Below are 63576 nucleotides of genomic sequence, written 5' to 3' on the forward strand. Positions count from 1 at the left end.
AACTCAAAGAATTTTGACCAGATTTTGGGACTGTGGAAAATTTTCATAACAACCCGCCAACTGCAGTTGCCTAGGAAATATTAACACCGTCAGTAGTGACGTAAATAGGCTTTGTTTATGTTTTCATGGTGATCTGCGCCACCTTTCTAGAAATTTATACAGGTTGCTATCATAGTGCTCAAGGCTGATATTTGACCTTCTGCGACTGTCAACAGCAGGTGGAAGTTTCTAAAGATCAATCTCAATTGACAACGCACCTGTCTTCTGAGATGCTAACTTTTCAAGGGAAAATATACACCGTTGGAATATAATTCTTGTTCGACTTGTCGCCAGATGTGGTATGTCAAGATTTGAAGTGCAATCAGATACACGGTTTGTCATATCATCGGTATAATCTTCAATCCTTCTCCAGCCTTTTAACAGCCAAATAATTTATATCACATGTACCTAACTGCAAAAATCGCCATGCCACGCCAGGCAAAATGGGTATTTTCAGTTTTGGCAAAACTATGTGTTTTTTAAATATTTTTCTTAAGAACACCTTCTTTTAGAACACGTTTCTCATTTATTTTCGCATAACATTCTTGGGTTTTCATATGATTAATGTGTGATTTTTCAAAAAATAAATTTAATTTTGCATTGTCTGAAAAAAAAATTAAAGCAACAACTCTCTCAACTTTCTGCAATCATTTCTTTTTTTAACCGCTAGAACTCATATCTAATACTAACGGATTTGAAAGCTGAAATGGCCAGTTTGGCAAAAAAAACCATCAACCAAACGAAGAACATCAACTTGGGCCTATATTTACCTCGAACATCAAAAAGCCATTGGATTTGTAAATGCTTACTAAATTAAAATTTCCTTTAGGTTGATCAATTAAAGAATCAAGTTTTTACTTCATTAATATGCCTAAACCAAGTGTAACCTGAAGGTGACCGCCATGCCCTTATTTTTCTTATCAAACGGTAACTTTTAAATTAGATTTCCATTCAATCCATCCAGTACTATGGAAAGGAATACTAATTTTGGATTCTCTGCTGAATTTTTATTTGTGATTTTTACTTTTCGTCTGCAAATGCAGATAGTTTTAAAATAAAAAAAATGTATAAGTCGTAACTGTGACGGCTATAAAGTGCTCCTTCATATGATATGCCCACACGCTAACTTTTGGCTACCCCTTAACGAATACTTTTGACCCGTTATTTAATAAGACTGGGAGAACTCCTTTTTCCGGATATAGTCCCTTTACCCTTTAAGGGGTACTCAGCCTGATAACGCTTGTAGCGGGTCAAAATTACCCCTTATTTCAAAACGCTTGTGGCGGATGAAAATTACCCCTTATTCCAAAAGCTTGCATATGCAATTTCAGTAGCTGTTTATGGGAAATAAATTACACAAAAGATTATGTTTCATTTCATTTATTCAGATCACAGTAAATTGAAACATAAAATTCATGTTGTATGTTTATTCACCACCAATCCATTGTGATTCGGGTTTTAACAATCGTTTTTTTTATCGTCGCACACATCCGGAACTATGCAGTGCTGAAATATGTTAAAAAAAAATTTATTTCTGAATGAAACAATTATAATTTAAACGAAAATACTTACAATCTTTCTCATCATAATCTGTTTTCCGGACAAAAAGTAACGCTTTGGATTTGTTAACATCTGAAACTACCCCTTTTGAGGGGAATCGAGCCTTTCGGAATAAGGGGTAATATTAATCCGATAAATTGACCCGTTATTTGACAGATCGTGAGGGTTCTCAATAACGGGTCAATTTTACGCCTTTAAGGGGTAGCCAAAAGTTAGCGTGCATGCTGCGACAATGGTCATGCGATTCGTTCTACAGGGCTACCAACCATAAGATACGTCACACCCCTGCCGAGACGTCATCAACCAAGTAGGCGACCAGACAGTCATCTTGATGGCATCGGCCTCTTTCATCCACCAGCCGTTGGCGAGACCAGACGCATCTCGGGGCGCGTACGCAGTGCGACATTGTTGGACTCCACAGTGGCGACCGAAACAGGACGTTCTTTTTAGAACGCAGGTATAGGATTTTTTTTCTCCGAATCGTGCATAGGATCGATGGAGCAAATAGTGCGAGAGCGATGCTGTAAGCCAAGCGGCTTTTGTTTTTAAGTGAAGTAATGGCTGCGAGCAGAGGGAGAGCGAATCGACCGTTTAATTCAAAATGGAGGACTCGGGTAAGTCATTCATTTTTCCATTTCACAGTGACAATTTGTGGTATTTTGAGCCAGTGTATTTTATCAGTTCAGCGGAATTCGTGTGTGAAAAATGTTTGTTTACACTCACACGCGGCTTGCTGCGTATTTTTTGAATCAGGTCAACCCAGACAATGACGGTTGCTGATTTATAAGGCAAGCCCAATCATTCTAAACGGTGTAACCCAAATTTGGTTTTGAAGATTTGTAAGATGATATCGTGCAGATTTCTATGTGAATTAAAGTTGAAGTTAAAAATATACGAAGGGGATATGCCCGTAATTTCTGTTTGGTCCGTGAGCTTTGGACTATATTTCTGACTATTAGTAACCGGGATTCCGGTAGGCTGCACTTGCTCGGGTTGCTTTTAAAAATGGCAAATTTTTGTTGGCTTGGGCCTTTCAGGGTACAAAATGGCGGCACAGGATTTTACAAATTGGGATTTTGCAAGAGTTTGTTGATTTGTACCATGTACAGTTAATCAAGCGGAGGTTACATTTGTGTCCTTATTTGTTGGTTTCAAATTTATTGAATTTTTCAGATGAATTTTCACATTGATTGTTAACGTTGAATGATGTCTAACAAACATTCATGATGAAGGTGTGTTATAAGGGCGTTTCTGTGTAGTTTGAGTGCTTTGAGGCTCTCTCTTCTAACATCTTGGTTAAAGAATCAAAGTTGACGGAAACAGTTAATTATGACTTATAATAACATACGAAATTAGAAAATACAAAACCTATAACAAAGTATAAAATATTAACGGCTGTGATGAGAGGAGATTGAAACTCATTGATTAGCCATTTCCTCACTTATCAAACGAACAGTTGTTTTTTTTCACTTTTACAAATTTTTAGCATATACTGATCTGTTAAAATAACAAACAATATTTAGCATTTTTAATGATCGAATAGTTTCTAATTCTTTGATCGGCATCAAAATCAAATTGATAGTATGAACGGTATGTTTTCACGATAATGTTTTTCTTCAAGGTGTGTTCAAGTTTTCAAGATTCATCGTATTTGAAACTGATAAATAATGTAAAAAAAATTCTCATGAAAATGAATATGTTAATTGAAGGAAAAAGACTTCTCTTTCGAAGGAATAATTGAACCAAACTAATACCGTATTTGTTTATGCCGAGTGTTGCACTGGTGCAGCACTAGGTGCTGTCAAACTGTTTGTTTATTCGAACGGTGTTGCACTGGTTTTGACCTGGTGGAGTTCTGCTTACGGACGGTGGCCCACCGATAATTTTGCCAGTGTTGCGAGAGAGCGTGTGAGTGAGTGAGGTAGCAATACACTGGCATCGATTTGTGTTTGTTTTTGTCGGGTACGGTGGAACACTGATCGAGGGGAGAAAACAAACACGGTATAACTAAAAACGAGATTTAAATCAAAGGGTAACACACCGTTAGCGACGGGACATGCAACAGAGGTACGAAGAAAGGAGATCTTCAATCAAGTACAAAGATTTCAGTAACGTCGAAAGATGCTGGGTTGAGATGAGACGTGCAATCAGAGATTGAGTTTCGTGTTGTGACGGGACATCCAACAGAACTCAGTTGTGATGGGACGTCCAACCAAAGATTGAGTTTCGTGTTGTGACGGGACATCCAACAGAAACTGGGTTGAGACGGGACATCCAACCAGAGATTGATCGTGTTGCGACGGGACATCCAACAGAACTCAGTTGTGATGGGACGTGCAACTAAAGATTGAGTTTCGTGTTGTGACGGGACATCCAACAGAAACTGGGTTGAGACGGGACATCAAACCAGAGATTGATCGTGTTGCGACGGGACATCCAACAGAACTCAGTTGTGATGGGACGGGCAACCAAAGATTGAGTTTCGTGTTGTGACGGGACATCCGACAGAAACTGGGTTGAGACGGGACATCCAACCAGAGATTGATCGTGTTGCGACGGGACATCCAACAGAACTCAGTTGTGATGGGACGTGCAACCAAAGATTGAGTTTCGTGTTGTGACGGGACATCCAACAGAAACTGGGTTGAGACGGGACATCCAACCAGAGATTGATCGTGTTGCGACGGGACATCCAACAGAAACTGGGTTGAGACGGGACATCCAACCAGAGGTTGAGTTTCGTGTTGCGACGGGACTTCCAACAGAAACTGAGTTGAGATGGACGTCCAACCAAAGATAGAGTTTTGTGTTGAGGCGGGACATCCAACAGAAACGGTATTGACACGAGAAGTTCAACCAAAAAGTATGAATTGAAAGAGTGGTGACAAAGCATCCAGCCAAAGAATGGTTTGCACCCCAACAAAAAACGGGATGTTAAAACTGAAGGCCTGAACCAAATGAATGGTGTTTGGACATCCAAAAGAAGAAGTATATTCGTGTTGCAATTAAGCATTGAAAAGGCAAAGAGTTTTGTGTTACGTCGAAATTTGTAATCAAAGGACTGAATTGAAAGAGTAGTGATGGGATGTTAAACAAATAAATGGAATTGAATGAGGTTTTCTAGAGTTTCCAGTTAAAGAAATGAGTTTCAAATGTGGCGGATGGTATATAAAATAGATACCATAAACACAGTCTACATTTCAAATATCCATGTTCAACAAGGTATGTTGATATGCAATGTCATATAAAGCTAAGATTTCACATTTTATTGTTGGTACAAAAAATTGTATCGCCATAGAGGCGTGGAACTTCCAAATACAGCAGAATTACCAGGAGACAACCAATCACAGTTTAAAGTTTCAGTTGTAACGGGACATCTTACTGAGGTAGAGTTACGATGAGACATTAAATCAAACGATCCCAAATGTGATAAGACATCAAGAATGAGAAAAAAATTGTGATGAGACATCCAATCAAAGCTCGAAATCCCAGTTGGGAAATCCAACCAAAGAGTTTTGATTTCAACATAACTGTAAATCAAATAAGATCTGAGAAGAGAAGAGAATATCTGATGGCATAAAAATAAATCGACTAATCAAATTATAATTTAATTGTGAGTTATTCAACGGAGGTAAATCATTGAACAACTTGGAGAATATAGTTTAAAGAAACGGACAACAAGTTTATTGATAAAAAGAATAAGCTATTGCAAAAAAAAAATGTGTTTTGAGCACAATTTTGATTTACCGGAATATTATGAACATAAGATATTTTCGTTAAACTATCATAACTAATTTCGCAAAAACATCAAATCATTTACCAAGTTTGGAAAGGTTTTTTTTTATAGCAGATTCAATGTTTTTAATATTTTGTCAGTTGTATATGTCATTTTGAGTTATGTAAATATAGTTAAATGAGACGGCCCAGATTGGTTTAAGAATATATTTTACAGATTACTTAAGACTAGTTGACAAAACTTTCAAAGAAAAAGAGTAAAACAAACAGGGGTGTGATAGAAATTATGAACGAAAACTAAGTGTTATTCTCAACATTATGTGTTGCATCAATATGCATAAAACAACTACAATTATCCCAAATAAATCTTAATAAGCATTTTCTGGAAGATTTTAATACATCGTTGTAATTTTAACGTTTATATTTCTTTTCTGTAGTGATAGAATTTTTTTTCCGTTATAGGTTTTGCGTAGAGATGGTCTCAGGATATTGGAGTAGATGAATTTCTTTTTTACAATTTTTTTTTCTTTTTTAAGTAGAAGAAAGATGTGACGGCTATAAAGTGCTCCTTCCAGGGGGATGGCAATCTGGTTCTTCTTGCGAACAAGAATCTTTTTCTTTTTTTCTATCCATCGGGAGAAACGATTATAGTGTTTTCCTCTCAAAGCAGTAGAGTATTGAAAAAGTCAAAATTTCAACCAATGAGGAACCAGAATGATTGTTGTGTTAGTGTGCAATAATTCATAATTCTCTAGGATTTGACATTTAGCCAGTTCGTTGACAGCAAATGTCAGGTTTGTTATGGGCCCACAAAATCGTGGGCCCGTAATTTTGATGGTTGTCAAAATCAATGACAAAGGATAGGGATGTCACCCCCCTGGCTCCTTCATATGATATGCCCATGCTGCGACAATGGTCATGCGATTCGTTCTACAGGGCTACCAACCATAAGATACGTCACACCCCTGCCGAGACGTCATCAACCAAGTAGGCGACCAGACAGCAGCTGTGTCATATATACAGATTTTTCTGTATTATACAGATTTTTCAACGTCAATACAGATAAGATACAGATACAGATTTTTATACAGATTTCTAAACATTGATACAGATTTATACAGATTTTTTAGAAAAAAAAATCAAAATCAATTGTTGATGAACTGGTTTCCATGGACTAATTGAGTAAAATCTTTTTGAACGTTTATCTTTCCATCTGCAGTATACCGCAAATGCTTGCAACAGCACAAATAATTCATCCAGACCTTTAACTTCTACAAGTTAGCTTTTGTGACGACTATAACCATGTACTTCTCATTTATTCTAGGTTCGAAGGCGCTTCAATAGTCTATTTTTCTCAACAGCATAACTTAATTGTTTTAACGGCGAATGAAAGCCCCTCAAACAGAGTATACATATTTTGATAATAAAATCAGTATAAAATCTCTTCTCCTTGGGGTTTGATATCTATAAAGTAGGGAGCGGTATTTAAGATTATCACTTTAAGAGAGTTTTGAAAAAAATTGAGAATCATTTAGAATATTCTTATTTCAGATTCAATAACGTTTGCATTGTCAGTTTTTTTTATTCAAAACTCTTTAACTAACCATGCATTGCTGGCAAAACTATAAGACAAAGATATTAAAAAAATGGTTTCAATTCAGTCATCGACTTTCCCGAGGACCGCGAGAAATTTTGACTTCAGAGGAAATAGTGGAAATTTTGACCTCAATTTAAAGAACAAAATACAATCTTTCATATTTCTTGAGGCATGAGTCAAAACGTTTTGTAGACTTCGGCAAGGTTGGGGAATAAGTCAAAATCTTCAATATCAAATTCTCACAGACTTTTTTGAATGATGTCATAAATAGATATTATTAAATTTTTCAAAGCGTTGTGTTTCTGAAACTAAAATATCTAAGCAAGATATATGAATGATTGATTGAATTAAAGATAACAGAAAGGTTTAAAATCTGTTGTACGTATTCATGCAGGTTTGTTATGGAGTATAAGAAGAACATATTAAAATGTCTAATCTAAATCTGATTGATTTGCATTTAGGAACCCAAAATCTTCCAAAATCAAAAAAGTATTAAAACACAGGAACCATAAATCACTTTCCCTTGTGTAATGTGAATTCGAAATTCCAGTTTTGTATTTATTACCGATAAAATATTTATATCCAGGTCAGGGTTTTACTTTTATAATAAAATAAAAATACTAGGTAATTGAATCAAATTCAAATTTCTCAAAAATAATTGCGTAACTAACTTTCATTCATCACTTAAATTCAAAATCCTAAAATTAAATATACATTTTTTAATTTTAGGATTTTAGAAATAAGGTTGAGAAAATTCAGTAAACAGAAATAAGATTCAGAATTCAGATTAATTCAAAGGATTCATTTGGTATTTAATTAATTATTTAGAATAATAACTTGCAATGCTTGAGCTAAATCTCACGCATTTCGATTTTCAATTTAGATAAATACAAAAAAAGTTCAAAAGTTTTATGAACTTAAATGAAAGGGTGCTCAACAAAATGCTGCTCAAACGTGACAAACTTTTAAAATTTGGTCCTACGGTTGTTAGGTTGCGGCCAACAAAATCGAATTTTTTCATCTGGTGTGAGTAAATTAGCCTTTAGTAATAATTTTCATATCCAACTAAAAAAACTTACAACTACGTTTTATCACTCTAGATTAAGTTCGATTAATGAAATAAATTGTCAACTTTTGAATAATGAATACGTTAAAATCATTAAAACTGATTACCAAATTACATATTCAGCAATGAGCTAAGACCAAGCCCACCAATGGTTGCTAAACCGCGAATCGAGTACATTCAGCAACATATTTATCAACCCATCATCGCACCAACAGTCGCTAACTTGATTCGAGAAATACATTCGAGCAGTAGGTTGTTACAGGATGCGTTTATGTAGCAACCCGGTAGCAACGCAGCCGGTCGTCGCCTTCAGAAAATAAACAAACACAAATACCAACCTGGATGGCAACAATGGGTGCGAAAATCAGTAAATATATAAAAACGCAACCAATCAAACCATCTAAAATACCGACCGAAATGGCAACTTCCGGTGGGCTTGGTCTAACATAGAAAAAAATAATAGAAGTTTTTAGTGGTTGAAGTTCAAATACAGATAAATACAGATTTTTTTATGAGGGCGATACAGATTTTTTAAAAATCCATCTGACAACCCTGCCAGACAGTCATCTTGATGGCATCGGCCTCTTTCATCCACCAGCCGTTGGCGAGACCAGACGCATCTCGGGGCGCGTACGCAGTGCGACATTGTTGGACTCCACAGTAACAAACATAAAGTTCTGTTAAAATTTCAAAACCGTCTTTTTATGTAAACTTGCGTTACCTAGAACCAAGATAAAAAAGGAATATATGCTAAAACACACTTAGTCAGCTAGTTTAATACTAAATTTAACATTCATAAGAGTTGTTAGACTTGCTTTTTATTACAAGCTTCCATTTATATTAAAAATACGTTAGGAAGTTGAAAATGTACCCGCATAGTAAAAAACTGTATCACAAATAGTCCATAAGATACATCTACGGAACCAGAAAAAGTGATTATCTCAGTAAACGTAGCTATAATATAAAACTTTACTTCGACAACGATAAGAACGAAACACGAACGTTCATGTGAAAAAGTGACGGTATCTGAAAAGGTGAATAAATGGTACGAACGATTTATTCCAAATTTATCTAAATCGTAAAATTGATCTCATACCGTTGTCCTTAGCGTTCATGCCTTGTGTCAAACTCACGTCGGAAATGACCGAAATGCTAGTTAGAGATGCCAGATGGTTTAATAAAAAAAATAAGCACACATTTTCGAAAATATTTTTTTAGAATTTTCTGTTCACTCAAAGAATCGATTATTCCATGCAATCAAGTGAAACATATGAACAAAAAATTAACATTAACAAAGAACAAAAATGAAATCAAATTAGAAAATCCCATTTGGAAACATCCAGTATTGATTGTCAGTATATTGATGTCGATGAAATTAATCCAAATTCAGTTCAAAGCCTGCAGAGTCTAAAGCGGGCCATAGACTACACAAATTGGCCTGTACAAATTCATGATTCCACGACGATTGTTTGATCTATGCTCGCCCACACACGATACAAACATATTTCACGCGAACACAAACGATTGCTGGCGAAAACAGCAACAGCAACAAAAAAAATCATCTCCACCCCGGCTGGGGGGATGGTTTGTACAACCTATTTCGATCCCGACCGATTTTACTCCAACCGTTTGGGCGCTCATTCAAGCAGTGCCATACACGAATGCAAATCGTGTTCACAGCGACAAAATTTCATCGCATTTGTACAAATGATGTGTAGTCTGTGGCCCGCTTAAAGCTGAAGTAAATAAAACTCAGAAATTTTCACAGCAGATTTCATGCTCAAACTACAATTCAAAGTGTATGTAAAAAAAATTAGGCGCAAAACATAAAATATCTGAATGTTTGGCACCGCTGGCAAATACTGTCAAACGAAAGAGAAAAGAAAAATAACGCGCCGGGTAAAAGTTTTCGAGTTTTTTAGTTTGGTTTTCTTTCGGAAAATTCGCGATAAATCGGGACTAAAAGCAGTAAGTTGTGTTAAAAATATATATTTTTTTTCTACCATTAGTAATAAGTTGAATTTTTCTTTACAGATACCAGCATATATGGCCTTAAACGGCACATTCCGGAAACGGCACGGCACGACCCCAGAGCCAATGGAAAGGGACCGCCACCACCGCTTAAAATTACTCGCCTGCCGTTGGAACCGAACAAAGCCTTCGGAAAAGACTCTGGCTAGCTGCACCGAGAACCAGCAAGCGCGCAATCCGAATTCCCCAGCCGTGAGAAGGTCTCCCACTACAGTGAGCTGTGTGCGGCCAGTGAAGATTTTGGCCTCGTAGGATGTTCGAAATATTACCAGTGCCGACTTTATAAAATACACAGGATGAATAAAAGCTGCTCAAAACCGTTGGGCTTAAAATCCCGGAAAAAAAAAATAAAAATAAAAATGAAAGCTGCTCGAAAAGGTGAATTAAATAATATGAAAAAATAGAGAAAAGAATTGTTTTTATTTTTTGGAATCCTGAAACTCCAAACACATTTGTGTATGTGTGCGTGATTTATTCATGCACGGTTCCGGAAACCGTTTTTGTTACGTTGGAAGAACGTTTTGTCAAATCTTTTCATTACTATTACTGTAAATGTTTAGATACTAGAGAACTTTAAGGAAAACTATAGCAATAACAGTTCGATGCTCAAAAAACGTTTCTACAAGCAGATTGTGCACATTATCTCAACTGTTTGTAGAACAGTTCCTCCATATAAGTGTTTTAACAGTTTTTAACAATTACATAACCTAACGACATATTAAAAAGACTGTGAATTTGGAATTCACGGTTCAACGAATGTATTCTACAGTCTGAATAATCGTTTGCCAAAAGTTTTTTTACGCTTCATCAAATCGTCGTTTGACTATTTAAAAAAACCCGATTTAATACACTTAACAGTGGATTTGAGCCTTTCTTTCAGATTCAAAACATATTTGTTTTACGTGTTTTAATCCATAACGGTAGAATGTTTACAAAAATCACTTTTGTAAATGATTTTCGTTAAATGAAGCTATCAAACGGAATAAACTATAGGGGATAAAAAAGTATTTTTGAAAAATTACACGATTTTTTGTTACAATCGATAAAAACGATTTTTTGTTTTTTGTTGACACAAAAAAAATTCTAAAATAAACCGGAAATAATATCAAAGAATACATTTTAAAAAAAGATGGCCAGCCATGTGTTCATCGTTTATTTCTGGGAAACCTCTGAAGTGCAGGAAACGGGGATATGGAAAAATAGTTGAGTGGAATCATATGTGCTTCTCATATACTCTCAATCATTATATACCTTTTAGTCATTTTTGTGTCAGTTTTTTTAATAGAAGCATATTGTCAAGTTGGTCAATTTTGTAAATTGTGGCAGTTATCATTCTTTGAGAGTTTGTATAGTTTTTGTCATATTTTTTATTGTTATCCAATTTGTCAGATTTATCAATATCGCCAATTTATGTAATATTGAAAATTTGGTCAGTTTCGTAAGTTCTGTTATTTTTGTCAATTATTTTCATTTTTTCATTCTTGCGATTTTGTTCAGTTTTGTCAAATTAAGAAAATTTAACAGATTTTGTCATTTTTATGAGCTTTGCCAGTTTCATCATGTTTATCATTATTTTCACTTTCGTCATTTGTTATTCTGATATTTTTTAACATTTTGACATTGCTGTCATGTAAATAGCCCTATTTACCGCTGGTAGTGTTCATGATATTATGCAGGTTGTTTCACCAACACTTTTCAGTTTTGGGTCAATTAACCTCAAAAACGACCATGTTCGTTGACTGGTTGCCCGTTTTTTGTACCGAGAGTTTTTGAGGTTAATTGTCCCGTCTCATCTGTACACGCTCAGTCAGTGTGCGTACGAAATGTCAAAAACAACTATATATTCGTTTTTGTTATTATAAGACTTTTTCTCATTATAATCATTCTTGTGAATTTGGTTATTTCAGTCATCTCAGCACATTTTCGTGATGTTTTTTAAATTTTTTTTGACCGATTTGTTATTTGTGCCGTTTTAGTTATTACATTTTGGTTTGCTTTTTTATGGTTTTCGATGAAAAATTGTTATGTGCTTATCATATATGTATCTCGAAGAACTGCATTTTATCTGGGGGAGGAAGACTGAATAAAATAAGAAAAAAATCTTTCAAACGTCAAATTTCTCTTATCAATCTACCGTCCAGTGCGAAGGTTCAAAATCTTACTTTCATATTTAGTGAATTTCAGTAAAACTGTTTTGATGCTGAAAAGCACTTGTTTTGCATGAAACAATGATTTAATTAGGTTTTGTTTTGCTCTGGCGAATTCTGCAGATCAGACGTATTGAGTTTCTCAAATTTCGTTGAAGTTTTTGAAGCTGATAAATAAAAATTGTTTGATAACTGGTTTTTCTAAAAATAGCTTAAATAACAGATTTAGATTTAGGGTAGTTCCCATTGATCGAACAAAATTTTTATATAGTTTAAAGTTTACGATAACAAATCTTTTCAACAATTCTTGGCTTTTTGCCGAACAGTAAAAAGCCGAAAAAAAAAAAAAAAAAGATACAGAAAACGATACAGCGAATTTCAGTCTTCCTTCCCCAGCATTTTATAAGCATTTTTATAAGAAGGCCAACCAAAAATTGTTTTACCTTGTCATTTACCTATATTTGCTCAAGTCTGCTGCTGGCGTTGAGCAGGATAAGTGAATGAGAAGGTACTACATTGCTTTAAACCTCAATTGACACAGCCGTGTAAAGCAGCGTCAAAAGTATTCATGAATTTTCGAACGATATGTATGGGATTTCGAAAATAAAAAATGATTTATGGAACATTGAATGCTTTTACTGCCCAAAAAACTAATCAGGCAATTTCATTTAAGTTAATTGCTAGGCAATTAGTCAAATTTATGTTCAAAAGCTTAAAGCATTCGGATTACAGGACAGTTTTTTTCGGAAATCGATAGTATTGCAGCATAATAATGGAATTTCGGAAAACTTTTCTTCAAATAATTGTTCAGAATACTTTTAATCAAAGTTGTTACAATTGGTTATGAATGTTGTTTTATTCAAGATATCACACAAATTGAAAATGGAATTTTTATAACGTTTTTTTGGTTGGCCTACCAATGCATATGCAAAGAACGGAATAGTATACCTAGCATCCAATTATCCTGTATGTTGAGGGAAGCGCAAGAGGAACAACAACAACAACTGAACAATTGTAATGCACGTACACTGAAAAAACTTTTCACATGAACGCTACGTGAAAATGTACAAAGATTTTTGCCATCATTAGAAATCTACGTGAATTTCATGTAGCAAACAGAAAAGGCGCAGTAAGTTGACTTCACGTAATTTTCATATGAATTGCAAGAGAATTCCACTTGAAGCGAACTAGGGATGGATTTGCTCTGCTACATGCGATTCACCTAGATTTTAATAAAAATTAACGTGTTGTGTTTTCTTTTGCATACTTAAAGAAAAGGATTTTTTTTAAACGGAATTTTATTTAGCAGTATAAATAAAAACACATAACTTTTCATTTACACTTGCACTATTTATAAAAATTTCACTTAACTTTGACTCTTTAACTTTAACTTTAATTTAACCTTACGACGCCGTCAAGTGTATTCTGTGCGCCTCCGTTGCAGTTGCTTGATCGACCAACAGCTCAAATTCCACATCCTGTTGAAATGGAAAAAGTTATAAATAGCATTCCAACAAAAACATATTTACTACTTACGAAACAAAACAGCTGGTAGATCACCAAAAAAGATTCTTTTTGTCAGCTGATAATACTTAAATCCACGCCATATTGAGAACTGTGTTCCTTCACATAGATTTTACGTGAATTAGCCATTCAGAGTTATGTGAACATCACATAGAATCCATCAGATTCGATTTGCGGACCGTTTGATTTCCACGTAAATCGAATGTATCTTTGTTTTGACAGCACTCAACCATGTGAATTTCACGTAAGAATCAAGTGATTTTTTATTAGCTCCTAGGTTCGTTACGTAAATCAAGCAAAAATTCACGTAATTAGTGGCTACGTGAAAATCCAGGTGAATTTAACGTTCCTTTCTCGGCTGAGTGTACAAGTATAACTATGCCAACGAATGGCGCGCAACGTAAGGTAGATTTTTGAAAAGGGTACAATGAAAATTAAGTTTTTTGAGACTAATATCGTTGAATTCGCCCTTATCAAAAGTGTTAATGTTTTGATTAATGATGATGCCCAAATGCTCTGGTTTTTGGAAAATCATCAATATTTGCTAAAGGCAATCAATGTTAATGATTTTTTTCAGACAATCTGTTTCGTTAATATTCAGTTTTTGAAATTTACGATAAATTTCGATTCAAGTGTGAAAGAGTGTTGTTAAGCATTCACAAAACTGTAGATCTTGAGTCGGGTATCATATAATAACCGTACAATTTATCATGGACAATTTTGTCATTATTGTCGTAATTGTATACTTTGGTCAATTTTGGTGAATTTTTCTCAATTTTTGCCATATTTGCGAAATTTGTCAGGTTTGTCATTTTTAGTCAAATTTATCAAGTTTGTAATTTTTAAGAATATCATCAATTGTAATTTTTGACAATTTTACCAATTTTGCCATTTTTCTAATTATGGCTTGTTATGACATTTTTGTCAATTAGGTCAGTTTCGTTAATTTGTTTAATTTTTATATTTTTCACTGTTTTTAATCCAGTCAATTTAGCTTATTTTGATAATTTCTACAATTGTATGAATAATATTGTTTTTATCTATTCAGTTTTGTCAATTTTGTAATGTTATCATTTTGTCAATCCATTTATTTAGTCATTTTTGTCTTTTCTATCATTTTTTGTGGAAATTGTCAATTTTTACAAAAATATCATTTAATTTTCTAAACTTAGAAAATTGAACATTTTGCAATTGGAGAGTCATGCTTGGGTCATGCTTGAACATTATCAAAAAAATCATTTTATTAGTTTTGTCGGTTTCATCAATTCTGTAAATTTTGTTATTGTTGTCATTTTTTTTCAATTTTGACGTTTATGTTATTTTTCAGCGATATTGAACATTTCCTGTCATATTACACCATGACCAAATTAAATTTTCAGAGTTTTTTAGAACAATTTATGTCCAAACCCAGAAGTCTGGAATTGTCTGGAAGAAATGTCAAAAGTCTGGAAACCTGAAAAAATGTCTGGCAAAAGTCCAAAAATCTGGAAGATTCAGACAAAATCTTTAAGGTTGACATCACTGCCCTCCACCCCGACTGGGACTGAGTGCATGGCCTGAGTTTTGCACAAGCAGCACCGTACACCATGCCACAGATGGTTGCTTGTGCAAAAAATTTCGATCCTGATCGATTTCACTCAAACCATTTGCGTGCTCATTCAAGCAGTGTATTGTATTCACAGCGCCAGAATTTCATCTCATTTTCCAGAAAGTGGTGAAGTCTATGGCCCATCGCGATGGGCGCTTACAATCCCGGTATACGATTTCTCATGTGTTAAAACAGAGAAAGCAGTAGCCTTCACATCAATTTCACTCCGATTAGCTGTCATTCTAATGGAAATTTGTTTAAGAGTTAAGAGCAAGCTTGATTTATGTCAGCAGGCCCAAGCCCAATGACCCGCTTCACGATGCGTGGCATTAAATTGCATGATAAGGTTCATGTTCCAGCTCAGCGTTTTGCCGAACCGAATCAAAAATTTTGGGTATAAGATTTCATTATTGATTAACACGGTTGGCACCACTGAATCAATCATAGGGATCATTAGATGGAAATTTTAATTCCCTTTCAAAAGACCAAATGAAAGTTTGACATCATCGGGTCTATCTTAGCTACTAGGCTCTAATATCGTAGACTACGATAGCGATTGTAAGTCTTATCCGCTATCAACGCTATATTCTTATGCACAGAATGATCTGAGAAAGAGCAAACGACATAGCGTCGCGGCGTCGCAGATGATGCACACCATCTCATCTTCTCTCAAGCCGTTCGGACTCAGGAAGCTTTTGCCTGAGCACGAATCTCGTTCGTGGAAACAAATTTAAACGAACCAAACAAATGCTACTCGTCTACTCGTTCTTCTTGAGCTTTGAGCTTACGGGCTAGTTTTTTCTTTCCTTTTCTCTTCCCCTCTACACACCTCATCATGCTTGAGATTTCGTTCGTGTCGAAAATCCTATGCAGTGCAATGGGCGATGGAAGCGCTGCCGAATTTGGGTGATGGTTTTGCATTAGTGCAAGCGGGATGCAGCTAAAATTTCACCCAACTTTTGACAGATACGGGTTTTTCTTAAGGAGGGAAAGAATAACTTTTCGATTCCATCGCCCAATGGCTGTTGTAACCAAAACAAAAATTGGTAATTTATTTTGAAATGGGCGAATGCGCCAAATATAAACTAATGGAGTTATCAGCTGGCTTAAAAATTTCGTTCGGAAATTTACATTTTGATTATACAAAGTTATCTGGTGGATAAAAAGTTTCCGAGAATTAAAAAAAACAGATTCATATTTATGATAGAAACAGTAATGTTGGTACATTTGCATTATTCAAAATTCGATACCGAGTTGATTAAATGACAAAATGATTTGACAGAAATGAATACGGTAAAAATTACCAAAAGAACAAAGGCTAAGAAATAACGCAAATCACAAAAATGACAGAATTGACAAAAATTATACAACTGACAAAATTGTCTGAATTGACCAAATTGACACGATTAACCGAAATGACAAAATTGCGTGATTGTCAAAATTAAAAAAAAAAATAAATCAATGACATAATCTGATAAAAACACATTAACAATAACAGATAACAAACATAACAAAACTTGGCAGAAATTATAAAATTGTCAAAAATTACAAAATTGACCAAATTTACGATATTGCAAAAGTTGACAATAATGAAAATTTTTTTTAAAAAATCTAAAAAAATTACATAATAGACAAAAAATATCATAAATGATTAAATCAAACAAATAGACATTAGTATCCAAATTGGCAAAATTGACAGATTTGATAAAACTGATAAAACTAATAAAATTGACGAATTTTCAAATGCCAATTATGACATTTTTGTTTAATTTTTGAATTTTTTCAATTTTAAAAATTTCGTCTTTTTGGTCAATTTTGTTAATTTTATAACTTTGTTGCATTTCGTTAATTTGATCAATTTAGTCAGTTGTCATTTGTGTCAATCTTTTCATTTTGTTATTTTTGGCATTTTGTAAATGTTTTTCAGTTTTTTTCTATGGGCCCAATTTTGTCGATTAAGTCATTTTTGCCAATAATGTCATTGTTGTGATTTTTGTCTTTTTCATCAATTTTATCAATTTTGTCGTTTTTGTCATTTGTGTAATTTTTGTCAATATTGTCAATTTTATAAAATTTGTCATACCATTTTATTTTCTAAACTGAGAACGAAAATGGCAATGAATGAAAAAAACTATCTCAATGTCAACTTTTATAACCATTTTATAATTTTTGCATGAGAACTACCATCATGATTGCAGTTTTTCCAAAAAATCATTCAAAAGCAACAATATTAAATTATTAATTAAGTAACCATATAAAATGGTTAATGAAAATGAGCGTGTGAAGAAATTTATATGGTGTGCTTCGTTCTCCCACACGCGCCCCTTCGTCGTTTTGTCCTTCACAGAGCAACCTGAATATTATGTTGGCCGAATCTCGAAGTAACAATCACTTTCGTACCATGCAGTGTGGGCATGACGTACTCATCAACGACTTCATTTATTTCGGGGTCGTACCCCTTGGTGAAGACCATTTTTATGTTAAATAATATTTCGGAACTTCGGTTCCGAAATTTTTGAGATGGTTTGGTTACAAACTGAACCATTAAATTGAAAAAGAATAAACCATTGACCGGGAATATTTGAAATGTCGTCTTCCTCCCACACGGTTTGTGTCACGATGACATCAAACCTGAGTGGGAGTGAAGCCTGACTGTTCTCCCTTCCACATATCGACAGATCCATACTTTTAGATAGCATGCGCGTATCTATGACGTCACGTATAATTTGACGTCATAGATACGATAATCTTGATTTTAGTGATTGCTGGTTGCGGGTTAGTGGCTAGCAAGCCAAATTGACACGTTTTTTGGAGTGATGATTTGATGATAATTACTATGAAAATTTATTTTTCAAACTATTTTGTTTTTTTTTCTTTCTTTTATAGGATGAAGAAGAAAAAAAATCAAATTTTTTAAGCTAAAAATCATTTTTATTATACTGCCCAGTTTCGCAAAAACGTGCAAAAAAAGTTTACGAAAAATCACACCAATACACACAAATACACAGACATCGTCTGAACTCGACGAGCTGATTCGATAGGTACCTATAAAGGTATATCTAAGACCCATAATTAATGATCTCCCAAATCGACCGATAACTATACCTTTCTGAAAGAAAGGCAAAAAGATGGCCAGCCATGTGTTCATCGTTTATTTCTGGGAAACCTCTGAAGTGCAGGAAACGGGGATATGGAAAAATAGTTGAGTGGAATCATATGTGCTTCTCATATACTCTCAATCATTATATACCTTTTAGTCATTTTTGTGTCAGTTTTTTTAATAGAAGCATATTGTCAAGTTGGTCAATTTTGTAAATTGTGGCAGTTATCATTCTTTGAGAGTTTGTATAGTTTTTGTCATATTTTTTATTGTTATCCAATTTGTCAGATTTATCAATATCGCCAATTTATGTAATATTGAAAATTTGGTCAGTTTCGTAAGTTCTGTTATTTTTGTCAATTATTTTCATTTTTTCATTCTTGCGATTTTGTTCAGTTTTGTCAAATTAAGAAAATTTAACAGATTTTGTCATTTTTATGAGCTTTGCCAGTTTCATCATGTTTATCATTATTTTCACTTTCGTCATTTGTTATTCTGATATTTTTTAACATTTTGACATTGCTGTCATGTAAATAGCCCTATTTACCGCTGGTAGTGTTCATGATATTATGCAGGTTGTTTCACCAACACTTTTCAGTTTTGGGTCAATTAACCTCAAAAACGACCATGTTCGTTGACTGGTTGCCCGTTTTTTGTACCGAGAGTTTTTGAGGTTAATTGTCCCGTCTCATCTGTACACGCTCAGTCAGTGTGCGTACGAAATGTCAAAAACAACTATATATTCGTTTTTGTTATTATAAGACTTTTTCTCATTATAATCATTCTTGTGAATTTGGTTATTTCAGTCATCTCAGCACATTTTCGTGATGTTTTTTAAATTTTTTTTGACCGATTTGTTATTTGTGCCGTTTTAGTTATTACATTTTGGTTTGCTTTTTTATGGTTTTCGATGAAAAATTGTTATGTGCTTATCATATATGTATCTCGAAGAACTGCATTTTATCTGGGGGAGGAAGACTGAATAAAATAAGAAAAAAATCTTTCAAACGTCAAATTTCTCTTATCAATCTACCGTCCAGTGCGAAGGTTCAAAATCTTACTTTCATATTTAGTGAATTTCAGTAAAACTGTTTTGATGCTGAAAAGCACTTGTTTTGCATGAAACAATGATTTAATTAGGTTTTGTTTTGCTCTGGCGAATTCTGCAGATCAGACGTATTGAGTTTCTCAAATTTCGTTGAAGTTTTTGAAGCTGATAAATAAAAATTGTTTGATAACTGGTTTTTCTAAAAATAGCTTAAATAACAGATTTAGATTTAGGGTAGTTCCCATTGATCGAACAAAATTTTTATATAGTTTAAAGTTTACGATAACAAATCTTTTCAACAATTCTTGGCTTTTTGCCGAACAGTAAAAAGCCGAAAAAAAAAAAAAAAAAGATACAGAAAACGATACAGCGAATTTCAGTCTTCCTTCCCCAGCATTTTATAAGCATTTTTATAAGAAGGCCAACCAAAAATTGTTTTACCTTGTCATTTACCTATATTTGCTCAAGTCTGCTGCTGGCGTTGAGCAGGATAAGTGAATGAGAAGGTACTACATTGCTTTAAACCTCAATTGACACAGCCGTGTAAAGCAGCGTCAAAAGTATTCATGAATTTTCGAACGATATGTATGGGATTTCGAAAATAAAAAATGATTTATGGAACATTGAATGCTTTTACTGCCCAAAAAACTAATCAGGCAATTTCATTTAAGTTAATTGCTAGGCAATTAGTCAAATTTATGTTCAAAAGCTTAAAGCATTCGGATTACAGGACAGTTTTTTTCGGAAATCGATAGTATTGCAGCATAATAATGGAATTTCGGAAAACTTTTCTTCAAATAATTGTTCAGAATACTTTTAATCAAAGTTGTTACAATTGGTTATGAATGTTGTTTTATTCAAGATATCACACAAATTGAAAATGGAATTTTTATAACGTTTTTTTGGTTGGCCTACCAATGCATATGCAAAGAACGGAATAGTATACCTAGCATCCAATTATCCTGTATGTTGAGGGAAGCGCAAGAGGAACAACAACAACAACTGAACAATTGTAATGCACGTACACTGAAAAAACTTTTCACATGAACGCTACGTGAAAATGTACAAAGATTTTTGCCATCATTAGAAATCTACGTGAATTTCATGTAGCAAACAGAAAAGGCGCAGTAAGTTGACTTCACGTAATTTTCATATGAATTGCAAGAGAATTCCACTTGAAGCGAACTAGGGATGGATTTGCTCTGCTACATGCGATTCACCTAGATTTTAATAAAAATTAACGTGTTGTGTTTTCTTTTGCATACTTAAAGAAAAGGATTTTTTTTAAACGGAATTTTATTTAGCAGTATAAATAAAAACACATAACTTTTCATTTACACTTGCACTATTTATAAAAATTTCACTTAACTTTGACTCTTTAACTTTAACTTTAATTTAACCTTACGACGCCGTCAAGTGTATTCTGTGCGCCTCCGTTGCAGTTGCTTGATCGACCAACAGCTCAAATTCCACATCCTGTTGAAATGGAAAAAGTTATAAATAGCATTCCAACAAAAACATATTTACTACTTACGAAACAAAACAGCTGGTAGATCACCAAAAAAGATTCTTTTTGTCAGCTGATAATACTTAAATCCACGCCATATTGAGAACTGTGTTCCTTCACATAGATTTTACGTGAATTAGCCATTCAGAGTTATGTGAACATCACATAGAATCCATCAGATTCGATTTGCGGACCGTTTGATTTCCACGTAAATCGAATGTATCTTTGTTTTGACAGCACTCAACCATGTGAATTTCACGTAAGAATCAAGTGATTTTTTATTAGCTCCTAGGTTCGTTACGTAAATCAAGCAAAAATTCACGTAATTAGTGGCTACGTGAAAATCCAGGTGAATTTAACGTTCCTTTCTCGGCTGAGTGTACAAGTATAACTATGCCAACGAATGGCGCGCAACGTAAGGTAGATTTTTGAAAAGGGTACAATGAAAATTAAGTTTTTTGAGACTAATATCGTTGAATTCGCCCTTATCAAAAGTGTTAATGTTTTGATTAATGATGATGCCCAAATGCTCTGGTTTTTGGAAAATCATCAATATTTGCTAAAGGCAATCAATGTTAATGATTTTTTTCAGACAATCTGTTTCGTTAATATTCAGTTTTTGAAATTTACGATAAATTTCGATTCAAGTGTGAAAGAGTGTTGTTAAGCATTCACAAAACTGTAGATCTTGAGTCGGGTATCATATAATAACCGTACAATTTATCATGGACAATTTTGTCATTATTGTCGTAATTGTATACTTTGGTCAATTTTGGTGAATTTTTCTCAATTTTTGCCATATTTGCGAAATTTGTCAGGTTTGTCATTTTTAGTCAAATTTATCAAGTTTGTAATTTTTAAGAATATCATCAATTGTAATTTTTGACAATTTTACCAATTTTGCCATTTTTCTAATTATGGCTTGTTATGACATTTTTGTCAATTAGGTCAGTTTCGTTAATTTGTTTAATTTTTATATTTTTCACTGTTTTTAATCCAGTCAATTTAGCTTATTTTGATAATTTCTACAATTGTATGAATAATATTGTTTTTATCTATTCAGTTTTGTCAATTTTGTAATGTTATCATTTTGTCAATCCATTTATTTAGTCATTTTTGTCTTTTCTATCATTTTTTGTGGAAATTGTCAATTTTTACAAAAATATCATTTAATTTTCTAAACTTAGAAAATTGAACATTTTGCAATTGGAGAGTCATGCTTGGGTCATGCTTGAACATTATCAAAAAAATCATTTTATTAGTTTTGTCGGTTTCATCAATTCTGTAAATTTTGTTATTGTTGTCATTTTTTTTCAATTTTGACGTTTATGTTATTTTTCAGCGATATTGAACATTTCCTGTCATATTACACCATGACCAAATTAAATTTTCAGAGTTTTTTAGAACAATTTATGTCCAAACCCAGAAGTCTGGAATTGTCTGGAAGAAATGTCAAAAGTCTGGAAACCTGAAAAAATGTCTGGCAAAAGTCCAAAAATCTGGAAGATTCAGACAAAATCTTTAAGGTTGACATCACTGCCCTCCACCCCGACTGGGACTGAGTGCATGGCCTGAGTTTTGCACAAGCAGCACCGTACACCATGCCACAGATGGTTGCTTGTGCAAAAAATTTCGATCCTGATCGATTTCACTCAAACCATTTGCGTGCTCATTCAAGCAGTGTATTGTATTCACAGCGCCAGAATTTCATCTCATTTTCCAGAAAGTGGTGAAGTCTATGGCCCATCGCGATGGGCGCTTACAATCCCGGTATACGATTTCTCATGTGTTAAAACAGAGAAAGCAGTAGCCTTCACATCAATTTCACTCCGATTAGCTGTCATTCTAATGGAAATTTGTTTAAGAGTTAAGAGCAAGCTTGATTTATGTCAGCAGGCCCAAGCCCAATGACCCGCTTCACGATGCGTGGCATTAAATTGCATGATAAGGTTCATGTTCCAGCTCAGCGTTTTGCCGAACCGAATCAAAAATTTTGGGTATAAGATTTCATTATTGATTAACACGGTTGGCACCACTGAATCAATCATAGGGATCATTAGATGGAAATTTTAATTCCCTTTCAAAAGACCAAATGAAAGTTTGACATCATCGGGTCTATCTTAGCTACTAGGCTCTAATATCGTAGACTACGATAGCGATTGTAAGTCTTATCCGCTATCAACGCTATATTCTTATGCACAGAATGATCTGAGAAAGAGCAAACGACATAGCGTCGCGGCGTCGCAGATGATGCACACCATCTCATCTTCTCTCAAGCCGTTCGGACTCAGGAAGCTTTTGCCTGAGCACGAATCTCGTTCGTGGAAACAAATTTAAACGAACCAAACAAATGCTACTCGTCTACTCGTTCTTCTTGAGCTTTGAGCTTACGGGCTAGTTTTTTCTTTCCTTTTCTCTTCCCCTCTACACACCTCATCATGCTTGAGATTTCGTTCGTGTCGAAAATCCTATGCAGTGCAATGGGCGATGGAAGCGCTGCCGAATTTGGGTGATGGTTTTGCATTAGTGCAAGCGGGATGCAGCTAAAATTTCACCCAACTTTTGACAGATACGGGTTTTTCTTAAGGAGGGAAAGAATAACTTTTCGATTCCATCGCCCAATGGCTGTTGTAACCAAAACAAAAATTGGTAATTTATTTTGAAATGGGCGAATGCGCCAAATATAAACTAATGGAGTTATCAGCTGGCTTAAAAATTTCGTTCGGAAATTTACATTTTGATTATACAAAGTTATCTGGTGGATAAAAAGTTTCCGAGAATTAAAAAAAACAGATTCATATTTATGATAGAAACAGTAATGTTGGTACATTTGCATTATTCAAAATTCGATACCGAGTTGATTAAATGACAAAATGATTTGACAGAAATGAATACGGTAAAAATTACCAAAAGAACAAAGGCTAAGAAATAACGCAAATCACAAAAATGACAGAATTGACAAAAATTATACAACTGACAAAATTGTCTGAATTGACCAAATTGACACGATTAACCGAAATGACAAAATTGCGTGATTGTCAAAATTAAAAAAAAAAATAAATCAATGACATAATCTGATAAAAACACATTAACAATAACAGATAACAAACATAACAAAACTTGGCAGAAATTATAAAATTGTCAAAAATTACAAAATTGACCAAATTTACGATATTGCAAAAGTTGACAATAATGAAAATTTTTTTTAAAAAATCTAAAAAAATTACATAATAGACAAAAAATATCATAAATGATTAAATCAAACAAATAGACATTAGTATCCAAATTGGCAAAATTGACAGATTTGATAAAACTGATAAAACTAATAAAATTGACGAATTTTCAAATGCCAATTATGACATTTTTGTTTAATTTTTGAATTTTTTCAATTTTAAAAATTTCGTCTTTTTGGTCAATTTTGTTAATTTTATAACTTTGTTGCATTTCGTTAATTTGATCAATTTAGTCAGTTGTCATTTGTGTCAATCTTTTCATTTTGTTATTTTTGGCATTTTGTAAATGTTTTTCAGTTTTTTTCTATGGGCCCAATTTTGTCGATTAAGTCATTTTTGCCAATAATGTCATTGTTGTGATTTTTGTCTTTTTCATCAATTTTATCAATTTTGTCGTTTTTGTCATTTGTGTAATTTTTGTCAATATTGTCAATTTTATAAAATTTGTCATACCATTTTATTTTCTAAACTGAGAACGAAAATGGCAATGAATGAAAAAAACTATCTCAATGTCAACTTTTATAACCATTTTATAATTTTTGCATGAGAACTACCATCATGATTGCAGTTTTTCCAAAAAATCATTCAAAAGCAACAATATTAAATTATTAATTAAGTAACCATATAAAATGGTTAATGAAAATGAGCGTGTGAAGAAATTTATATGGTGTGCTTCGTTCTCCCACACGCGCCCCTTCGTCGTTTTGTCCTTCACAGAGCAACCTGAATATTATGTTGGCCGAATCTCGAAGTAACAATCACTTTCGTACCATGCAGTGTGGGCATGACGTACTCATCAACGACTTCATTTATTTCGGGGTCGTACCCCTTGGTGAAGACCATTTTTATGTTAAATAATATTTCGGAACTTCGGTTCCGAAATTTTTGAGATGGTTTGGTTACAAACTGAACCATTAAATTGAAAAAGAATAAACCATTGACCGGGAATATTTGAAATGTCGTCTTCCTCCCACACGGTTTGTGTCACGATGACATCAAACCTGAGTGGGAGTGAAGCCTGACTGTTCTCCCTTCCACATATCGACAGATCCATACTTTTAGATAGCATGCGCGTATCTATGACGTCACGTATAATTTGACGTCATAGATACGATAATCTTGATTTTAGTGATTGCTGGTTGCGGGTTAGTGGCTAGCAAGCCAAATTGACACGTTTTTTGGAGTGATGATTTGATGATAATTACTATGAAAATTTATTTTTCAAACTATTTTGTTTTTTTTTCTTTCTTTTATAGGATGAAGAAGAAAAAAAATCAAATTTTTTAAGCTAAAAATCATTTTTATTATACTGCCCAGTTTCGCAAAAACGTGCAAAAAAAGTTTACGAAAAATCACACCAATACACACAAATACACAGACATCGTCTGAACTCGACGAGCTGATTCGATAGGTACCTATAAAGGTATATCTAAGACCCATAATTAATGATCTCCCAAATCGACCGATAACTATACCTTTCTGAAAGAAAGGCAAAAAGGTCTCCAACCATGTGTTTCAAATAATTCAACATTTGCTCTGGATAACCTATGGAGTCAAGACAGCGAGAAATTAGTATCTATGATTCTAACATAGAGTCCAATGATCGGTAAAATATATTCTCAAATTTGCATATATGAGGCCTTCAGGATCATAGGGGTGCAAGTGCCAAAATCATCAATTTTGAGTTAAGTATAACCAGTATAACCAACGGTTTTTTATGTTTCAATGTACATCTGGTGCAAAACTTAGATTTTTTATAATTTTTTTAAACACTTTTTTGATTGAATTAAAACTGCTCGAATTCGAAAAAATATATATTGAGCACCTTAACAACTTTGAAGCGCGTTTTTTCGAAACTATCATTTAGGCACTTGGCCCTCTGATCCCAAGCGCCTTAAATGATAATTTTTGAAATTTTCAGTTTAGTAAATGGTATGTGGGGCTGGTCTCAACGCATAAGTATATCGATCATAAAAAAAACATACCGATCAAAATCAATTAGAATTAGAATTAGAATTAGAAAATTAGAATATTCGTAGAATTAATTTTAAGACAATTAACCGTAAAACCCAAAACTTATGCAATTTTTCTAATAAAATGGGTTTTTTCTTCTCAATCATTGAGTGTTTGCATTGAAAGTGTTTCCGTTTTAAATTTGCTCATACACCGGTGGGGAGTGGGTGTTTTAGCCGATTCTAAAATTTCAAGTTGTGCTAATACCACAGAGAACAGACGTACAAGCTAGCCCACGAATCTTGTGTAAAATCCCAACACCCTTTTTGATTTTTTGTGAGTTTATATATGATTACGCCTTTTCGAAAACTGGGCACTTTAAAGTTGATTTGTGACTTTTGAACGGCGCAATAGATGGCACTGTTTGTAGTCGATTTCTAACGTATTTTTTGGTGATAACATTTGAAATTTTACACACCTTTTTGACGATTTTTTGTTCGAGCTTGTACGTCTGTTCTCTGTGCTAATACTGGAATACTTAAAACCAATATTTACACCTGAACCGTTGCAGGTGCTCTTAAGAAGGCGAATATAAAATTAAAGATTACAATATAAGAAACAAACACAAATCGTCGCCAGTGTATTGCTACCTCACTAACTCACACGCTCTCTCGCAACACTGATAAAATTTTTGGGGCAACACCGCCCGATGGCAGTGCAACACCAAGTCAAAACCAGTGCAAAACTGTCCGAATAAACAAACAGCTTGACAGCACTTAGCGGTGCACCAGTGCAACAATAGTGCAACACTCGACATAAACAAATACGGTATCATCATTAGATTTAATTTTGATTCGCAAGTTGAATTAAGTTAATTTGAGTTGTAAAAAATAACTTTGCTCAAATTTGAGTACAAAGATATAGGCGACAATTGCGTGCCATTTGGAACTTCAGTTTTGCTAGTTGATCGTGTTGTTTTGGTTGCATGTGTTATTTTAATTCGATCCGCTGAAAACTGTCTCGACTCCCGACTTTCAAATTCCGGCTCAATTGTCTCGACTGTGGGCTGTTCCTGGAGTCCGGTTGTTGTTTCGAAGACAGAATGCTGACATTGGATGGTGTTTTCTGGCTGCTGTTAGCTTTCAGGTGAGTTTTATCTTGTTTAACGCTAAAATAATATAGTGCAAATTTCACCTTCCAGCTATTGGAAAAGGTGCCCCGGGCGATGCGACTCAGCCGAAGACTAAATAAACCGGCTCAAATGTCTCGACTCGGATCGGACTGGAGGATGTGGGCTGTTCCTGGAGCCCGGTGGTTGTGTCGAAGACAGAATGCTGATATTGGATGGCGCTTTCTGGCTGCTGTTGGCTTTCAGGTGAGTTTTTTCTTGTTTAACGCTAAGATCATATTTTGTAGTGAAAATTTCACCTTCCAGCTATTGAAAAAGGTGCCCCGGGCGATGCGATTCAGCCAAGGACTAAATAAACGCCAGTTTTTTTGGAGTGTACCAATATAACTTGGACAGAAATTTATTTCAAAATCTGCAAGATGTTAAGGTAAGATGCTTCTTGAATTAATTTGGCTTGAGGTTTTTCTTAAATTTGTATATTTCTAGGCTGTCGTGATACATTAGATTCTCGTGGAAACTTTTCCTACGCAAAGGTTCCGGCGTTCCCTGGCTGAGACTTTCGGAGCAGTGCCGCGCTCGGAGGCTTTTGGATTCCAACGCTGCTGCTAACTGTGATGGCAGTCCAAACGTACCATATAGCGGTGCCGGTTCGGCTGACTATGAACTCGGAACGGCCACTTTCCGCAGCTATTGTCGGTTTACGGGGTGCTTTCGAAACACGTGGCGTATACCAGTTCAAATCTTTCTTCGTGTTGATGTTTTTGTTTGTGAAGTTTTCGTGTAAGATACGATATATGTTCCAATAAGTATTATCAAGTATTATCATCATGCTTATATTGACAGTCAAATTGACTGATTTTGTTATACAAAACTAAAACAAAATCGAATAAAAGTTTGATGCGATTTGATTTTAGTATTGATATGTATGGAAAAACACATTTTTTGTTACTATTCGAAAATTACTCCAATAAGAAAAAAGCGATCAATTTTGAAATTTTCAGCTTAGTAAATGGTTTGTCGGCCTGGTCTACATGCGTGGGTATATCGATCATAGAAAAAAACATACCGATCAAAATCAATTAAGAACATGAATATAAAATTAAAGATTACAATATAAAAAACACCATTTAAATATCATCTGAATCGAAGATTACCATCTGTTAAAAGAGTTTAACTATTTTATAACAGATTTATAAGACTTTCTCATAGTTTAACTACAAATTCGATTAAATTTTAGAGGTTTTCATAAAAATCAGAACAATTCAGGACATTTAGGCACCAATTTTTAAAACTCAGGACAACTCGAGAGTTTTTAAAAGATTAAGACGGTCTCTCGAAAATCAGGACAAATCCCGATAAATTAGGTTACCTGGCACCTCTGAGCACAAGAGAAACAACAACAACAACTGAACAATTGTAATGCACGTCAGAGGTACCAGGTGTCCTGATTTTTCAGGACTTGTCCTGACTTTCGAGAGGTTGTCCTGATTTTTCTAAAACTTTCGAATTTTCCTGATTTTTGACAATTTGTTTTCAAAATGTTGAATTGTCCTGGATGTCAAAAAAATCTAAAATCACAATCGAATTTGTAATTGAACTATGAAAACTACGAACAAATCGGTTATGTCCTGATTTATGACAAAACCACCTGGAACCCCTTATTTACGTACATAACTATAACTATGCCCAGGGTGTAAGGTGTCCTGATTTTTCAGGATTTGTCCTGATTTTCGAGAGGCCGTCCTGATTTTCGAGAGGCCGTCCTGATTTTTGAAAAACGCTTGAATTGTCCTAATTTTTGAAAAATGGCCCATAAATGTCCTGATTTAAAAAAAAAAATTCCAAATTATAACTAAATATATTGCCAAATGACGAGAACATCAAACAAAGCTTAAATAAAGTAGATATAGTAAAGTTAAAATATAGTAAATAATGTTTTTTCACTCCTCGATAAAATGCGTGCTTCTTCAAAATGGATCACTTTGAAAATGGCAACGAATGAAAAATATCTCAATGTCAACTCTTTTGGCCATTTTATAATTTTGACATGAGAACTACCATCATGATTGCATTTTTTTCCAAAAATGCATTGAAAAGCAACAATATTAAATTATTAATTAGGTAACCATATAAAATGGTTAATGAAAATGAGCGTGTGAAGAAATTGATATGGTGTGCTTCGTTCTCCCGCACGCACCCCTTCGTCGTTTTGTCCATCACAGTGCAACCTGAATATAATGTTAGGCGAAGTAACAATCGCTTTCGTTCCATACAGTGTGGGCACGACGTACTCATCAACGACTTCATTAATTTCGGGGTCGTACCCCTTGGGTGAAAACCATCTTTATGATTAGTAATAATTTGGAGCTTCGGTTTCAAAATTTTTGGATTGGTTCGGTGTCAAACTGAACCATTAAAATAAAAAGTAAATATTGGCCGGGGAAACTTAAAACTGTCGTTTTCCTCCCACACGGTTTCTGTCACGATGACATCAAACCTGAGTGGGAGTGAAGCCTTTTTGTTCTCCCTTCCACACACCGACAGATCCATACTTTCAGATGGCAAGCGCGTATCTATGACGTCACGTATAATTTGACGTCATATTATCGATAAACTTGATTTTAGTGATTGCTGGTTGTGGCTAGCAAGCCAAATTGACACGTTTTTTGGAGTGATGATTTTTGATATTTACTATGAAAAAAAAATTTTCAAACTATTTTGTATTTTTTTCTTTCTTTTATAGGTTGAAGAAGAAAAAAAATCAAATTTTTCAAGATAAAAATCATTTTTATTGTACTGCTCAGTTTCACAAAAACGTCGAGAACAAAGTTTACAAAAATTCACACAAATACACACAAATACACAGACATCATCAGAACTCATCGAGCTGATTCGATAGGTACCTATAAAGGTATATCTAAGACCCATAATTAATGATCTCCCAAATCGACCGATAACTATACCTTTCTGTAAGAAAGGCAAAACGTTTGGTTACAATTCTTATTTATGCGGGTAAGCATTTTTGAATATCCACCTCAAATACCGATTTTCATACCGATTTTTAGGATTTTCATACCGATAAAAGATTTTTTTGGGTTCCAAAATACCGATTAAAATGTGGCATCACTGCACCACCCTGCTGCGGTGGGAGAGAATCTATTCACTCTTGACGATCCAAACCGGTTTGCTGTCGAATAGAGTAAAGAATCCTCTCATGATGCCATTAAGATTGGTGAGGGGATTTTTTGAGGAAAAGCTTTGCAACATACCCAGAAAAAATGAGCGTCAAAAATTGAAAGAGCGATCCACGTGCTAAGAATTTTTGATAACAACTTTTTGCTCAAATTGCTACCCGAACTTCAAGGTATAAAAACTCTGACGGTGCCCGAAAAATTAGCAGTCTTTCATTCAAAATGTTGATCAAACGATTCAGAACGTTCCTGGTAGCGCTTGTTTTGTGTGGCTCTGTGCCTAAGACATCGCACGTTTTCGGATACGAACTTCCTGAAGCCGCATCATCAAAAGACCGTCACCAGACGAATCAAAGAGATAAAGCTTCACAAACGTGCCTCGATGTTCGGAATTTACTTCCCGGGATATATCGGCTTCAGCCAAAAACCGGATCCGGCGCACCGTTCAGAGCCTTATGCGATAACAACTACTCAAATGGAGGCTGGACGGTGATCCAAAATCGGTTCAACGGTTCCGTGGATTTCTACCGAGGCTGGAAGAACTACGCGGAAGGATTTGGAAATCTCCAAGGCGAATTCTGGCTGGGATTGGAGAAGATTCACCAGCTAACCTCTTCCAAGCGGCATGAGTTGGCCGTGCTGTTGGAAGACTTCGAGGGTACTACTGTGGTGGCCAAATACGACAACTTCAGAGTGGCCGATGAGGCAGAACAGTACAAACTGGAGAGCCTCGGCCAGTATAGTGGCACAGCAGGGGATGAGCTTGCTCAACAACTCGGTCAGAAGTTCACTACCTTCGATGCGGACAACGATTCATTGGATCCTGGTAATTGTGCAGTCTACGAATCTGGCGCTTGGTGGTACAAAGACTGTACTCTCAGGTACGTTTTGTTTCAACAACCAAATGTTGCAAAGTTCACTCGATTTTTGTTCAAAAATTCCTCCGGATTAACTGTTTGCAATTTTTTTTCAGCAACCTCAACGGGAAATATCTTGGTCAGGATGCGCAGGAATGTAATAAAGTAATGTACTGGACCGGTTTTCATAACTCCTGCTATTCGCTCAAAAGCTCACGAATGATGATCCGGGTGAAAGTTTGATCCAACGAGGATCGTAGCTTAGAGGATCGTCTGAGGAACTCCTACTTACTTCAACCATTGCTAGGATGGATATAAGATGATAGTTCTTGATTTTTTTCTCCTGATAATGTGTTATTATTTTCGAGAATTCGTTTCGTAGCATTCATTTTGCTTAAATTTGTAAAATAAATTAAATAAATAACACGATAATATATCCCAACCGAAAAAAATTCATGCATATTCTTGGAGAAAAAATATCAGAATTAATAAATTATAAAAATGGATCTTAACACAGGAGAAAATCAAAAACTACCTTTTCAATTCATGATTAATTTTTATTTTATATTCAAACTACCACACCGGAATTTACGAAACATCTTATAAATTCACAGAAAACTGCTGCAAATGTTATCAAAACAACTTTAAAATTTGCATTTCACATCTAGATTATGTTGTCTATAGGCTACAAATGTTCTAAATGGAAAGAAATCGCTACTAGTTTATGTCAGTTTTTGTATTTTCGTAATAAATCTGTTTGTTTACATTTTGTTTCATACGACATAATGAAATCTCACGCGTGTTACCTATATAAAAAGCAATTTCCGTTTGTTTGTTTGTGTGTGTGTTTGTCTTCAATACGTTCAGCCGTCTTAAGACCTAAGGAGCTGAAATTTAGCATAGGTGCTCATTAGGACCAGGAATGATGAAAAATGTTTTTAGATTTTCGGATGACCTCATTTCTGACGTTCTTGTATGTACAATAATCGATTGCAATGAAAACTCACGCACCTGGGTTTTAAAAGACGGACAGCCGATATCAGGTATCAAATCAAAGGGGTCGGCCAAATATTACCTGTTCGTTGTTTTTTTTTTTTTTTTTTGAGATATTGACGTTATAATACACCGGATTGAGATGAAAAATTAACACACGAGAGTTTATAGAAGCGAACAATTGATTCCATTAATACAATTCGGGGCAGCGGTCGGCAAAACTGCCGTGTTACGCCGAAGTGACACATAAACCATTTTGGTTTTAAGCGAATAAATACGATTTTCTCTTTTTCCTCTTTATTCGTTTATCTGGGTCTTTTAATAAAATGTGATCTGAAGAATTGATGCAAAGATAAATGATTTGTACAATTGCTTCAAATGGATATGCGTCAGTTCAGCGTACAAACGTTTGTTTTTAGTTGACGATTCTCCGTCGAAGTGACATTTATCCTTAGTCTTGTCGTGCAATTGGAACAAATTTCGCTCTTCAGTTAAAATGGCCAGTGCGTTTGATCTTCCTCAATTGTATTCGAGTGAGGAAGAAAATTTGAGTGATGCCTTCGGAGAAACTTCTCAAGATATGTATTTCTTTGTACATTAAAAACAATTTCCGGTCGTTAATAAAAGTCCAGTGCACAGTGTCGTGATTTTACGAATTCAACCGGAATGCCAAATCAAAACAATCAGCAGCAGCAGCCCTAAATATCGTCGCTCCTAACATCAATTCCGTCTTATTCCACCGGAAGGTCAAATCAAAACAATCAACAGCAGCAATCATAAAAATCTGCGCTTCTAACGCCAATTCCGTCTTATTTCACCAAAAGACTTAATCAAAACAATCAGCAGCAGTAGCCTTAAATATCTGCGCTTCTAATGCCAATTCCGTCTTATTCCACCGAAAGGCCAAATCAAAACAATCAGCAGCAGCAGCCTTAAATATCTGCGCTCCTAACGCCAATTCCGTATTATTCCACCGGAAGGCCAATCAAAACAATCAGCAGCAGCAACCATAAAAATCTGCGCTTCTCACGCCAATTCCGTCTTATTCCACCGGAAGGCCAAATCAAAACAATCAGCAGCAGCAGCCTTCAATATCCGCGCTTCTAATGCCAATTCCGTCTTATTCCACCGGAAGGCCTAATCAAAACAATCAGCAGCAGCAGCAGCCTTAAATATCTTTGTCCTAACGCGAATTGCGTCGTATTCCACCGGAAGGCCAATCAAAACAATCAGCAGCAGCAGCATTAAATATCTGCGCTCCTAACGTCAATTTCTTCTCATTCCACCGGAAGGCCAAATCAAAACAATCAGCAGCAGCAGCCTTAAATATCTGCGCTTCTAACAAACAACAACAGTAGCCTTAAAAATCCAAATCAAAATAACAAATCAGAAGCAGCAGACTTAAATATCTGCGCTTCTAACACCAATTCCGTCGGGTTCCACCGGAAGGCCAAATCAAAACAATCAGCAGCAGTAGGCTTAAACATTGTCGTGATTTTATTATTTTCAATTCAGAGATTCACTTCTACACGTCTGTCGCTCACAAGAACAAATCAATGATTGACTTTGTTTTGATTGTTTGCCTAGTGTTGCCAAAATAGCAAACGTTGTCACAGTTATTTATATCATTTTATTTATCTTCAGTGTTGCCGAATACAACTATTATTTTGTTTTATTTTATTTTTATCCTTCATCTCATCCCTACACACAGCTTTAGAAAATAAATAAAACTGTTGATTTCACCCCACAAACAATTTATGAAAAATTAGTTTTATGTTACAAATGTTAAATAATTTCTCAAGTTTTTAAATAAGTGTAGATGCTGAAATTTGCTTTCAAATTTCATTTACCAAACAGTCACAACAACTTCTTTGAGACCCATTTTTTCTGAGGAAGGGGGGAGGGAGGCTTCTCTATTTTATTTTAAACAGATTATCATATTCAAATATGATTTTATTCCAAATCTGAAGAATGTCGCTTGAAAATTATACGGTTTATTAAAATTGTTCTGTATCACTTTCAAAAACGCATGGATATGCGTCACTTCGGCATATAAATCGCACTTTTGACAAATCGTTTTTCTCGATTTTCTCAAAAACTGTTTGATATTTTGTAGATTTGTTGAAAGCATTTGAAAGTTCATAGGTAAACGCACAAAATAGCGTCAAAAAGTCAAAGCCGAAAAAAGGACCTACTTCGTCATATCTCGGCAGAAAAAGAGTCGTCCATATAACCTGTTCACTGCTTTTGCAATAATGGCGATATTATAAATTGGATTAACATGAAAATTGGCACACGGAATTTTTCATGGACGGATAGTTGATTTTAAGTATCAAATTTGGTATGAAGGGTCGGCAAAAGGGATCGTCCATGTTGCACGATCACTGCTTTTGTTATACTTACGTTATTGTTCATTGGATTTCAATAAAAATTCACGCATCTGGGTTTTGAAAGACGGGCAGCCTTATTCAGGTATCAAATTTTGTATAACGAGTCGGCTAAATATGGACGACCCATATTACCTCATCACTGTTTTTTTTTTCAATTTTGACAATATTAAAGTCTGTTTCACATAGAATCTGGTCGGATAAAATAGATCATTTCTCCGCAAAAAAAATTACATACAACAAAAGCAAAAATGTCATTTTATAGGGTTTTTATTGCACTTAAAGGAAAAAAAAAATAAAAATCATTCGCCAGCTTATCGAATGAATTTTCGAACTTTTTTTGTGATATCACCCATCATTTTCAGCACAGTACTGCTGGTAACCTCATTCGCCATCTTGTTCCACCGCTTTTCCATTTGAGTGGGTTTTTTCATGGTTCTGCCACATTTCTTCAGTTTGCCCTTAACTATTGCCCAATATTTCTCGATGGGACGAAAATTCGGACAGTTTGGTGGATTGATACTTTTTTCAACAAAATCGATCGTGTTCTCCTTATACCACTTAACGACATCCCGGCTGTAGTGGCAGCTTGCCAGGTCCGGCCAGAACTTAATCGGACCTTTGTGGGACCGAATGAATGGCAAAACCCTTTTTCTGCATTTCACACATTTTGCAAAATTGTTTCACACATTATCAGCACATATATGGAGCTGTCAAACTCGAGTGTGGTTTTCACACACCATGCAAGTTCGAAATTTACACATTATCCAAAATCGCGGATTAAGGGAAAAGTGTATGAAATCACAAACAGTTATGCGCGAGCCAAGCAGGAATCATCCCTAAAGTCGCCTCAAGTCATGATAGAATAATGGCAAGTAATCTTAAAGCATTTAAATTTTAAAATTTAATCGACTTATGCATCAATTTCTCTTTCAGACCCGGCCTGGTATCGCCGGCCTGTTCTGGCTGGTAAAAAAAACTAATTGAATTGCTCCCCCCATAGCACTTAAATTGAATAAATGAATACCAATCATGTCCGAGGATTAATAAATAAAACCATTAAATGGCAAATCATGGTGTTTTTATATTCAAATAATTGAAAATAAGTTGAACTATCACCTCACGTTTACCTAAATTGAACAGTTTTGCCATTTTCACACATTTTCCTGTTTTAAACGCTTTTTGCATTATGTGTGAAACGCCCACATTTCGTTTCCTTAAGCGGTGTGCAGTGTGCAGGGGTACCTTCACACATTTAATGTGTTGGTCTACTTATGTCGATAATGTGTGAAATTTGACACACTAATGTGTGGAATAATTTGTCAGTGTGGAGACATTCTTCTTTGTAAACATTTCCATTCATTGTGTCCCCAGTGATCTTCTTCCCACAACTACAGATCCCTTACCAAATCATCAACTTCCGAGCAAATTTATCTGCGAAAAAAACTTGAATCTACCCGCAACATTCCCTTTACGCTTCGCAAGGTAAAATTTGTTACCGGGTATTTGTCCAAAATCCATTTTGACATAAGTTTCTTCGTCCATCAAAATGCATCCGTTGTACTTGGTCAACATTTTCTCGTAGAACTTCCTTGCCCTGGTTTTGGCAACCAGGTTTTGTTTCAGCGTCCTGTTGGGGGGTTTGCTTGCATGATACTACCGCAAGCCTTCTCGCAAACAAATTCGTCGAGCTGTACTGTGGTTCGTCTTGAACTTTTTTGCCAAATCACGCACGGAGGTTCCAGGATTATTGTGAACTGATCGAATTACCTTTGCTCGCAGCTTCCGGTCATATGTTCCACTTTTACAGATTCTCTACGTGAGTGTGCAGAATTTTCTCTCGCCTTTCGCGTTCCATCGTCGATAACTTTTGACTGACTGCTTCAATGTTGATGAAATTTTCACCACTAGTAAACAAACCATCCGGATCAAAACACTGTCAATATATTCGCGATATAACAACTAGGGGCGCTGCAGTAAATGAAAAGATGCGACCAGATTTTATGTGAAACAGACTTTATTTACTAGATTAAGATTAAAATTGTCACCCGGGAAGTTTAAGGGACGGTCAATCGATTTCAGGTATCAAATGTTGTGTAAAGGGTCTGCAAAAGGGGTGATCAATGAAAAACCAGTATTTTTTGTTCCTCTTGAGCAAAATACCTTGAAACACTAAATATTCACGTTTTAGACTCAAGCAACCCCACCCCATGAACATGTCAGACTATTCTGAAATTTTGCATGTGACCATCTGGTAAGCTAATAATTAGTTTTAACTTAGAGCGAGTGAGATTTACCATGTTTAATTCTTCCTGTACCTGTACACCACGGTACGTTAAATTATTCATAAATGCAAAAATTATTGTTATGGTAAAGTATCTATCACTTCTTCAATTTTCAATCGATTCAAGTGCCGCTTTGATTTTCAGTGAGGTACTATAATGCACACCGCGGCAAGTCAATGTAATCCTGGTAGGAAAGTTCAGAAAAAGCGAAATAAACTCTTTAGGTGCAGAGAACTCATACATGAAGCTGTTTCAGAAAGGAATGGGGAGGGTTTTAGATATGGAGGATCCTACATGGCAAGTAGGACTTGTTAATATAATAATAACGATATGTTCCGCAAATTTCTATAAATTAAACATTCTTGCCGAATTCAGCGCATTCTACCTTCCTCTTCTAAGTACCATCTGAATGTTTGCGATGATGAAGCCTTATAGTATCTTCAACCAATTGGTGAAAGATTCTGACTTCAGCTTCATAGAAATTGTGATGTTATCCGAGTCTTCTTCGAAAGTTTGATCTGAAGAATGATTCGCAGGAAGTATCTTGTGTTGAAGTTAGAGTGTCCGTCCCGGGAATTCCCGGGAATTAGAAAAATTCGAGAAATCCCGATTCCCGGGAATCGTAGTTTTATTCCCGGGAATTCCCGACATGTATGAAATTCTTTCCCTGGAAAAGCCTGAAAGTTGTTCTTTTTGAAAATAGTCATACAAAACTCATTGAGAATATGCCGATTCCTGTGGCAGTAGACATTTAGCAGCCATTTGGTACAATATTTTTTATTCAAATAGATAAGTTTAATAAGATTATATGTATTTCCACACCGTATTCATTGAACGAAAACCCACAACAGTTCAAAAAATATATCAAAAATTGCGTAGCAGGTAGACAGATTCTCGAAAATAACATTCTTGCACTTGTTTCCCTTTTGCTTTGAAAGCTAGATGAATTTCAAATCTTCAAAATGAAGAATAAATAGTTTTTTGTATATATGAAGAGCAAATATGTAAAGTGTTAAGAAAAACGAATAATGGTTGGAATAATCAAACAAATGAAAACATATTCAACCCCTAATTGCATGGATAAATTTTTCATTTGACTTATTCAGTTTATTTTATAGTTCGTTAGACTGTTTTTAATATATCATTGTTGAAAATAGTTTAATTTATTTGATTAAAAATAAGTTAAAAAACATTATTAAGAGTATATTTTGAACAAATTATGGGCTTGTAGGACGAAAAGTTCGATAAACTATATATATTTGAATCGAAGTTCATATATTTTACATGTTTTTGAATATTTCCCGGGATCCTGGGAATTCCCGGGAAACAGGCCACCAGATTTCCCGATTCCCGGGAACTGGATAACGGCCGGGAAATGGACACTCTAGTTGAAGTTCATTTTCTTTCAGCTTTGGCACCGGCTCCAGCTGTTACAGCGGCCACCAAACATCATCCACCAATTTTGGCATTAAATTAGGCATGTTGAACATCTACCAAATAAGAATCTATACTATGCAAACTCAAAGCTTCCAACTTCTGAACCATTTATCAGCACAAATAACAATTAATTGATTGAAAATGAATATTTTTCCGGGATTAAAATTCGCAGCGAAAAAATCACAGCCGTCGTTTACGGCCGCAGCCTACTCTTCTCCCTTTGCATTTCGGTTTTCAGCATCTTGTATTTTAATCGATTTAAGCAACCAGAGCTTGTAACGATGATATGAGCTACTGGAAACAAATATGGAAAAAAAATTTCGAAAACTTTCGGCTGTGAAAACCCCTTCTTGTCAACCAAATGTCTGTTAATCATTATACAATCTTTCTCTTTCTGTACAATCTGATTTTTCATCAGTATCATGTTAAACATTGTATTGGTATATGTGAAAGAATGAAAAAAAAACTATCTTTTACGATACCGAACCTGGGCGATAGGGCCGACATAACATGGACTTAATCTAAATGATTTTAAAAAAAGGCACCTAGTAAATCGATAGGAAAAAAGTGTTTGAAGCAAAGAGGGAAATCGGAAAGCTCTCACCGGGATTTTTAATTTTTGTTGTCCTTGCCGAATGCCACCTTCCGCATTATGGCATCCATTTTTGCTTGCATTCATCACTTTTTCAGCCACAAATAAGTCGAGTTCTTTTTTCATTCCACTACACATATCAGCTTTTCTTGGCTGGCACGATAAACAATTCTTAGATTTTTTGTAAATGCAACGCTAAAATATTTCTCAAATCACAAGTTTTTTTTTTTTTGAGAGAGAGAGGAAAAAAAACTCCAATAAATACATTGCAGCGAGTAAACAGAAAAACGCGTACGCACCCAAGCAAGGCCTACTCGGAACTCCGTTTTAAGTTAATATTTGAGTTCAATGGAAAATCAAATTTTTTAAATGTTATATTCGAGTCTAAAACAAAAGCTGAAACAAAATTTTCTCTGAAAAATGCATTTTTTATATTTGTTTTCTATCATAAAGTCACTAATATCAACAATGCTGTTAATCACACGCAGTAATGAAGTTCAGATGGTCGATAGCAAATTTATTAACTTTTAATATGCCAAAAAAAATTTCAAATTAATGTTATGCAATTCGAGATATTTGAATCTGAGTACAAGTACTTTTTTATGTGAATGTAATTTATCGGCCTAGCGGTGAAAAGTGATGTCCTTTTTAGTAGGGACATCTAAAGATTATGAAGTTTTTATATAGGTGGATAGAAGGTTAGATGAAAATGAAAGATGTTGAAAATGAGCGGGTAGAATTTATTTAGAAGCATATCATCACATATCAAATTTTTGTTCCTCACGGGCCTACTACTATGAAGCGGTAGATACAGATAGAGTTGCATCTACCACCACACATTAGTAGGCCAAGCGTGGTCCGCCCCACAAGGGAAAACTTGCAGTGCGGACGAACAAAAAGATGATATGTGATCACTCAGATATACTCCCTTTAACTCAGAAACGCATCTATCGATGTTTAGTCTTCTCAGTTTGTTATCATCGCGCTTCTGTTACATCCGGGAACAAAAATTTGATATGTGATGATATGCTTCTAAATAAATTCTACCCGCTTATTTTCAACATCTTTCATTTTCATCTAACCTTCTATCTACCTATATAAAAACTTCATAATCTTTAGATGTCCCTACTAAAAAGAACATCACTTTTCACCGCTAGGCCGATAAATTACATTCACAAATATAAATTACGGTGATTAATCCTTCATAAAAGTACTTTTTTATTTTATCAAAATTTAATATTAGGAGCATAACTCAAAAACTGTTCAACTGAGATTCTTATATTTCATATTATTAATTAAACAAAATATTTATGTACAACTTTGTAGTTTTCCCTGATGATGAGACCAACAAAACAACAAAAAAAAATTTGTTTTTTTTTTGGTTTGATAATTGGCTTTTAGACACTGAAATTTTTAAAATGGTTTACAATACTGCTACTCAAAAATAAAGAAATTCTCAAAAAATAACAACAATTGGTACGCTATTTTGTTTTAGGTTTTTGATTTTTATTTTATTTATAAATTTATCAGTGAATTGTCATTCATCCCTATTGCCAATTTTATTTGATTGAAATTGACTTCTTGAATCTAATTTAGCACTTTAGAAGATTTCTGTACATAGATATAGAAAAACTGTTCATGTTTATCTTCTAATCGTCATCTTATATAGTAAAGGATGGAAGCACTCGATTCCAACTTGGATTACACTTTCACTCGGATCATCATTCGTGAGATTTCGAGCGAAGGGCACATTAGTCTCATACCGATCCAGAACATTCCATTACAATCGTCCACCACATACCTGCCATTGAGGTTGCTGAAAAAAATAGAAGAATTCTTTAGATAGTTTATCCATATAAACACACAAAAAGTTCACCTTAGATGGTACCTAGTTGAAGGAAAAAAACAGGTGGTTGTTGTACGAAATGTTCAACAAACAAGTGAAAATAGAAGCTAAGGAAAAATTGAATGAAGTTGGTCAACAAACGAAATAACGTGAACCAACCTTGATAGGAAGAATAAAAACGGAAATGGTTCAGTGATTTATTTATACGCTTAAATTATTTACTGCCGAAATTTAAGCAAAAATTAAAAAAAATACTTGGTCCAAAATAGAAACGTGATGGTCGAAAATACTTTTGAGAATAAAACATATTTGACTCAAACATCATTGCGTATGATAATTTTACGATGGTAAACATTCTTGTTGTTTATACTTAATAATGATCATTAATTTTTAAACCCGTGAGTAAACAAACAAATTTTGAGCTGCTTCCAAGTTTCATAACTTTGAACAATCTTTCCAGAGCATCGGGAGAACACACTACTGTGCATGCTGGTTATCCAATAGAGATCACCCACCAAGATATTCTCGGCCACTAGGCGATGGTGCGCCTCACTCAGCTGACGGTTGCGTCATTACCGGGGGCAGATGCACAAGCCATCTCAGAGAGAATGTATGATATACCCATACATCCATTCGAGCGCCACACATCTCCCTTCCTCTCAGAAGAAAAGATATTTCAACAAGTTTGTTAAAAAAAACTATTGTAGGGGGGGCACGTTACAATTTTCATGATCTGGCCAAAAGAAGAGGCCAGCACGTTTGAAATTATGATTGATTCTGTCTTAAACAACCAGATGGCACTGCATGTCAAGCATTGTTTTGTTTGTTCTTTTTTCTAGGATTTTAACACTATCGTGTTATTCATCCCTATTCCTCCGTGGCTTGTGTCAATTACAACTTTCGTGTACACAATGTTGTGATGATGTTTTGTTCGTTTTTACTCATTTTTGCTGATGTTTGTTTGATTTTGATCGGATTCATATTTCTTCAATCAGTTTGCTTTTTTGTAGAAAAAGTAGAATTTTTTTCTCTTCCTTCGGGCAGTGTGTCCTATGTGAAGCCGTGTTAACGTTCGTCTTTCTCTAAATGATAAGCGGTCGACCCAAGTTTCTGTAGTATTTTTTATCTCTTGGAGCTTGTTTTGAGTTATGCTGTTCCACGTCTGAGACCATGATAGGGCGATGTATCGTTTTTCCCATTGTACGGCGTCGAGTGAAGGGATTCCTTGGTTTGGAGGATCAAGTAGACCCCCAGCCATCGCAAGTTGATCTGCTCGTTCATTCCCTGGTATTTTTGAGTGCCCAGGAATCCAACATAATGTATGTTTTTTTGGACTGCGATTTCAGAGAGCTTGACAATCCAGGGGTGGTTAATGTTTCCAGCTGCTACTGCTTTTAGGACACTGGCGGAGTAGGAAAAGATTACGGATCGGGAGGGTGGGCAACAGTTTAATGCTGCAGAGTGAATTGCAAATGCTTCGGAGCTAAACACCGAGCATTCGCTAATCAAGATGATCAAAACTATGACGTTATATTTTTCATGACGTCATAGACACGTTAGGCGATGGGCGCGCTTTATTGGTATAAATACAATATCCCGTGAGTAAACGAGGGGCAAGGTTCTTAGATACACTAGGTTCTCCGACTTTCACAGTAAGTAGGCGAGAAGTGAGCGGGGCTCTCAATGAGTTTGTTTATTTTTTGCTCAGCTTTTCGGTGGTTTGTTGGTAAACAAACTTCATGAGTTCCGTATAGTTGCATAGCCTACATAGCCAAAATGGCTGAATCGGGAATTCGTTATTCGGGAACACCTCCTGAATATATACCCACCTTGACGAGGGGGAAGTCTTCGACAAAATGACAATCATGACATTTACTGCCAAAACCAACAAAGTTGTCAAAATTCCAGTGCAGCTTTTAGCCGAACCGGATTCAAAACTTGGCGCTGAAGCCCCGTTTCATTATAAAATGAATTAGATTCATCAAGGGATACAACACCGAAGTCAATCATAGTTACTTGATTCTCACATCGTACACTTTGATAACAAAAATTTACTAAAATGACAAAAATGACCAAATGGCAAAAATGACAAATTCGACAAATATGACAAGAGTGGAAAAATGACTAAAATTACAAAATGACGACAACATTCCCTTTCTTCATTTTTGATAAAAATGACAATAATGACAAAATGTACTTCTGTCATTAATGTCAATTATGTTTATTTTGTCAGTTTTATCGAATTTGTTAATTTTGTTGGGTTTTTCAAATTGGTTAATTTTATCAACGTGGTCAATGTTGCCCCTGTTGTTTCACATTTTATCGATTTGTTAATCATAAACAAAATTTTGCCTTTTGTAAATTTTTATCTTTTTTTTTTCATTCTGGTCAATTTTGTCAATGATATCAATTTTTTAATGTTGGTCAATTCTTTCGATGTCCTCTTTTTTATAATTTCGTCAGTTTTATCATTGATGTTAATTTAGTCAATTTGGTCGATTTAATCATTTATGTTAATTTGGTTTTTTTACGTTTTCCGAATTTTTGTCAGTTTTGCTAATTTTGTAAATTTTGTTTTAAAATTTCTAAAATCTGTTTTATGAAAAAAGAGTTATTTACAAGAGTGATAAAATTTTAATAAAAATATAAAATTGACAAAATTATACCTACGTAATAACTAAATTGGCAAAAAATACAAAATTGAAATTACCAAAACTGAATTGAAAAAAATGCCAAAACGACGAAATTGAAATTATTATAAATTGTCAAAATTGGCCAAAATTATACAAATTTTAAAAATCAATTGTTAATTCGACCGATTATTGGAAACTACGGTACCGCATCGTATTTTCGTAAAGCTATAAAATTCACATTTTTGGCAAGTCGTCACATTTTTGTCACAAGTTTAAACTTGTGACAAACGTCGATTGAATAGATAAATTAAATCCATGTAAAAACCGAGCTATGCGCCTGGATGATATGCAATACTAGAGCAAAAGGATAGGGTTTGTCAATGTATTTTGGTTAATCCGACAGTTAGCACGCCTACCCTATTCAGGAAATATAAAGATTAGGAAACGAACGCGACTTATGCTGTGCGCATTTATTTTGCTCGCGACAGCATAAAATCGCCACCCGGTCGGACGATAAACAAAACAGCGACCGAACGCGCATTTTGTTTCGTCTGTCTCAAATCTCTTAGCCCGTGGGAATCGTTATGCTTGATCATTCGCATAAAATTCCGATGCTAACTATAAAAGGGCAGTCAGGAGAAAATACGCCGTTCAGTTCGTCGTATAATCGTTCAGTGCAGTTCATTCTATTCAGTCCCGGGGATCGTTAATTAAGTTCGTTCGTTGCTGATTATAAAACGTTAGTAGAAGTGTAACGCGTTGGGATCATAGTCTTAATCCCGTGTGAGAACTATCCAAAGTGCTAAATGTAAAAGAGAAAGGTTCAATATAGTTTAAATCCTTTATTTAAAGTACAGAAAAAGTGTTTTGTCGACCTTGATAAATCATCCGAAACTCCCAGAAATCAAAACATTCTAAGTGACGATCGAATGGTTCTAACTGGCTCCCATAATTGGTCCCAGAGTGTGAAAACATTTTAACTGACACCTATAATTGGTCCCAGTGTCGAAAAATCCTCGACGTTTCACTTATCCAAGGTAGTCCCTCCCCCGGCTACTTCGAGTAAGTCTGGTTCTATTGTACATCCTTTTACATATCATCCGGAGGCAAAGCTCGATTAAAATATGGATCTTGTGTCAACATGATAGCAGGGACAACACAGGATCTCAGAAACTCTTTACTGTTCAACGTTTCTTTTGACTTTTTGGATAAATGATCTCAATGTACTATTTTTGGTGTCGCGTGATATGGTAATCCTAGGCTAATCATTTGATAAACTTAAAATTATGTGATTTATGAAATATTTGGTTGATCAAACCAAAACTTACCTATCACCACAGAACATTTTGCCATCGTACCACCAAGCGCCCTTTCTCTCGACAGCACAATTCTCGCCATTTCTTTGATCGTTGTCCATATCGAAAGTAGTGAACTTTTGGCCAAGATGAGCACTGAGCGAATTTCCTGCTGTGCCATTGTACTGGCCGAGACTCTTCAGTGCGTACTGTTCTGCCTTATCGGCCAGGCGGAAGTCATCGAATTTGGCCAGCTCGAAACTGTTTTCTCCGAAGGCCTTCAAAAGTACGACCAACTCATGCCGCCTGGAAGAGGTGATCTGGTGGATCTTCTCCAACCCCAGCCAGAATTCACCTTCCAGATCTCCGAATCCTTCTTCGTAGTCCTTCCAGCCAAGGTAGAAGTTCACGGAGCCGTTGAAACGGTTTTGGATCACCGTCCAGCCTCCATCCGAGTAGTTGTTATCGCAAAAGGCTTTGAACGATTCTGGGCTGTTTCGAGGCTTCAGTTGATACAGTCCAGTTGGCAAATTTCGAACATCGAAGCACGTTTGTGGGGCTTCTTCTCTTTTCTCATCAATGTATTGCAGCACTGTTTTTAAATCTCTATCAATAGAAGGAAAAAAATTGAAATAACTATTATCAGCGACTGTTTTTATTTCTGAATGGAATCACTGTATTACATACCTTCCTTGGGCTTTTATTGCTTCCATGTCTTTCTGATACGTCTGACGGTGTTCCGTCAAGCTTTGGGAAACATCCTTCAAGCTGAAACGTTTAAAAACAATCAAATTATAAAAGAAATAAAAAAGAACAACACGGATCTTACTACGAATTCATGGTTTGGGAGGCTTCTTCTCTTTTTTTATTCATGTCATGCAGCATCGTTTTGATAGCTCTATCGGTGGAAGAAGAAAATAAGTTACTTATTAAAAGCAATTTGTCACTTTCATTGAATTCACTGTGTTACATACTTTTCCAAGGTTTGAATTTTTCCATCCACAACGTCTTCGCTGGATTCCACCTTCAGCCGAATTTCCTTCATCTCTGTTTCATACGTCTGATGGTGTTCTGCCAAGCTCCGGGATAAATTCTGGAAGCTGAAACATTTAAAAACAATCAAAACAGAAAGAAGACAAAGAGAAAAAAAACAACGATCTTACAGCAAAATCAAAGTTTGTGAGGCATCCTCTCTTTTCTCATTCAAGCCTTGTAGCAGTGTTTTGATAGACACTTCATATAGCCACACAAATATAACTCACCGCCAAACGATAGTTAACCCTTCATTTTTTATCGTTAAAAATCATTTCAAACCGTTTCATATGATGTGATATCATGAAAAAAAATTAAAATAAAATACGATTTTCCACTTTTTTTATACATTAATTGTTGCAAATTTGTTACTTTATGAAACGAAGGGTTAAGATAGGAAAAAATCACTGCAGGAGTACAACAACCGCCAGTAACAAGGCTAGTAATCTTGTGAATGAAGTAGGTGAAAATTGCTGTTTTGTCCATTAAAAAAGCGTTCATAACTGTCGTGTCCGGAGGAAACTTTTTCGGATTTACTTATGGAAATCCTCAAAGCTTCTTGCAGAAACTTACCGCACATCCGATCGTCACAACAATATTCTCTTAACTGATGCTCTTACCTTTCTTCCGTTTTTTCCACTCGGAGAAACCGATTACGAATGCACCAATACAGATCCACTTGAAATGTGCATTCGCAAAGTGTGAGTAATTTCGATACCAATTTGTCGGAGTGTTTCATTTCTCTTGTCAGCTCACAGACAACGGATAATCTAGTTGTGTTCATTTAATTTCTTAATTTAAATTCAATCCTTCATAATATTAATAATTTTTGTATTATAAATTCGCTTTAATGAATATGTTTATCTATTATCCTAGTTAAGTTAACTTTCTTATTTGGTTTCTATTTGAAATCATATTTTACTTTATCTTATTTTTTTTTATTTATCTCATTCTCTTTGTTCCTATTCTCTACATCCCTCTCCTTGCCTACTCTTTATTTTAAATTTTAAATAAATTTATTTGTTTTTATGGTTAACCTCTTTTCTTATGAACTGACCTTTCACTTTTGGCTTTCTTTTCTTACTTTTTATCACCTTTTAACTATGAAATTGTTACTTATATGTCAGCCCAACAGGACTTTGCTTATCAAAACTGATTTTACATGTTGAAAACATCTCATGTTACGGGATCCTTCATAATTTTCAATCTTGTTGCTTCTCATATTTACTCTGATCATTTTTTTTTAATATTATTTGTTCATGCAATTAACAAAGTCACCTAATAATACAATTTTAACCGCATCGATTTCTCATCTTATTACTTTCTTCTCGTCTTATCTTTCTAGCTTCTTAACCTAAAATATCTCACGTTTCCGGTACTCATCTATCATCTTCTCATCTTGTAATTTTTACATTTCTTTTTTTTTCTCCTCAACTGATAATTTTCGCTATTTCTCATAATTCTATTGGCTCGTCTTTTTTTCTGCTGTAACAACCAACCTCTCGTCTTCTCATTTGAATCTTTCCATTGTCTCATTTTAAATTCCTTTCATTTTTTTTTCGTCTTCTCATCACCCAGCTTTAATATCGTGGCGAAAGATCTTTCTTCGGAACTGCCCTGAATTCATTTTTCATTAGATGTTAATTTACTTATCATTTTTCTGCACCAAGGGATATTTTTCGATTCCTTCTTTCTTCTTCTCATCTCTCTAGTTTTTCAAATCGTTTGATTTGCTTTTTTTCGGTTTAAACTCTTTTTTTGCCATCATATTTTTGGTTTTATTTTCTTATCGTTTCATTTTTCTTATCTCATTTCTCGTTTTCTCAGTTTAATACTTTCTGACTATCATCTTCTCGAATATTTGTCTCAATATTTATTTCTTCTTCTCATCTCTCATTTTTTATCTTTTTATTTTTCTTTTTTCAATTTTTCCTTTTCTCATATTTACCTCTTATCATGTTTTTTTATTCATATTATTTGATCATGCCCTTAGCAAAGTCAACGAATAATACCATTTCAACCACTTCAATATCTCATCTTATTGTTTCTGCTGTTACTTTTTTTTATTTTCGTAGTCATTATTTTTTTTAACATCACATCTTCTATTCTTCTTATATAATCATTATTTGTTTCAATTTACTCTTCTTATCTTTTTATTTTAATGTTTCCATTTTCAGTTTGAGCTTTACTTTTTTTTGGAGCTTCTTGCTATTTTAAAAATTTCAACCTCACTTTGATTCAGAATGTATCTCATATGAATTCCATGATCAAAATTGGAACACCTACTTTCTAATTTGGTTTCAATTTGAAATCATATTTTACTTTATTTTACTTTTTATTTATCTCATTATCTTTGTTCCTATTCTCTACATCCCTCTCCTCGCCTAATATTTATTTTAAATTTTAAATAAATATATTTGTTTTTATGGTTAACCTCTTTTCGTTTCAACTGACACTTCACTTTTGACTTTCTTTTCTTACTTTTTATCACCTTTTAACTATGAAATTGTTACGTATATGTCAGCCCAACAGGACTTTGTTTATTGTTTAAAAAATGTTTTTGACAATCACATCAAAACTGATTTTACATGTTGAAAACATCTCATGTTACGGGATCCTTCATAATTTTCAATCTTTTTGCTTCTCATATTTACTCTGATCATTTTTTTAATATTATTTGTTCATGCAATTAACAAAGCCACCGAATAATACAATTTTAACCGCATCGATTTCTCATCTTATTTCTTTCTTCTCGTCTTATCTTTCTAGCTTCTTAACCTAAAATATCTAATGTTTCCGGTACTCATCTATCATCTTCTCATCTTGTAATTTTTACATTCCTTTTTTTCTTCTCAACTGATGATTTTCGCTATTTCTCATAATTCTCGTTTTCTCAGTTTAATACTTTCTGACTATCATCTTCTCAAATATTTTTCTCAATATTTGTTTCTTCTTCTCATCTCTCATTTTTTGTCTTCTTATTTCTCATTTTCTCATGTTTTCCTCTTATCATTTTTTTTTATTCAGATTATTTGATCATACCCTTAGCAAAGTCAACAAATAATACCATTTCAACCAATTCAATATCTCATCTTATTATCTTATTGTTTCTGCTGTTACTTTTTCTGACTTTCGTAGTCATCATTTTTTTTAACATCACATCTTCTATTTTTCTTATCTTATCATTATTTGTTTCAATTTACTCTCCAGCCTCTTATCTTTTTATTTTAATGTTTCCATTTTTAGTTTGAGCTTTTTTTTTTTTTTTTTGAGCTTCATGCTCTTCTAAAAATATCAACCTCACTTTGATTCAGAATGTATCTCATATGAATTCCGTGATCAAAATTGGAACACATCATTTATACTTAATTTTTTCAAATACTTTAAAATTATTTTTCAGTCTTTCAAGTTTATTGCTCCTTAAAGCCTTATTATGAATAACAATATCAATTTTCAACTCAGATTTCTAAATCAAGTCTCTTCGGATTCCGATGAAATTCAAGACTAAGATATGATACTAAAAATTTAGATGTTTGTTAGCCTGCCACTCGAAGCAGAGCCTGAAAAGACCACTCGAGGTCTGTTAGTTTGCCACTCGAAGCAAGACTTTTTCTCCAACGGCCACTCAGAGCCGGTAAAAGGCCACTCAGAGCCAGAAAAGACCACTCGAGGTCTGCTAGTCTGCCACTCGAAGCAAGACTTTTTCTCCAACGGCCACTCAGAGCCGGGAAAAGGCCACTCAGAGCCTGAAAAGACCACTCAAGGTCTGCTAGTCTGCCACTCGAAGCAAGACTTTTTCTCCAACGGCCACTCAGAGCCGGGAAAAGGCCACTCAGAGCCTGAAAAGACCACTCGAGGTCTGCTAGTCTGCCACTCAAAGCAAGACTCTTTCTTCGGCCGCTCAGAGCCGGGAATAGGCCACTCAGAGCCTGAAAAAACCTTTGAGGTCTGTTAATCCCTTAGTGCCCGCTAGATGCACTTGAAGTTAAAAAAAAAAATCACACCAAACAAGTTTTTCAACAATCGCACTAGCTCTTCCACGCTTTTTACTTGTTTTCGCGAGTATTGACAAAATGGCTGCCGGTGACCCTTCTTTTCAACACTAAACTTAAGTCAAAGTCGGCGTCATCAATCAGCAGTCGATCCACTTTCACTTTTTTTTAAACAAATCACATGGCCTCCGGAAAATCAAGCTATACCATCCTAGGGAACGTTGACCGCGCCATTGTCGTGTCCGGAGGAAACTTTTTCGGATTTACTTATGGAAATCCTCAAAGCTTCTTGCAGAAACTTACCGCACATCCGATCGTCACAACAATATTCTCTTAACTGATGCTCTTACCTTTCTTCCGTTTTTTCCACTCGGAGAAACCGATTACGAATGCACCAATACAGATCCACTTGAAATGTGCATTCGCAAAGTGTGAGTAATTTCGATACCAATTTGTCGGAGTGTTTCATTTCTCTTGTCAGCTCACAGACAACGGATAATCTAGTTGTGTTCATTTAATTTCTTAATTTAAATTCAATCCTTCATAATATTAATAATTTTTGTATTATAAATTCGCTTTAATGAATATGTTTATCTATTATCCTAGTTAAGTTAACTTTCTTATTTGGTTTCTATTTGAAATCATATTTTACTTTATCTTATTTTTTTTTATTTATCTCATTCTCTTTGTTCCTATTCTCTACAATAACCTAGTTTCAAAGCATTCAGCTAACACGAATATCTTTGTTTAATCTTAAAAACCGGCCACTTGGGTGTGTGCGTGATGGTCCAACACGCTTTCGGGGGGTCATGGCCCTGATATGCGGACGTGACCGGAGGGAGAGCGATCGCCAACTCGTTTTGCGCTTCGGTGGGTATAGACCCGATTCGCAAAATGAGTAGATGCGCAAAGTGGTGGCCAATGGTGGGCCGATCACTTTGGGACGTGTTTACACGTCAGTGTCTGAGAGGCACATTCTGCCGGAGGTGTCAGGGTTCGACACGCGTTTCGGGAATTGTTGCGCCTGAACCGCGAGTGTGACCTGATGAGGGCGTTCTATAGCTCGATCTGCGCTTCGGGTGGTCAAGCGCCCGACTTGAAGATCGGGTAGTTGCGCTGAGTGGTGACTTAAGTCAACACTATTTGTGAGTTCGGAGGAGTCTGAGTCCTACATGTGGCTTAGGGGACTTAACCCTCCTACCCGTGTGTTTGAACAGAGAAAGTGTCGTCGACAACTCGCTTTGTGTTTCTGGATCTTGGACTGGATTCACAAAGTTAGTAGTTGCGCTGTGTGGGGACCTCATTCACACGATGAGATGTCGGGTCCTAACTCGTCAGAGGAGGGATTGCGCATCGAGTTTTGTTAGAGTGAGGTATGCTGATCGAGGATTCGGAAACGAGTATTGCCTTGGAGCGCACTAGCGCGAAATGACCTCCCACTGTTGAAGCAAAGTGTGTCAAACAGTTCGAGGTGGGAACAAAGGTCAGTGGCCCCAGGTGGACTTTATGGCGTAGGGGGTACAGTGTTCCTTAGCATTGTATCATGAGTCGTCCAATTGCACCCATGGACCCAGAGTAGCAAACTGGGGGGACGCGGTGGCTCGCCGTGCCTTGGAATGCAATCCGTAAATTGGATTTACCACCTGGGTTAACAACTAATAAAAAAAAAGATGTTGTTCTAGCTGAAAATAAAACTCGAAGTGGTGACAAGATTTTGTAGCATACCTTCAGGCGCACCCGTCCAACCAGACAGCCAGCCAGTCAAGAAGAATGCACTTTTTGTAACCCTTTTTGTGATTCTTTTTGTGACTTAAGTCCCTTACATCGTACATATAAATCACTTTTGCAACTTTCAAGTTCATTAATGTAGTTCCCCTTAAGTGAACTCGGGAAATTGTTTCTCTTTGTCAACCATAACGTAACTTACAAAGCCTTCAATTATATGTGACTTTTGGTTGCTTCGGTTTTGCTTTTAAGGTCTTACAATTGGTTTACAAAAGATTGAAATTTCGTCACCCGGAACGACAATGCAAATAAATGGTTATTATACCCTAAAACTGGACCGTCAAAATTTTAACAATTACAGTTGAAAAATTTTGAAAAGCGGATGGAAAAGTTGACGTAGTTTGATACATTATCGCATCTTTAGATTCTCAAAATACGAAGAACAGCATTTTTGACGAATTTTCAAAAGTAGAGGTTTAAAGTGTGTTTGAAATTTTGAAAATGCCAATTTTCGCCCTTTCAACTCTAAAGGTTGCCGACCGGTGGGGTAGGAAGAAAATCGTACTGATGTGCTCGATCGTTCGTGTGCTGATCGGTCTTTCGAAGAACGGATTGTTTAACTCGAGCGATAAAATAAGGTTAATTTTCGAAATCGTTAACTTGAATTCGCTAATTAAAGGTTGAGTTCAATTGCATTGTGAATTTCAACAACGCGTTTACTTCCGAGTAAATTGTACATACCTCTCCAGGGTTTGAATTTTTCTATCCACAATGTCTTCGATTGTTACCACCTTCCGCCGAATTTCCTTCATCTCTGTTTCATACGTTTGATGGTGTTCTGCCATGGTCTCGGATATATTCTGAAGGCTAAAACATTTGAAAATAATTTAAATAAAAATAACACGAGGCGAAAATAACAACGATCTTACTAGAAGTTGATGGTATCCAACGGTGGGGTCTCAGATAGCTCGCATCCGAAAACGCACGATGGCTTGGACATAGAGCCACAAAAAACAAGCACTAGGAAGAAGATTTTCAGTCGTTTGATCAACATTTTGAATTGTTGACTGCAACAATTTTGGGGATCGCCATAGTTTTTATATCCTAAAACTCGTGTTGCAATTGTGGCAAAAAATGCTTATTAACGTATTCACCCACATAGATCGCGGTTTCAATTCTATGAATTTCTTTTTTTTAGTTTGCTTCCCTCGAAATCCTCCCTAAAGTATCACGATAACCTCATAAGGAAATTCTCGACTTCATTCGACCGCATGCGTTGCTATTTTGGGAGATTATTGCCGAACGCAGCAAGGCGGTGTAATCAAATTTTGAGGTCCGCCGAAACAGCAAAACCAATTATTTCGGTGCTGGCTGAGAGCTCACGCCACCCACTCATCGGTTTCATATTTGAATTGAAAAGAATATAAATCTGGGAATTCTACATGATACAAAGGGTTTAGCGTATCGTAAAATGGGGAGAAGAGGGATATGGAAGTGAATCGGTACACAAATGGGAAAAATTGTTGCGATCCAGATATCAAGCAGCTTGGCGATCTAAAACGTTTGCGGTTGCGAGAAATCGCGGATTCTCTTATTATGTCATGACCAAAAAAAAAACAAAAGCTTTATAAAATTGAAACCTCAATCCATTTGGGTTGACGTGTCGATTAGATTTTTTTTTCCAATTTACAACACGAGCTCAAGATATAAAAACATCCAAGATGCCCGAAAATTTGGCAGTCATCAGTTCGAAATGTTGATCAAACGACTCAAAACATACCTCGTAGCGCTTATTCTGTGTGGCTCTGGGCACAGATGTTCTATTGTAAAGGAGCTTTCAGGGACCCAGTCGTTGGATACCATCAACTTCAAGTAGGTTCTGTGTTGTTTTCTAGTTATTTTCTTTTAATTCTGATTGATTTTCAAACATTCCAGCTCGCAGAATGTTTCTCCAAGTTGGGCGAAACTATTTCAGGCGTATAAAACAGACATGGATGAATTAAAAGATCAGGGAAGGTATGTATTGGAGTGATTTCTTTGTAAGTTAAACGATGTCTCTGATGACTTATAACTATCTCATTTTTTTAACGGTAGAGACATCAAACAAGTGCTACGATACCTTAATGAGAAAAAAGAAGAAGCCCTGGCTCTGAAAAATGTACGCACTTGCTTCGATGTTCGGAACCTGACATCTGGAATATATCACCTTCAGCCACAAAATGGATTCGGGAAACCGTTCGAAGCCTTATGCGATAACGACTACTCAGATGGAGGTTGGACGGTGATCCAGTATCGTTTTAATGGTTCCGTAGATTTCTACCGAGGCTGGGGGGCCTACGAGGAAGGATTCGGAGATCTGGAAGGCGAATTCTGGTTGGGTTTGGAGAAGATTCATCAGCTCACTTATTCCAAGCGGCATGAGTTGCACGTGATTTTGGAAGACTTTGAGGGTAATTCCAAAGTGGCCCAATACGATGACTTCCGCGTGACCGATAAGGCAGAAATGTACAAGCTGAAGAGCCTCGGCCAGTACAATGGCACAGCAGGGAACTCGCTCAATGATCATCGCGATCAAAAGTTCACTACCTTCGATGTGGACAACGATCAATGGTACCACGGTAATTGTGCAAACCTTGCATCTGGCGCTTGGTGGTACAACAACTGTGGTAATAGGTGCGTTTTTTTGTCGACAAATCTCGCGTGCTCTTCCATAACGCCGTATGAAAAATCTTAATAATTCACAGAAAACTGCTGCCAAAGTTATCAAAACAACTTTAAAAAATTTATTTAAATATAGAATTTGATGTCCAGGCTACAAATTTTCTTAATGGTTTTGTATTTTTTTCGTAATAAAACTCTTTGTTTACATTTTGTTTCATACGACGTAATGAAAGGTCACGCGAGAACTGAGCTACAGCATGTGAAATATCCAGCTGCTCATGCTCACAGATAAAAAATCGATGTATGCTCTGCTCATATCTACTAATATGATTTATTCAACCATTGAGAATAAAACTTATTCAAAGTTAAAAGGGATTGCATCGATTTCTGATTGCGCTTCTAAATTGAAGTCATTCTGCAAATGTGTTTGCAAATTATACATCCAGTTTTTAAGAAACCTCAAAAGATGACTTGTTCGAATCAGTCTGGCCTTTGTTGCGAAAAACATTCTAAGCGAGGGCCTCGATCCATACCTTTTAAAGTGAACTTTTAAATTGTTTATAAGAATTAACTATTGAAAATCTTTTATTTTTCAGCAACCTCAATGGAAGATATCTGGGCAAAGGTGCTAATCCCGAAAGAAATGGAATGTACTGGCGAGATTTCCATAAGTCCTTGTATTCGCTCAAAAGCTCACGAATGATGATACGGGTGAAAGCTTAATCCACATTGAAGTTCTTCTGCTGAATTTCGGCTAACTATTTCTTACACCTACACCTATGAAATGATAATAAGAAAAATGTTCTTGATTTTTTTTAAGATAAGGAAACCTATTATCATGTTAAATAAGAACTAAGGAATGTATTCAAATAAAACTGAATCTTATCTGAGGAAACAATCAACATAAACATTGTTGTAATTTTTCGAGACGATTTTTAAAAAATTGTAAGGTTCATTAAAGTGAGTTGAGATTCGTCTCATCGAAGCAATCGATGAGATGAATAACAACACATGCATGGTGGTGATTATTAGAAATAAACATGTATTTTATGTAACCATGGAAAAAGTAAAGTAGTTTTGCCCAAAGTCCTGCACAGCAGGTTATGGGCCCAGCACTAGTGGAAAGGAGGAGTAGCGGAATGGTCAGTGGCAAATAGAAGAGCCAACGTCGAAGGAAGATCGGCGAGCCGGAAACCGTGGAAGGTTGTAAGACTGGAAGGCCAAGTGGAAATCGTCGGGCATCGAGGCGGAAGGAAAGCTTCGAGCCACAGGAAGAGCGTCGAGATTGAAGTTATGGAAGGTCGTCGGGCCAGAATAATTGAGAGATCGTCGGACCGGAAGGTCATTGAACCGGAGCAAAGGAAGGTCGTCGAGCTGCAACAGGAGAAAATGCGTCGTGCAATAAAGGCGAGGATTGAGATCCGGTGCGACATTGAGGAGGAACAGCCTCATCTTCAGGAGAAGGAGCCTCATGTTGAGAAAGAGTGTTGAGATTCGTGTCATCGAAGCAATCGATGAGATGAATCACAACACACGAATGAATCTGTTTATTAGAAAGAAAAAAAAACAAATATTATCTGTAACCACGGAAATGATTTACTTAATTTTATTTATTTAAGATCCAATTCTCTAGTTTTTCCAAATCACCCTTTTGTAGTGAACTATTAAAGCTGTTGATTTCGAACCAACGATTCTCATACTTGAAATGCATTTTCCGTACGATATCCCGCTTCAAAAAATACGAGTTGTTATCAAAACACGGTACATAGCAATCATCAAAAGCTTCACCACGCCAACAAAACTGCATAAAGTGAACCTTCTGAACACTCTTCTTGTTGGTCCTCTCGATCCAACAAAATTCATAAAAGGAACCTTCACAACACTCTTTTTGTTGGTCCTCCCGATCAAACGAAAATTCATTAAGTGAACCTTCAGAACACTTTTTTTGTTGGTCCACCCGATCCATCGAAAATTCATTGAGTGAACCTCCACAACAATGTTCTAGTTGGTCCTCCCGACCAAACGAAAATTCATTGAGTGAACCTTCAGAACACTTTTCTTGTTGGTCCTTCTGATTCAACGAAATTCATTGAGTGAGCCTTCAGAACACTTTTTTTGTTGGTCCTTCCGATCCAACGGAAATTCATTGAATGAACCTTCAGAACACTTTTCTTGTTGGTCCTCCCGATCCAACGAAAATTCACTGAGTGAACCTTCAGAACACTATTCTTTTTGGTTCTCCCGATTCAACAAAAATTCATTATGTGAGCCTTCAGAACTCTTTTTTTGTTGGTCCTTCCGATCAAACGAAAATTCACTAAGTGAACCTTCAGAACACTTTTCTCATTGGTCCTCTCGATCAAACGAAAATTCATTAAATGAACCTTCAGAAAATTTTTCTTGTTGGTGCTCCCGATGAAACAAAAATTCATAAACACCATCACAACACTCGTTTGGTTGGTCCTCCCGTTCCAACGAAAACTCATTGAGCGAACCTTCAGAACACTTTTCTTATTGGTCCTCCCGATCAAACGAAAATTCATTAAGTGAACCCTCAGAATATTTTTCTTGTTGGTGCTCCCAATCAAACAAAAATTCATAAACACCATCACAACACTCTTTTTGTTGGTCCTACCGATTCAACGAAAATTCACTAAGTGAACCTTCAGAACAATAATCGTTTTTTATGTATAGTTTTTTGACGAAGTTATGTTTCAAATAAATAATAAAGGCTTGTGATATAGCTCAGTTGGCAAGTCAGTTGCTTTCTGAGCCGATGTCCGTGAGTTCGAGCCCAAAAGCTGTACAAATTATTTTTGAAAATAAAAAATAAAAATCGGTCCTCCAGTTCAGGGGCACTTGGAATGGGTCATGGCTAGTGAAGTGGACAATGTGCAACTCGAGACCCCATACACCCAACCCTCGGGTAGTGGTCATATCACCTCTTGTCTGCAACTCCGATTCTCTACCTCCCCGTGGTACTAGCTGGGGTGCGAGCAACCTTAGCGGAGATCGGGTACCCAACCCCGGTGGATGCTTTGGTCGCATGCAGAATGAGTTAGGGGGCTTCGTACGCGTCTGTTCTCCATGTTAGAGGCGGCGTGCGGAGTGCAACAACGTCCTGGTGGTGTTCGGGACCCAAAACAGCAACATCACGACGGTCCTCCTGCGAGATAGTGGGGTTAGCTGCGGGCCTTGCGAGCCTGTGACTACTAAAAAACATAAGCAACGAATAACGAACAACAAATTTCGGATGGAAATCGGCAAAGACCCACGCGACGAAAAGGGACTAGCGATTGGAAACTTGGAACATGGAACTGCCGATCTCTTAATTTTGTGGGCAGTACCCACGTGCTCTCCAACGAATTGAAGAGCCGCAAATTCGACATCGTAGCGCTGCAGGAGGTATGCTGGAAGGGCTCCACGGTACGAACGTATCCAGATGGTCGTGCCATCTACCAGAGCTGCGGCAACACACACGAGCTTGGAACAGCTTTTATAGTGATGGGAAAGATGCAAAAGCGCGTGATCGGGTGGTGGCCGATCAACTCACGAATGTGCCGGTTGAGAATCAAGGGCCGGTTCTTCAACATCAGCATCATCAACGTGCACAGCCCTCACCTCGGAAGTACCGGTGACGACAAAGACGAATTCTACGCGCAGCTGGAGCGTGAATACGACCGTTGCCCAAAACATGATATCAAGATCGTCATCGGGGATTTCAATGCTCAGGTCGGCCAGGAGGAGGAATTTAAACCGACAATTGGAAGGTTCAGCGCGCACCAGCTGACCAACGAAAACGGCCTCAGACTTATTGATTTCGCCGCCTCCAAACGAATGGCCGTACGTAGTACCTTTTTTCAGCACCGCCTCCCACACAAGTACACCTGGAGATCACCGTACCAAACGCAATCACAGATCGACCACGTTTTGATCGACAGCCGGCACTTTTCGGACATCATCGACGTCAGATCCTGTCGGGGCGCCAACATCGAGTCGGACCATTATCTGGTGATGGTGAAGATGCGCCCAAAACTCTCCGTAGTGAACAACAAGCGAAACCGGCGCCCGCCTCGGTTAAACATCGCGCGACTGAAGCAACCTGAGGTCGCGGCAGACTACGCGCAATCGGTCGAAGCAGCGCTGCCGGCAGAGGGCGAGCTTGACGAAGCCCCTCTCGAGGACTGTTGGGATACCATCAAAACAGCCATCAACAGTGCGGCGGAGAACGTCATCGGCTATGTGGAGCGATCTCGACTGGTTCGACGAGGAGTGTAGGAGAGTGATGGACGAAGAAAATGCCGCGCGGGCGGCAGTAGTGCAAAGAGGCACCCGTCGAAATGTGGAAAATCACCGACAGCGGAAGAGGCAGCGAGTCCGACTTTTCCAGGAGAAAAAGCGCCGCCTGGAGGAGGAGGAGCTCCAGGAGCTGGAGCAGCTGCATCGTTCCCAAGAAACACGAAAGTTCTATCAGAAACTCAACGCATCCCGCAAAGGCTTCGTGCCGCAAGCCGAAATGTGCCGGGATAAGGACGGGGGTATCCTGACGGACAATCGTGAGGTGATCAAAAGGTGGAAGCAGCACTTCGATGAACACCTGAACGGCGCACATGCAGGAGATCAAGACGGTGGGGGAAGGTACATCGCCGGCGTAGCCAACGACGAAGAGGAGCCACTCCCAACGATAAGTGAAGTTAAGGAAGCCATTCGCCAGCTGAATAGAAACAAGTCGGCTGGGAAGGATGGCATCGCAGCTGAACTCATCAAAATGGGCCCGGACAGGTTGGCCGATTGCCTACATCGGTTGATAATCCGGATCTGGGACATAGAACAGCTACCGGAGGAGTGGAAGGAGGGGGTAATATGCCCCATCTACAAGAAGGGCGACAAATTGGACTGTGAGAACTACCGAGCGATCACTGTCCTCAATGCCGCCTACAAAGTGTTGTCCCGAATCCTACTCCGCCGCCTAACGCCACAAGCAAACAGATTCGTGGGAAGTCATCAGGCCGGCTTCATGGAGGGACGGTCTACGACGGACCAGATATTCACATTGCGGCAAATCCTCCAAAAATGCCGTGAACACCAAGTCCCTACGCATCATCTATTCATCGACTTCAAAGCCGCATACGACACGATCGACCGTAACGAGCTATGGAAAATCATGGACGAAAACGGCTTTTCCGGGAAGCTGATCAGACTGATCAAGGCGACGATGGATGGAACGCAGTGCTGTGTGCGGATTTCGGGTGAATTGTCGAGTTCATTCGAATCACGCAGGGGGCTTCGACAAGGTGATGGTCTATCCTGCATGATATTCAACGTGGCGCTAGAAGGTGTTATTCGACGAGCGGTGGGCGAAATGCGGGGCACGATTTTCAACAGATCCAGTCAACTTATCTGCTTTGCCGATGACATTGATATAGTCGGCAGATCATCTGCGGCGGTGGAGGAGATCTACCGCAAACTGAAACGCGAAGCAGGAAGGATTGGGTTGATGATTAATACGTCCAAGACGAAGTATATGCTGGCCTGCGGATCCGAGACCGACCGAACCCGCTTGTCCAGTAATAACAAGGTCACGATCGACGGCGACGAGCTGGAGATAGTCGAAGACTTTGTCTATCTCGGCTCACTGGTGACTGCAGACAATGACACCAGCCGTGAGATCCGGAGGCGAATTATCAGCGGAAGTCGTGCCTACTATGGACTCCACAAGCAATTGCGGTCGAGAAGACTTAGCCCTCGCACGAAGTGTAACCTGTATATGACGCTCATTAGACCGGTTGTTCTCTACGGGCACGAGACATGGATATTGCTCGAGGAGGACCTGCGTACACTCGGAGTATTCGAGCGACGAGTGTTAAGAACCATCTTTGGCGGCGTACAGGAGAACGGAGTGTGGAGGCGAAGGATGAACCACGAGCTCGCGCGACTCTACGGCGAACCCAGTATCCAGAAGGTGGTGAAAGCTGGCCGGATACGCTGGGCGGGACATGTTGCGAGAATGCCGGACGACTGTCCTGCAAAACAGGTGTTCGCTACGAATCCGGTAGGAACAAGACGAGCGGGGGCGCAACGAGCGAGGTGGTTAGACCAAGTGGAGCGTGATCTGGCGAACGTGGGGTGCCCGAGGAATTGGAGAACGGTTGCCATGGACCGAGTGAATTATAGGAATTATGTTCGTCAAGTTATGTCGTGAGACGGTATACTATGTAAATAAATGGAATGGGTCATATGGATTTATTAGAGAACCGACATCACAAAAATGATCAATGATGTCATTTTTGTCATTTTTGTCATTTTTGTCATTTTTGTCAGTTTTGTCATTTTTGTCATTTTTGTCATTTTTGTCATTTTTGTCATTTTTGTCATTTTTGTCATTTTTGTCATTTTTGTCATTTTTGTCATTTTTGTCATTTTTGTCATGTTTGTCATTTTTGTCATTTTTGTCATTTTTGTCATATTTGTGATTTTTGTGATTTTTGTCATTTTTGTCATTTTTGTCATTTTTGTCATTTTTGTCATTTTTGTCATTTTTGTCATTTTTGTCATTTTTGTCATTTTTGTCATTTTTGTCATTTTTGTCATTTTTTGTCATTTTTGTCATTTTTGTCATTTTTGTCATTTTTGTCATTTTTGTCATTTTTGTCATTTTTGTCATTTTTGTCATTTTTGTCATTTTTGTCATTTTTGTCATTTTTGTCATTTTTGTCATTTTTGTCATTTTTGTCATTTTTGTCATTTTTGTCATTTTTGTCATTTTTGTCATTTTTGTCATTTTTGTCATTTTTGTCATTTTTGTCATTTTTGTCATTTTTGTCATTTTTGTCATTTTTGTCATTTTTGTCATTTTTGTCATGTTTGTCATTTTTGTCATTTTTGTCATTTTTGTCATTTTTGTCATTTTTGTCATTTTTGTCATTTTTGTCATTTTTGTCATTTTTGTCATTTTTGTCATTTTTGTCATTTTTGTCATTTTTGTCATTTTTGTCATTTTTGTCATTTTTGTCATTTTTGTCATTTTTGTCATTTTTGTCATTTTTGTCATTTTTGTCATTTTTGTCATTTTTGTCATTTTTGTCATTTTTGTCATTTTTGTCATTTTTGTCATTTTTGTCATTTTTGTCATTTTTGTCATTTTTGTCATTTTTGTCATTTTTGTCATTTTTGTCATTTTTGTCATTTTTGTCATTTTTGTCATTTTTGTCATTTTTGTCATTTTTGTCATTTTTGTCATTTTTGTCATTTTTGTCATTTTTGTCATTTTTGTCATTTTTGTCATTTTTGTCATTTTTGTCATTTTTGTCATTTTTGTCATTTTTGTCATTTTTGTCATTTTTGTCATTTTTGTCATTTTTGTCATTTTTGTCATTTTTGTCATTTTTGTCATTTTTGTCATTTTTGTCATTTTTGTCATTTTTGTCATTTTTGTCATTTTTGTCATTTTTGTCATTTTTGTCATTTTTGTCATTTTTGTCATTTTTGTCATTTTTGTCATTTTTGTCATTTTTGTCATTTTTGTCATTTTTGTCATTTTTGTCATTTTTGTCATTTTTGTCATTTTTGTCATTTTTGTCATTTTTGTCATTTTTGTCATTTTTGTCATTTTTGTCATTTTTGTCATTTTTGTCATTTTTGTCATTTTTGTCATTTTTGTCATTTTTGTCATTTTTGTCATTTTTGTCATTTTTGTCATTTTTGTCATTTTTGTCATTTTGTCATTTTTGTCATTTTTGTCATTTTTGTCATTTTTGTCATTTTTGTCATTTTTGTCATTTTTGTCATTTTTGTCATTTTTGTCATTTTTGTCATTTTTGTCATTTTTGTCATTTTTGTCATTTTTGTCATTTTGTCATTTTTGTCATTTTTGTCATTTTTGTCATTTTTGTCATTTTTGTCATTTTTGTCATTTTTGTCATTTTTGTCATTTTTGTCATTTTTGTCATTTTTGTCATTTTTGTCATTTTTGTCATTTTTGTCATTTTTGTCATTTTTGTCATTTTTGTCATTTTTGTCATTTTTGTCATTTTTGTCATTTTTGTCATTTTTGTCATTTTTGTCATTTTTGTCATTTTTGTCATTTTTGTCATTTTTGTCATTTTTGTCATTTTTGTCATTTTTGTCATTTTTGTCATTTTGTCATTTTTGTCATTTTTGTCATTTTTGTCATTTTTGTCATTTTTGTCATTTTTGTCATTTTTGTCATTTTTGTCATTTTTGTCATTTTGTCATTTTTGTCATTTTTGTCATTTTTGTCATTTTTGTCATTTTTGTCATTTTTGTCATTTTTGTCATTTTTGTCATTTTTGTCATTTTTGTCATTTTTGTCATTTTTGTCATTTTTGTCATTTTTGTCATTTTTGTCATTTTTGTCATTTTTGTCATTTTTGTCATTTTTGTCATTTTTGTCATTTTTGTCATTTTTGTCATTTTTGTCATTTTTGTCATTTTTGTCATTTTTGTCATTTTTGTCATTTTTGTCATTTTTGTCATTTTTGTCATTTTTGTCATTTTTGTCATTTTTGTCATTTTTGTCATTTTTGTCATTTTTGTCATTTTTGTCATTTTTGTCATTTTTGTCATTTTTGTCATTTTTGTCATTTTTGTCATTTTTGTCATTTTTGTCATTTTTGTCATTTTTGTCATTTTTGTCATTTTTGTCATTTTTGTCATTTTTGTCATTTTTGTCATTTTTGTCATTTTTGTCATTTTTGTCATTTTTGTCATTTTTGTCATTTTTGTCATTTTTGTCATTTTTGTCATTTTTGTCATTTTTGTCATTTTTGTCATTTTTGTCATTTTTGTCATTTTTGTCATTTTTGTCATTTTTGTCATTTTTGTCATTTTTGTCATTTTTGTCATTTTTGTCATTTTGTCATTTTTGTCATTTTTGTCATTTTTGTCATTTTTGTCATTTTTGTCATTTTTGTCATTTTTGTCATTTTTGTCATTTTTGTCATTTTTGTCATTTTTGTCATTTTTGTCATTTTTGTCATTTTTGTCATTTTTGTCATTTTTGTCATTTTTGTCATTTTTGTCATTTATGTCATTTTTGTCATTTTTGTCATTTTTGTCATTTTTGTCATTTTTGTCATTTTTGTCATTTTTGTCATTTTTGTCATTTTTGTCATTTTTGTCATTTTTGTCATTTTTGTCATTTTTGTCATTTTTGTCATTTTTGTCATTTTTGTCATTTTTGTCATTTTTGTCATTTTTGTCATTTTTGTCATTTTTGTCATTTTTGTCATTTTTGTCATTTTTGTCATTTTTGTCATTTTTGTCATTTTTGTCATTTTTGTCATTTTTGTCATTTTTGTCATTTTTGTCATTTTTGTCATTTTTGTCATTTTTGTCATTTTTGTCATTTTTGTCATTTTTGTCATTTTTGTA

General features: G+C 35.8%; 3 protein-coding genes and 1 long non-coding RNA gene across 4 annotated transcripts; 3 read left to right on the top strand and 1 right to left on the bottom strand.

Moving 5' to 3' along the window:
* The first annotated feature begins 26994 nt into the window (after nucleotides 1–26994).
* On the top strand, nucleotides 26995–28068 carry LOC129749025 (uncharacterized). The gene is made up of 4 exons (XR_008737901.1): nucleotides 26995–27274; nucleotides 27330–27503; nucleotides 27564–27684; nucleotides 27744–28068. It is a non-coding gene; the product is annotated as an uncharacterized LOC129749025 (long non-coding RNA).
* Nucleotides 28069–30576: 2508 nt separating this feature from the next.
* On the top strand, nucleotides 30577–32068 carry LOC129748597 (angiopoietin-related protein 1-like). Its single transcript, XM_055743256.1, has 2 exons — nucleotides 30577–31329; nucleotides 31422–32068. Exons 1-2 carry the CDS (start codon nucleotides 30671–30673, stop codon nucleotides 31546–31548), a joined length of 786 nt encoding a protein of 261 aa, XP_055599231.1. The 5' UTR covers nucleotides 30577–30670; the 3' UTR covers nucleotides 31549–32068.
* An 8509-nt stretch (nucleotides 32069–40577) lies between these two features.
* Nucleotides 40578–52578, bottom strand: LOC129749787 (fibrinogen-like protein 1). The gene is made up of 7 exons (XM_055744868.1): nucleotides 52452–52578; nucleotides 52264–52389; nucleotides 45748–45873; nucleotides 45603–45671; nucleotides 45461–45541; nucleotides 44807–45379; nucleotides 40578–40815 (listed from the first exon to the last, which is right to left on the bottom strand). Exons 1-7 carry the CDS (start codon nucleotides 52574–52576, stop codon nucleotides 40701–40703), a joined length of 1215 nt encoding a protein of 404 aa, XP_055600843.1. The 5' UTR covers nucleotides 52577–52578; the 3' UTR covers nucleotides 40578–40700.
* Nucleotides 52579–53271: 693 nt separating this feature from the next.
* Nucleotides 53272–55027, top strand: LOC129749318 (ficolin-1-like). The gene is made up of 4 exons (XM_055744258.1): nucleotides 53272–53394; nucleotides 53458–53538; nucleotides 53617–54195; nucleotides 54780–55027. Exons 1-4 carry the CDS (start codon nucleotides 53276–53278, stop codon nucleotides 54904–54906), a joined length of 906 nt encoding a protein of 301 aa, XP_055600233.1. The 5' UTR covers nucleotides 53272–53275; the 3' UTR covers nucleotides 54907–55027.
* Nucleotides 55028–63576: the final 8549 nt, after the last annotated feature.

Source organism: Uranotaenia lowii, chromosome 2 (genome assembly GCF_029784155.1).
Source record: "Uranotaenia lowii strain MFRU-FL chromosome 2, ASM2978415v1, whole genome shotgun sequence".
Classification (NCBI taxonomy): Eukaryota; Metazoa; Arthropoda; class Insecta; order Diptera; family Culicidae; genus Uranotaenia; species Uranotaenia lowii.

Bases quoted from the DNA above. Each gene is read 5' to 3' on its own strand.
- LOC129748597 (XM_055743256.1), top strand. From the start codon at position 30,671: ATGTTGATCAAACGATTCAGAACGTTCCTGGTAGCGCTTGTTTTGTGT. The intron at 31,330-31,421 runs GTACGTTTTGTT...ATTTTTTTTCAG, and splicing joins TACAAAGACTGTACTCTCAG to CAACCTCAACGGGAAATATC.
- LOC129749787 (XM_055744868.1), bottom strand. From the start codon at position 52,576: ATGTTGATCAAACGACTGAAAATCTTCTTCCTAGTGCTTGTTTTTTGT. The intron at 45,874-52,263 runs GTATGTACAATT...TAAATGTTTCAG, and splicing joins AAAATTCAAACCCTGGAGAG to CTTCCAGAATTTATCCCGGA. The intron at 40,816-44,806 runs GTAAGTTTTGGT...TATTTTTTTCAG, and splicing joins AAAATGTTCTGTGGTGATAG to CAACCTCAATGGCAGGTATG.
- LOC129749318 (XM_055744258.1), top strand. From the start codon at position 53,276: ATGTTGATCAAACGACTCAAAACATACCTCGTAGCGCTTATTCTGTGT. The intron at 53,539-53,616 runs GTATGTATTGGA...TTTTAACGGTAG, and splicing joins GAATTAAAAGATCAGGGAAG to AGACATCAAACAAGTGCTAC. The intron at 54,196-54,779 runs GTGCGTTTTTTT...TTTATTTTTCAG, and splicing joins TACAACAACTGTGGTAATAG to CAACCTCAATGGAAGATATC.